This window comes from Morus notabilis, unplaced genomic scaffold (genome assembly GCF_000414095.1).
Source record: "Morus notabilis unplaced genomic scaffold, ASM41409v2 Scaffold2182, whole genome shotgun sequence".
NCBI classification, from domain to species: domain Eukaryota; kingdom Viridiplantae; phylum Streptophyta; class Magnoliopsida; order Rosales; family Moraceae; genus Morus; species Morus notabilis.
In genome coordinates this window covers 46,791-116,390 of record NW_010364651.1, presented here as the reverse complement: position 1 = coordinate 116,390, position 69,600 = coordinate 46,791, and the positions used below count along the sequence as shown (strand labels likewise).

The window sequence follows — 69,600 nt, the reverse complement described above, 5'->3', positions numbered from 1 at the left end:
TCTTCTTCCTTTCTTTTCTCTTTTTAATTATTTCTATAGATACCAAAATCCAAGCAATAGTTTGGCATTACAGACTGGATCTTTGTCTTCCTATGTACCTAGGACAAATCCAATCCGAGTGTTAAACCCAATTTTTAGTTTCCCCAACTGACTCTATGATTGACCATAATGAGTTTGGTATAGTTTGGTTTCAATTAAATTAGTAAGAGCAAGAGCAACAAAATCTATTGCAAGTGAAATGATATCTCTTTTTTTTATTTTGTTTATATATAAACAATGCAAACTTATTTTCTACTATTAATAAAATGAAGAGAGGATAAATCATAAAACCCTAATACACTCAATAAAAACAGCTTGCCAATGTCTCTAAGTTACCCAAATAACCCCAAGCTTATTTTATTTAATGAGGAATTATTCATTATTGCACATATGTTGCTTTTGACATCTCTTATTGAAATACTAGTTAGTAGAACAAACCTCCAACTTTAATGGATTAAACAGTCCAGTAGAATATGGATAAGATCAGAAATTGTTTATATGCTTGAATGAAATTGATATTGCAGTCACGGGGGGAGCTGGGAGAGATGTTTAAAGCCGGGGTTTAGTGGCCGATACAGGCGCACAATACATCCATTACGATTATTAAATGGGCCGAGCTCAACATGTTTATTAAGTAAGTCGAGCTTCACAATTTTTTAAAGGGAGAAAGAGGAAAATAGGCCAAGATTTGAGATGAATTAAAATTAATAGGTCAATAGTTTACATAAGTTAATAAATAGGTCAAATTATTATTTTCGTCCATAACTTGTCTGGTTATGAACCATAACTTGACAAATTATTCACGGTTTTTGTCCATACCTTATCTGGCTATGAACCATAACTTGCCAAGTTTGTCTATAACTTATCTGGTTATGAACCATAACTTGACAAGTTATGGCCTATTAATTTCTATAACTAAAAATTGACCTATATACTTTTTTAAGTTTTTCATATTTGCCTATTTTATACTATTTCTCTTTTTTAAAGACGCCCGACACATTATACGTTAAAGCACGATAAGCTACCAAATAAGTTAATTTACTTCGCGAGACCGAGATAAAGATAGGTTCACTATCTTATTACCGATTTCTCACGGATTGCACACCATCGACCTCCAATTGTATCCTTGCATCTTCAAAGAATAGATTAGATGTGTGTTGTTCTCCAGACACATTATCCATTGTCGTCAGTGGTTTTAGTGATGATCAAATAGAGGTGGTCCGCTATATGGGGCTCGGAAGCTTGCTCAACTTGAGGAAAATTCTCATCTACTACAATTTGGTGCTATGGCTTGTTCAAAATTGTGATTCAGTCAACGGAACACTTACGTGTTACTGAATTCGCAGTTTTGGTTACAATTCAAACTTTTTTACTACAGTACTGAATTCATAGTTTTAGTTATAATTCAAACTTTTTTACTATATGAATGGGAGGATAGTTTGTTTAGATAATGACTTGTTCGAGCTCTAAATTGGTTGTGTTCTATATGCATATACTTCACAGGTTGGGAAAGCTGGCTGTGAAATATAATAATCGATGTCTGTAAGATTGTAATTGTTTGGTCCAATTGTCTGAGTGGAAGTTTGTTGACTTGATTTTAGGCTTTCATTGGAAGTTTGTCTAATAGATCTCTCAACAATTTATGAAAGAAACCAGACAAAGAATTCCAAAAGAGAGAGAGAAAGAAAGCATCCAATTCCACCTTGCTTGGAAGAATATGTAATCATGTGACAATGATTAGCCTCTGCTTAGAGGCATTCTAGATATTAATATAAACTCAAAAGATACTTTTCAAGGTTATAAGCTCCTCCTTTAAAATGACTTTAATAGAAAGTTTTATTTGTATAAAACTCTTATTATAAAATGATTTCGGGGAAAAGAAATTGTGAATCTAACAAATTAGACCTTATCAATTGTTAATTTCTGACATGTTGCAGATGTACAACTCACAAATATCGACTTCTGCCCTGTTCATTTATGTTAAAAATCCAAAACTTTAGTGTCTGGTGGATAAATACAAAGATCAGCCTTTTTAGGGTATTTCTCAAAATACCTTATAAAAACTGGTCTCGGTATATAATAAGATAATCTTGACAAATACCTTTTAAAAATCTATTTTTACCCTTTCTCTTAATTCATAACTTTTTTAGTCAAATAAATACACTAATAAAATAGTATTTATCCAGAATAAGAAATAAAAGTCTAGACTCATACCCTCTCTTGAAGATAAATTCTGCAATTTTCTCTATATTATAATATATATATATATATATATATATCAGAACACAATAGGCCAGAGGCGTCTGCTAAATCCAATACACAGAATTTTGAACTGAAAGAACTTAAACATAGAGGACCATAACTAGTATTGCATTTGTAAAGAATAAAAAGTAACATCAACATCCACTTTTATGTATTGGTCTTATGCACCAAGCATATAAGACTCCAAAATTAAACACAATCGTCTGAAACTGTAGTACTCTTGGTCAAAACTCATTTTAGGCTCTAGTATTGGCCGTTAATATCGGTGACAAACATATTATTCTCTATTAAAAAAAAATTAATGAATTGTTCTTTTGAAAGGTCCCTTTTCCACGACAAATGGCCAAAAGGTCGTCACATTACATATGTTAGTAAAGGTAGTAAAGGGAAAAAGGTAAAGACAAGACTCGGTCCAAAGAAGCAACTTTTTCCACTTGGAGCCAAATCTTCTCTGGAAAAACAAGCTTAGCCCTTCAAAGCAAAATCCAGCTTCATCATGAAGACAAGTCCTTGAGAGCTAACACCATCCTACCCATACTCCATACGCTGTACAGACAAAACCGAATGCGACCAGCCCACCACAAGCTATTCCAAGAAAAATAAAGAACGCCGGGCATCAACTCTCACCAGTGCACACCATTGCCATTGCCATTGCCATTGCTATACACACCATCTACCAACCCATTGGAAGACTTAAAAATGTTTCCGTTTTGGTAGGTTTTTGTCGTCAAGTGTCCATTGCTAAGTGGCTTGCCGACATGGCCATTGTTCTGAAGAACCGTTTCCAAGTTCCCGCATGCCGCTGCAATAAGTCCTGTAACACAAGAATGGAATAAATCGGCTTTATTGGCTGGACAATCTTAGATGAAAAATCTAATATCCAAGGATGTCACAACTTCTCAACACCCATACCAAAAATATTAACATAATTGAACGAGTCCCCAGTTGGGAGACGTAAAGATGTTTTATTTCAACAAGATAAGAACTATAAAAACCAATGCAAGGTGAATGCCACAGAAACTGTTATCAGTCCCTGAATACACAAGACCTTGCAATGAGAATCACGGCAAACTTTTTTAGTGCTTCAAACTAGTCGATTGAAGAGCAAAAAGATATCAAAGAACTCAGAGAAGAAGGAAAAAAATAAATAATAAATAAATAAATAAAACATACCTAAGAACAGTGCAGAAGGTTTTCCTGGTCTTGATTTGAACTCAGGATGGAATTGAGCACCAACAAAGTATGGATGCGTAGGCAGCTCAATAATCTGTGGTCATAACAAAATTAAAATACTCATAATGCGTAATACCAATTAATTTATAAAGCCACATAAACAAAGTACCCTTTGTTCACTCCAATCATGGGGTTTTCATACAGAACAAAATGTAGGCTTTAAAGCAAATAGTTACCTCCATTCTTTGGCCAGTTTCATCTTTGCCAACAAACGACAAACCAGCCTTTTCAAGTTGTGAAACCATATCAGGATTGACCTGCACAAGAAAATTTTCATTCGAGGAATGATCAACTACCAAGACCAAAATAACACATCATCTCATATATCATGTAGCATACATGCAGACAATGGACACACTTTACCTCGTATCTGTGTCGATGTCGTTCATCAACAAAACTTACATTACCGTACCTGAAAACACAATCCCAAACCACATTTCATAAATTAACTTGAAATGCTCGTGATGGTTTTAACAAAACATAATACAATCCCGTCTTTATCAACTCGTAAGATTTATGTTGTCTTTTGTGCATGCGATTTCAAATAAAATCAAGTTATGAAGCACATGAAAAATAAAGTAGTATCCCAACAAGGGAGACTAGTGTTTTTTTTTTTAATTATTTTTTTAGGAACCAAGTCTTCTACTGTTAAAATATAACTGAAAATATTAACTTGAAATAAGTTCTATGTCCTTACAACTTTGCAGATTTGCAGTCTACAACCTTGAAATAAGTCCTCCTTGATCCTAAACGCATGGTTCCTCCCATATGAGTTTTTGAACCCTTCTCAGTAAACAAGAGTTCTCTTAATATGATAAGAATGAAATGAATATTAAGAATTAAAATTGACTAGGTAAAATAAATTCGTTATAGTATTGCACACCTCTGGCATAAATATAACACAGGGAGTTTTGGTGTCGGGATCAAACTCAGTGCTGTTCGCATCATGTAAATTAAGAACAGACCGTGCAAATTCAATCACAGCAATTTGCATGCCCAGGCATATTCCTAGGTATGGAACTTTGTTTTCTCGAGCATATTTTGCCGCAAGAATTTTGCCTTGCACTCCTCTATCACCAAAACCTCCCGGGACTAGAACACCATCAGCACCCTGAAATAAAAGACCTTCCTTAAGATTGATTGAAGACAAAAACAAATTGAAAAACAAATATTAACCTTAACACAGATCTAATCCATAGTACTTAAAAATGTCACCTTCAAAAGATCCCACGCAGCTTTATGGGCATCAGGGGCCTGTAGATAGCGAAACAGTTAAAGGTAAATTCAATGTATGTAAACCGAATAATATGCTCTAGAGTTAAAATCAGCTTTGACCTCTTTAGCTGTTGCATCTTCAAGGTCACCTGCTGCTACCCAGTCCACGATAAGCTTCCGGCGGCAAGCAACAGAAGCATGCAAAAGAGCCTGGAACAATAAGCTAGACGTTAGAATTGTATCTCAATAGTTCTTCCTCACAGCTATGAATTACAAAGCTGAATGATACATCAGTGCAGTATCTAGAGCCCGTTTGGTTGGAGGATTCATTCTCTGATTCAAATCATGGTTCATGATTCGCTACAGTATTTTCTCTCACAAAAAACACACATAAATCGAAAATGGTTCTAATCTCATGGTTCTAATCCATGAACCAAACGGGCTCCTAGATTCCCAAACAAATAGGCATTGTTATGTGTAGAAATTCACCTTCAAAACAGAGAGGTAAGCATCTGAAAGTCCGGTGTATTTTCCAACCATAGCAATTCTAACCTGTAATTACACGACACTCAAGAGCATGATTTCTGTGACACAGATAAGATAATGTCAAATATTTCAATTCTAATAAGTCTTGAAATGTACAGGGGCCTGCAGCACGTCAAAAATTTTTGTTCTAGCAGTCCACTCCTCCAAATCAGGTTCTCTAGCAACCCTGCATTATATGAAATGTTAAAATTCTACCCCAAAAAAAAAAAGAAAAAAACAAGAAAGAAACATTTGCAGCAAGCATCATCAAAAATGTTAATGTTAATGGCACATTAAAAAAAAATGCTCAGCAAGAAAGAGCGAAACACTTCACAAAATAAAGAGTTGGTTTATAAAACGTACCCTAGAAGATCCAATCCCTTCAAGATTGCTTCATGTGCCATCTGATCCTAATTTAAGAGGAGAGAGACGTGGGCAAAAATGAAAAACAAAAATCAGTTTCTTGTTTGGAACATCATACAGGAAAGAAAGAACATCAAAGCAGCAGGGGAAAAAAGGTACTTACTTTTAATAGCAAGGGAATGTGCCAAATGTTTGGAACATCATACAGAGTGACAATGTTTTCGGCCTGTAAAAAAGTTTATTTTCTATTATAAAAGCTCTGGTTAAAAGGAATGATAAGAAAGAACATCACACGTTGTCTAATGATGCTATCCATACCGGCACATGACAAAACTGAGCAAGCTTTCCCTTAACATTCTCATCAAGTGCCTGTTAATAACATACAAGGTTAAAGTTTAAAATTAGTAAAATAATAATAATAATAATGAAAATGAAAATAAGAATCTTAGACTGCCACGTGAAATTGTAACCAGTGAACCAAATTTGGGACAATGTTTGAAGGGTGGACCTTTGTACTGCGGCAAGCAAGAATATTAGGTGTCAACCCCAATCCTCTTAGTCCCCGAACACTATGCTGGGTAGGCTTTGTTTTCTATAAATTAAGAATATGACACAAAAAAAAAAAAAAAACTACACCAAATGATTGATCGAGCTCATGAACAAAAAAAATATGCAAAAGATTGGAGAAAGGCTCCATATTAAGAAAAACCAGATCCAATATAAGTACACATAGTTATAGTAATCTGTACTGTTGATGGTACCTGCTCACCAACAACGTTAAGAACAGGGACGAGGCTGACATGAATCAAAAGGAAATTGCCAGGACCTAATGCCAAAAAGAGAGAGAGAGAGAGAGAAAGATTGAGAAAAAGTTTGCTGAAACTGAAACACATATTAAAAACAACTTAAATTTACGTGAATTTATGAGAAAGGAACCTTGTGATTGATCCTACCTACACGATATGAGAATTGACCAAGTGCTTCAACAAATGGCATAGATTCAATATCTCCTGCATCGAGAATTCAGATTCAAGCTTTTGAGAAACAAAGAAGTGGCTAACTAGGAGCAGAGCGCATATATGATGCTACTTTACCTATAGTTCCACCCAACTCGATGACACAAACATCAGCTGGGCCTTCTTTCCCATCCACTGGTACCATTGCCACCCGTTCAATCCACTCTTGTATGGCATCGGTAATGTGTGGAACGACCTGTTGCAAAGAGAAAAGAATAAGTTAGTTGTACATACCATTGCCCATAAATCACCAAATGAAACAACCAACTTATAACATACCTGGACAGTTTTTCCAAGATAATCTCCTTTTCTCTCTTTGTTAATAACAGACTGTAAAAAGAACGAAATGAAGTTTAGAATGGAGAAAATCAATAATAAACAAAATCCTTGATTTTATAACCATTTTTTAAAAACACATCTCTCAAATACAGAAAGGATTAGAAAAAATAACCTGATATATTTTTCCAGTGGTGATATTGTTGTCACGGGTTAGTGTGGTGTCTAGAAACCGCTCATAGTTTCCCAGGTCAAGGTCCACCTTCATAAACACAAAGATAATCAAAAAGTAAGTCCCCATTTTTCATTTTTATAGCATGAACTCAAGACAATCCTATATCTAATCGTATGCAAGATTCTACTTCTTTGGCATTGACAATTTACCTCACCACCATCATCCAGGACAAACACCTCCCCATGCTCAAAAGGAGACATTGTCCCTGCGTCTGTGTTCAGGTAAGGATCTGCATGTAATGGAGGAATTATAAACATTAGTAAGGACAATCTCAAACATTGGCACGTGGAAATACAAAACCATTCCCTTTCTCTTTCTTTTCCTAAATATACAAACATTTGGAATGAAACTAAAGCTGCTGATAAGAGGAAAAATACTAGATTCAGTAATGAATTTCTACTATGAGATGGCCCTTTCAAGCCCAAAAAAAAACAAAAAGTATCATTTTGTAAACAAAGGAGGAAACAAAAGGAGAGCAATCCCAGATGGGAAAAATAGTGTATTTGGTTGGTAAATTCATATCATGATTTGAATTATGATTCGTAATTCGTTACAGTATTTTCTCTCACAAAAAACACACGTAAACCGAGAATGATTTTGAATCATGGTTCTGAATCCATGAACCAAACGTTAGTAAGAGAAATATACCAATCTTGATGGAAGTAACACGAAGACCACAAGCCTTGAGGAGAACACCAATACTACTAGCGGTGACTCCTTTGCCGAGCCCGCTAACAACGCCACCAGTCACCAGTACATACTTCATCTTCGAGATATGTATATCTTCTGACTTCTGTTGAGATATTCAACGTTACTAGGATTATTTCGAGAAAGAAAAGGAGCAAGCAATACTAGTTAACAGTCACACAAACCCAGTTAGCTTCTTATTCTAATAACACCAGAGTGATAAATTCACAATTTTTTGGATCTAAAAGATTGTTGCATTGTCATTTTAATTCAAAATTTTTGTTCAATTTAGCCCCAAAAAAAATTTTCTGGCTCCACGACTGTTCACAATGGCAGTTTTTACGAAGCCTTCTGCTTTGTGATGTCCCATTCCTCTACTTTTCTGCTCTGCATTGCGTTATCTTTTTATTTTTTTTTGTTTTCTGTGCTTCACACAATCAACAGTTCAGGGTCTTGTTCCAAAGTTTGTTCACGAACAAGAGAGGCAGAGCATACCAAAAGAAAAGGGTGGCTTTCGACTTTAAAATGTCCTTAGAAAGAATAAAAGAAATGCAAATATGAGGTTTCAGTCTGAATGGAGAAAAATAAAAACTACTTTGGAAAACAAGGATCAGATAGAGGGAATATGATCAATCATTCCCATTTCAAAATATATATATATATATATATATTAGAGATTGAACTGTGAACAATGGATTGAACATCATGCATCAGTATTAACATCCGGATTTCGGATTTAGAGGAACAAAAACAACAAAACAAATGCGAGCATTACAACAGTAAAAAAAAATAAAAAATAAAAAACAGAAACAAAAATCCGCACAGAAGGTTGAAGTTTGAAACTCAAATGAGCAGTGAGCAGCGTTTCCAATTATCCAAGCTTCAAGAACAGAAATGGCGAGCAATCAAGTAAAAAACTCATCAGTCATCACGGAAATTTTAAAAAACAAAAAATCAATGAGAGAACAGAGAATAACTGAATATGATTGAACGCCGGCGAACCACCTGAGATGAACGGCGGCGGAGAAGAGGTTGTCGGAATCTGAGTAGGAACGGCAATGGGGGAAGGGCGGCAGATTGGGGTGGCTGCTAGGGTTTTAGAAAATCAATCTTATTCTTCAGCGAGGCCTTCATTTTATGTAGAGCTGACGATAAGGATTACAACACGATTTAAAAATAATATAAAATTTATGGGTTATGGTTGAGAAAAAAAATTTTAAATTAGAATTATATCGATTTAAAATTGATATGAAAAATATGAATTAATTTTGGATTAGACCCACTTAATTTAAATACGATGTAAAACTCGTAAAAAATTAAAAAATACATATATTTTTATTATATATTTTTTATTTTATTATGAATTTGTGATATAATGATAGTTATATTCAAAATTTTATATTATTATTTACTTAATTTTAATAGATGTTATTATATTTTAATGTATTATGAATTTTAAGTTATTTATAATATGTAAAAAATTAAATAAAAATATATAATTTTCGTGTTAATTTTAGGTTCACGGGTCATTTTTGTGTTGTGTCGTGTCGTATTCGTATTGTAGTTTTTATAAAATTTTGTATCACAGATCATATTCAAATTAACTATAAATTTAAAAAAATAACTAAAATATGACAAAAATATAATATGTGACACGAATTAACACCCATAATTTTACGCGTGCGTAGTTGTACATTTTAAGTAATAAAAAGTTGATGCTGTACCGGGCCGCCATGGCTTATCCTTGCTTTTTGTGTAGCTTTTGACGTGTCATTTAACATATAGTCAACTTATATTTTCATAAAAACAATAATAATTAATAAAGAAATAATGTGTCGCCAACTTCTATAAGTCCTGTTTGCGTCACTAGTCAACTAGACAAATAAATGCATCCTAAAAATAAAATAAAATAAAAGACCAACCATTTCCCGTTATATTGAGCATTTGTAGCAAAAGTGAGACGAGATGTTCAACGGAGATGGGCGCGGCCGGTGAGGGAGTTGCTGCGACGACCGCCACACAGCCACAATTGCAATCTGTATGGGGGAGATCTCTTATTAGTGGCGGCCGCACACCAGTCATCGGCAGAGATTACAATAGATGATAAATTTTATTAAAATGCGAAGTGAAGTATGTAGGCCCTGTTCATTTCGCTGATTCGAATTTAGAATTCGAGTTTTGTTACAGTAAAAAGTTCTTACAAACAATCACATCTAACTTTTTTGCTACAGTAAAAAGCTCTCACATAAAATCACATCTCAACTCGAATTAAAAACTCGAATCAGCGAACTAAACGGGCCCGTAATCTTTTTAAGTTATAACCAAGTGTACTAAGATGTACGCAAGCTTAAGAACACTTTTTTTTGTTTGGTTCTGCTAAAATTTTGTTGAACCTTGATCTTAGATTTGCATGGAATTGTTAGGATCAAAATGAGTTTTTTGAGTTTTTTGTTTTTTAATGTTTGCATAATATTTACCAACTCTATAAGATGTTCAAGAGCCTCTACCCATTCATATGTTGTTATTTTGGGACTCACTTTTTTAATTTTATTAGTTAAAATGGTGTTAATTAATCAAATCATGACATATGAGTTCAAAAAATTAAAAAATAATTTTTAATTGTCTTTTTTATGTTTTAATGTTGGAGTTCATTAAATAGCATGGTAAAAGGTTATTAGTTAGGAAAAGGTTAGGTGCATGCGTCTCAGATTTTTATTTTTTATGAATAATATTAAAGACACAAATTTTAATTTTAATTTTTATATATCAACTGATATAGTATGTGAATTGATATTTTTTTATTAGTGGGTATTTAAAATATCGTCACGTCAATTAATAATAAAAAATTACATCTATCAATAAAAAATAACAATCTATATGTGACATCAATTAAATAAAAATTAAAATTTGAATTAATATCCCTAACACTACTCATTCAAATATAATATGATAAAAAGTGGTGCTCCCAATGAAACTGGTGGCTTATGCTAAAATCCTAGTTCAATTAGCATGAATTTACAAATCTCAATTTGTCATTCACTTTAAGCCACGTGGGGGCAAATTAGCAGGGAATCTTTTATTTAATTACATGACAAGTACTGCAACTGCTATAAGAGCGAAATAAAGCCATTTTGGATTAAACAAGTGTTTTTGGAAAAAAAAAAAAAAAAAATCCTCTTTTGGATTACCTTAAATTATGGGCTATCATTTTCAGACGTGTAAACACGTGGAGTGGTATCTTAAACTAAAATGAAATTGCAACCACTTAAGAAAATGAAATTACAACCAATGAGCTTTTTTTTAACTAACTGATCAGTGTATATATAACTGAGAGGTGTATATATATATATATATATATATATATATATATATATTATATGTTGTTGAAAGCCTAATGATTGTCTGATACAACTAATGAGTTGTTACCTTTATCCAAATAGCAAAAGCGAAACCAAATATGTCTATCAATTTCCAAGTAGTTGATTAAAAACCCAATAGTGATGATATCACATGAGATGAACATTTATATTTCCTATTAGAAAATTAAGGGCATGCCCCAAATTTCAAATTTCTTTCATATTCATACAATAACTTTTTTATTATTTAAATTTATGTCACGTTTTGTTGATGTTTTAACTAATTTATTTGGATAATACAGATCCAAAGCTTAATAGAAGGGACTAGAAATGTCACCAGTGCCTATTGCGCTATTTAGAGGTCCAAACCATTCTCTGCATAATCATAAACTGGTACTAGCTCACTACTCACAATTAGTAGTGGATTTAAGTACAACTCAGTGGGAGATATTCCCCACTCAAATTTTTTTGAAAAAAATATTACCTTTAAAAATTTTAAAATTTTACACTTAAGTCACCACTAAAATAAATATATTTTATTATATGTCCCCACTAAAATAATTTGTTAAAAAAAATTTAATGTACGCCCTCATTAAAGTGAAATGATGGCTACGCCACTGCTCACAATATACCTCCGAGACAACATCCTACTAGCTTTAAGAACATTTTTGTGACGGCTCATTTTGGAACTTATATATTGCATGCTTAAAAGAACAAGCTTCATTTATCTGCCGCTAATACTCCAAAATTTTTTAAATTAATAGTAATTAGGAAACCCGAGAATCATAATTTTGAAGAAATTAAGCTCTATTCTATTCAAAATGAGAACTTCAAATCCATTACTAGAATAAAGAAATTCTCCATTTTTCGCAATTGGATCATAGTCCTATCATTAATTGAAATGAGAGAACTACCTCAGGGAAGAATGTTGCTTCAGAGATTCGAGGTCATTCATTATCTCTTTTGGCCTATGTTTGGTAGAGTGGTAAAGAGAGAGAAAAGAAATTAACGGAATGATTTTAGAGAGAAAAATAAAATTTTGAGTTGTTTAGCGTAAGAAAATGAAGAAAGAATGATGTTGTAAATCTATGGAGCCCGTCATTTTTCAATCATTGCAATTTTGGAAGAACAAAGGAACGAAAAAATAGGTTGGATATAAAAGTGTTAGAAATATTTTCTAACAATACAAATTTATTTATGAATTTTTTGAGTTTTCCGTTGGAAAAGTTTTGACATAATATATACATTATTTTGGAAAGTGCTTTAAGTTTCAACGTTTATCTTCTTAATTGGTAAATCTTTTTATGTTCTTTTGTCCATTACAGTTGGCATATGAAAGTCTCCTACATATTTGCATCAAGTTATCTTCGAATTGATATCTGTGTATAACGTAAACATTTTGTTGAATGTATATATACCGTATATAAGCTGTGTACATTTTTTTTTTAAGGAAAAGTGGAATTTATTAATTAATTGGAAGAAGCCATCTTGGCACTTACAATAGAAGTAATACAACTAGGAAAATCTTGAACTGATCTTCACTTATGGATAAAGCAAATTTTGCTAATATATGCTGTGTACATTATTTTTTACACTTTATTACAATATTGATTTTGAGTAATTACCAAAGTTAATTTGATTCTTCACGAGTAGTATAAATAGACCAGCCTACTCTTGTGTATATACATAACTTTTATCTCTTGTTCAGAAGCCTTCTTTTTCACTTGTTTGCTTCTTTATTAAACACTCAAGTGGGGCCGTTCATTTCACCGATTCGAGTTTTGCTACAGTAAAAAACTCTTAGAAACAGTCATATTTAACTTTTTTACTACAGTAAAATATTCTCATATAAAATCACATCTTAACTCAAATTAAAAACTCGAATCAGCAAATTAAACGGACCCCTAATTAATTACTTAAGAGAGTTTGCATCGACCTGCTAGTTGGGAGTGCACCCTCAGCAGTGATTTTGGTTGTAGAATCTTGGAGGCCGGCCACCACCACCACCCTATTGCACCGGATTTATCATCTCGGGGAGGCAAAATTGGTTTTAAGGACAGCGATCTTTGCGCTTCTATCATCTTTCAATTATCTAAAGTCTTTTCATTTTTATTATTAAGTTCCGTATTATTTTTCCAATTCAGTGTTTGTAATATTTGGCACGTCTATTAGAAATATTTATTTTAATTTCATTCATTAGTGTAATATTTTATTTATTAATTTATTTTTCAACAAAATAACTATTTTAACCTAATTTGCTCATCATCTTTTTTATTTATATAAGGGAATAATGGTAAAATAAACAAAAATTTGACACCGGGGAATTATATTCATACCCCTAGTTTTGATGAAGACTTCCCCATTAGGTCTCGTTCATTTCACCGATTTGATTTTTCAGTTCTAGGTTTCTACAGTAAAAAGCTCTCAGAAAATGTCACATATAACTTTTTTTGCTACAATGAAAAGTTCTCACAAAATGTCACATCTCAGCTCGAATTAAAAATTTGAATCTGCGAAGTGAACGAGATAAATAAGACACGTACGAAAAAGTAATAAAAGGAAAATATGGAAACTAAGGGTACGTTTTGAATTGGTTCCAAAATGATTTTGTTTTCTATATGAAAATGGAAATGAAAACGTTTTCATTTTCATTTTGAAATTATTTCTAAAAATGCATTTGGTCATTTTATTCAGAGATTGATTTCAATTTTAAAAAAAACTGAAACTGCGTTTGGTGACGTTTTCAAGATAGCATGTCGTTTGATCACTCCACATAAAATGACATGTCGTTTTATATAATCACCATTGTCGTTTCTCAACCGCCAGATTTTCCAAGGCAAAAAAAAAAAAAAAAAAAACACTTTGACTATCAGAGACTCGATCCATGGAAAGAAAATCCATGGCATTTCTCAATTTGATCAAGAAAAGAAAATCCATGGCGTCCTCCTCCTCCGCTATCCTACCACCAACCCCATCTTCTCCGTCCTCCCTTTTTGCCGCAATCGACATGGGCACTAACTCCTTCAAGCTCCTTATCGTCCGGGCCCACCCCACCGGCTATTTCCTCCCCCTCCTCTGCCGCAAAGACTTCGTCCTTGGCCGCCGCCACTACCACCAAACTCCCACTTCTCCTTTTGCCATTTCCGCCTTCTCCGAGCTTCGCGCCCTCAAAGCCCTCAATACCTTCCAAACCCTCTCCCGGGCCCACAACATCCCCACCACCCACACCCGCTGCGTCGCCACGTCAGCTGTCCGTGAAACTGCCAACAAGTCTGAGTTCTTAGAAAACGTGAGGGAGAAGACTGGATTGGAAGTCGAAGTCTTGAGCGGAGAAGAAAAGGCCAGACTTGTTTATCTGGGTACGCTTCAGTTCTTTCCCGTGTTTGTAAAATTGGTTCTTTGTGTTGATATCGGAGGTGGGGGTGCCAGTCAAGAGAGGGGGGCTAGTCAGAGAAGACGGTGGCGGGCAGTCGGAGAAGATGGTGGCGGGCCGGCGTCGTCTCCTTCGTAGAAAAGCTTGTTCCAGTCAAGCTCTAATGGCTGAAAACGGAGGAAATGAGAAAATGAAAAACGGTGTATTATACCGCAGAAAACGAATCCGGCGAGAAGAACGAAGGAGCTCGGCCGGCAAGAAGGCTGAAGAATCTGGGCTGAAGAAGGGCAGAAAAAAAACTGAGACGGGGGAGGCTGAAGAGAAAACGGGAGAGAAAAGAAAAATGAAAACGAAAATGGAGAAAATGAAAACAGTTTTTTTTCGTTTTCTGATTTCCACAAAACAACAAAAATGATTTTGTTTTTGTTTTTTAAAAAAACTTGCACCAAACGCGTTTTTAAAACCCGTTTTCAATTTTTTACTTCGAAAAACGTGAAAAATGAAAATGGAAACAGAAACAAACAAGCCCTAAAAAACTACTTATTCCTTTGCATCTCCATTTTTCTTCTCTTTTCTAGAATTAACCTTTTTTTACCGGTCTATTTATTTATGCTATTCTTTCTATTTCATATAAATTTTTACATAATTTCGTCCAAAAATGAATTTGCAGAAGAATTTATAATAATAAGGTAATAAAACTTAACTAACAATACAAAACAAAATCTAAAACCATTGACGGGAGTAAGTTTTACACTCAATTTTTCTGTATTTCAATTTATTTCTAAACGAACTTTTACCGTGGATACGTAGAATTTTGTGTACGGTTTTGTATAGTCACTTTTGTGTTCTTTTGCCTTTTTCTTCACACTTTGGGTGCCTTAATACATTCAGGGGTGTAAATAAAAATTTTTCTTTGACATTTTCTTTTTCTGCCAAACAATATGAAAGAAAATTTTCTTTCTACTCTTTTATTTTTTTCACCTAAGTATTTTACTTATTCTTTCTTTCTATTTTATATCTCTCCTTTCAAACATAACATTAATTCGATCTTGGTTTCCTCTATCTTGACAATTTTCTCTTCAGTCTCACTCTTATCACCCGTTAGTTCTACTTCTTTTAGGTTTTATTTAATTTTACATGTTGACCTAAATTACAGGTCGCCCGTGCATGAATTCCCAAATAAAAACCAATTCATTGATGCTTGATGATGCTTCTATTGATGCTTGTGTTTTCCTTGGGTGTCAATTAAAAATATGAGTGATCTCATCAATTGATTCGATAGCTACTTAGTTTTTGTTTTGTCACAATTGAAATCAAGAGCCTTGGTCTCATTATATAGGCTTTTAGTCTATCCCCGCTTTACTGCCAAAGTGATGCGGGACTTTTATCCTTTTTTATTTTGCCTAAGCCAAATGCTAGTATAATATTTATAATTTAGGTATTTGCATGTGAAGTGGCATTCTACATGTCAACTACATTTGGGATAAATTAATAAGTTTGCTCCTGAACTATAGGCCACGTCACAAAATTTTAGAACTCTTGCAAAGTTTATAATATCCTCTAAACTTTAATTTGTAACATCCCTTGAACTTTAGAACTATTGCAAAATTTTCTCTTTTGTTAAATAACTGACGGAAAATGACACTTGCAGTGCACGTGATGATAATTTTAAGGACATTTTAGTTTAAAAAAAAAATTTAAAGGCACATTAAATCCTTATTGAATTTATAAAGAAAAGAATTAAAAATTAAAAAAATCTAAAAAATCCCTGAGCAAATGCGCCTATTTTGAACAAACAAAAATGGGACATACAATAAATTGTTCTTCCAATAATTCCTTAAAAAAAAATGTTCTTCCAATAATTCTCATAAAACATTTTTGAAAAAGTATAAACCTTCAGGAAAATGAGCTCAAAGAACGATAGCGGGTTTGTCGGCCATGTTCGAGCTTTGGAGACGAGGCCGGCTCACTCCACTCCAAGTTTTGAGCCAGCGACAAAAATGGCACGCGCCGCACGACGAGGAAGAGGAATCTCTAGCCGCCCATCGGCGACCTAGGCCGGAAATTTTGGGGATCTCTGCGAGCTCGTTTTGGAGGCGATTCCAATCTAATCTCTCGAGTCACCTCTGATCTTGCACCCCTAGTACAGCCCCACATAGCCGTCTAGCCTCTTTGTCGCCTCCGATCCCGCCAATGCTCCCCAAACCTCCCTACTCCTTGCAAAAGTCCAAATCGCGTACTTGGCGATGAACTCTTGCTTGGACCATGAGAGGCCTCGGTGGGCTTTCTACCTCTGCTATCTTGTTGGCCTCCATTGACGGATGAACCACCAAACTTCAGACAAAGCGAAAGAAAAAATGAAAAGAAAAACGACAACTTCCCTTTCTGAAAAGAAAAGGGAAGAAAAGGACAACTTATTAATTGCATAGATGGTCTAATTTAGGGAAAGCTGGGTAGAAGGATGGATCGGTGGAAGAATAGATAGAATATGAGAGGAGGGAAAGTGGGAAGGGAGGGAAAGATTGAGAGTTTTTTTAAATTATTTGGTATGATAAGAAAGAAAGATAATTATTTTTTTTTCTATTATTTGGTATTAGAAGAAAACAAGAAGAAAAAGATTTGATTTTATTGATAAAGTTACGTATTTACCTTTATATTAAAAGTAATTATATCTACTTGAAATCTTTTATTTTTATTGTATTTAAAATTGATTTGCTTTATAATACAAATGTACACACATATTTTATTTGTGTCAATATAGTGTAAATATATAAAAGTGTATCAACATTATATTAAAAAGGGAAAAAAAAGCATGTGAATAATTTTCAATATATATTCATAATGTAATCCCACATAATATTAATGTCTAAGACCTCACAACCATAGATGATAAAGTATATATCTTTAACAATTGCAAAAATACTTACATCTAGTAGAAGGTAAAAGCCTTCTCAAAAATAATAACCCTAAAAAATAGGCACTATAGTGAAGTGGTCATTACTATCCTTCAGTGATCATTACTATCCTTCAATGATCATTCTAAGGACCTCAAATTTTTTTTCTCAATGTCATCTCATCAAAGTCCAAGCCCATAAAAGGTTAATTCTTCTATAATATGTATATCAAAATGCTAGTATCTAATGACTCTATTACTTAGCTACAAACCATCAAATTTTAAAGCTCGTTGCTTGGGTACATCATCTTCAACAATAGCTCGTAGCGGCTTTCACTTGGGACAGCAAAGAAGGCTCAAACTTTTGATGCATCTTTAATTAGGAATAAAAAGACGTCAAGTTGGAGATTTTCAAGAACTCCAATATTCATCAACTCTGCATAAATTTTAGGCTCTGAATAAACACGTGACCTTCCTTTTTCAAGAATATCAATGCTTTTTTCAGTAATGGCATTGCTTTCCCTAATTGCCTGATTGCCTTTCTTAATTGCATCAGTCACACCACCTATGCTAGATTGCATAGTCTCAAGATGCTTATCAAGAGAGTCCATCATAGAGAATTTCCTTTTCATACCCTTCGATGAGGTTCCAACTTAAGAGTTATATTTTGGAGATATTTGTTCAAAACCATTCAATGCTACCTCACCATTAGAGTCAAGATCCACAAACCGATTGCCTTCCTTTTCCCATTGTTTGACCTTATCCTTTGCACTTGCTGCACCATCACCAGTTACTCTATCCTTTGCATATAACTCATAGCATAAGTACACAAAATTATTCTCTTGATGCAATATAGTATTGCCACATGATTTTTGCTATATCATTTCTTAAAGCTGCTCCTTTTCTAGCATCTTCTCCATCATTTTCTTTTGTATAAATCTCCTTTATTTGTGGTTCTTGTTCTAAGAGCTCCTGATCTACTAGATTAATTAAATGCTAATCTGGATCTACACCCATTAGATAGTTGTGCAATATAAAGTAAGATAGCACAATTTCTGTGAGCATTCCTACAAAAAAGTGTGATACTGTTCCTCCATATATGATAGGAAATCTTTTTTTTCAGCACACCAAATGATCTCTCTATGACATTCGGTAATGACGCATGTCGAAGGTTAATTAATTCTTCAAGATTCTCTGGACCACGTCTAGAGTATTCTTTAAAATGATACTGAACTCCTCTATACGGTGTTATAAGTCCACTCCGTAACATGTAACCAGCATCAACTAAATAATATTTCCCTACCAAAAGAAAAATAACAATTTAGTTTCAATTAAAATTGATTATATTACAAGCATCAATTTCGCAACAGCTTTACCTTTAGGAATAATAAGCTTGTCTTCCCTCTTTAAAGCATTTTTTATAACTCTTGAATCTGATGTTATTCCTTCCCATCCAGGTAAGACGTAAGTGAATTTCATGTCAAAGTTACATGCTGCCATGACATTTTGTGTGGGATAATCTTTCCTTCCATGATATCGTGGTGCGTCCTCTTCATACACTTTCACACGAATATGTGTTCTATCAATTGCTCCTACACAATCCTAAAATAAGAATAACCTTAATTTCATATAAAGAAGCATGCATATAGACTACATATAATGTATAGTTAAAATGGTTACCTTACCTTAAAGTATGGGTAGAATCTGTTACTATTTAATATTTGTTGTGGCACCTCAACTCCATTACGTTGTCGTAGAAATTGATCTTCTAAGGAAATAATCGCTCGTAACACCTCATGAAAATGTCTGCTTATTGACTTTCCAGAACGACGAAAGAAGAAAGACATAGTGCGATTTTTCACATTATGTGCTAATAGATATAGAAACTTAGCCACTTGCTCCTCTATTATGGAATTTTTATTATCCTTGAGGTGACCGGATTCCCGAAGTATATCACACAATGAAGCAAATGCAAATGGACGCATTCGTATTACACCTCGACATTTCTCATTGGTACTAAGTTGTTCCATGAGTTCGTTCCTTACATTTGCATTATGACTACTAATGTTTCTTAGGCTTTTATCAACATAATTGGAAGCATCATATAATTCCATTATATATATAGCTTCTACCACATAACAAACAAGTTGGACAGCAACCATACGTCTTTGTCTTTCCCAACTACTCATAAACCTTGTAATATTTTGTTGATATGTTTGTATAAAATTCTCTTCCAAACTTTCCTCTTCAGCCATCTATTTAGCATAATTTACTTTCAATAAAAAAAAGTGACTGATAATAATGCAAATTACATAATACATGAGCAGGATAAGTAGCACAACACAATGTTCAAACACTTGTTGTAGCATACCTAAGATAAATAATTGCACATAGACGGAATAAAAATAACACACACAAATAACGAAAATTAGTAAGTAAAATGAAACTAATTAATCAACTTCATCATTTTTTTTTCATCTTTCTTTAAGTTACAAAATTATCAGATCTTGGATAAATAAATGTTTTAGAAGTATCTTACCGTTGCAATAAGAAATTTCCTTCAAGACTTCAGCAAGCTTCAGAGCAAACTCTAATGAACACAAAAATAAACCCACAATATAAAAAATTAATGGTAACTTTAGTCTAGAAATCAAGCTAAAAAGGAAATTTTTAATTTACTTTTTTCAAATATTATTGTCGTTCTTTTTTATTATTTTAAGTAACATTGTTGTTGTATAGTTAAGAAAAAAGCTCCATAAGGAAATATTAACACCATTATATATGTCATTAGCAAATATTACTACAATAATAGAAAAAGAAGACAAAAAAGTCAAGCTACAAAAAGATACCTTTAGATTTATCTTGGCCATTGATGGAGCTCTGGATATTAGAGTTTTCTGGAAGGCAGACTTCATACGGAAGAAAGAGAAGATCTGATATAGAAGAGGGTTCTCAAAATATCTAGGAGTGTTTAGGAAATTCTTAAATTGACACATGTCAATTTGGGAATAATGGTCTTTTTTTCTTCCGTCCTTTCCAATCCGCCCATTTTTGGAAGGATAAGAATTTGTGGGTCCCAAAGGATTTACAACCCCTCTCCTCTTTCCATCCTACCAAACAAGGTTGAATTTCACTTCCAGCTCTTAATCCATCCCTCTACCATTCCTTCCCTCATACCAAACACATCCTTAGGGAAAGCTTGGTTTCCGAATCGAATTTAAGTGTAGAAGTGTAGAAATACAGATCGGGGACTGAACAAAAATTTTCATAAAATTTTTTAGAATTATAATATATTAATTTATTTAAAAATATAATTATATTAATTTATAAAGATAAATACTTAATGAACGATTAGATATATAATTCGTGTTTGATTATGAACAGTTTAAGCTCTAAGCTCTAAGTTTTCTCATAAAATTCAAATTTTTCTCGTCTAATCCTTATAATTTGCAAAACGTAGAGTGTGCGCTCTAATATAGTTCTATTGGATTATGATCACTCGCTATTTTTTTATCTCACCACTATCAACGCATGTATGTGATGAAACTGAGAATTGAAATAACTTTTCTTCTTTTTTTCTCTAGTTACAAGCTGTTAAACAGAATGTTACACTCTCATAAGAGCTATGTTACACTCCCTAAGAAAAAATTGTGTTCTCTAATTTTCTACTGTCTCATATTTATAAAACACTAGAAGGTCCCATTTGCTTTAACTTAAAGACAAAATAATAGAAAATTTGTTATTTTAAATCTCATTTAAAATACAGTTTCCTATTTAATTTTGGAAACAAAATTCTCCATTCCCTTTATTACACGTCCAGCCACACCACAAGGCGATCTCCTAGTGGTTGGCGCAAATAGCAGGCAAGAGAGATAAAAAAATTTCTCCTTAATTTAGTTTTTAATTTTAGCTTAAATTTAAATTTAAATAAAGTCAAACTTTACTTTCATTTTGAATTTGATTGTAAAACTTGTCAAACAAATAAACTGGATATCTTGAAGAACAAGCAACTGAATCTCAGTGGGATTCACCATGTGTCACGTGCCCCCTGCAGCTCCATGTGCCTAGACCGGGCGTGTGGCCTTTGTGGTCCTACCACAATGTGTTCTAAAATTAATTTAATAAAATAATTACATTATTTATTTCAAGTGATATTAAATCTCAATAATTCATCTTGTCTTGCAAATATTACAAGGATGACGCGGGGACTCATGAACCTATAATTCTGAGCTCAAATAAAATTAATAATTAATTAAACTCTTTAATTAATTAATTAATTCTATTAAACTCAAAAGCTACTCTACTAAAAACTTGGAATTACACTCTCAAAATTGTCACTACATATATATCAATCATTCATAAATAATTCATAATTAGAGCTAGGTAATCTGTTATCCTCTCTAATTACATATTTATCCTTGAGTATTATTGATTCTCTAATGGATAGTGATTCATGAATCAGAGCTCCTACTAATCCAAATACCAAATCAATCCTTAAGGGAATTACTTATCTCATTCTTTCTCAATAATGAATAGATTCCCTATCGTAATATTAACATTTCCGGCAACTTATTTCTTTATATATCCAAGATACAAGGAATAAGATTTAGAATCTCAAAATCCGTACCGAGTAAGTCAAAAGACACAAATCTATAAATATGAGTTTGGTAATAACTCATGATTAAGATCATTCTATATATGACCATTGGTATACTCAATTAGAATTTCTATACTTAACGGAATTATTAAAAATTCTTATTGTGTATGTGTCATAGTCCTACATAATCTCATTATGTCAAATACATTCACTCGACATCTCTCTATATGAACGATGTGGATAAACTCGTTTTATTTTTAATGAGAATGACGTGTATTAATAATGTTTTAATTAAATATTATGAACTTTAATTAAATTCATCACTGGCTAATTTTGATTATTATCTTTAAATATTATCCTTAATTTTTATTTTATTAATTAAATAATAAAATCTAAAATCACATCTCATACTTTTGGACACCATTCTCAACACACGTAAATTTCATATTTAATACTCCATTTTGTACTGTGAATGCTATCATTTTCTGTTAGCAATGTAACAAAATGGGCAATTTTGTAAGAGTTTTACAATTTAAGGAGAACCGATGTAACAAATCAAAATTTATTGGATATTTTATAACAGGTTTATAGTTTAGAAATAAACGTGTAATTTGTCTTTACATTTGTCACGAGATGGTCACGATGACTTCATGACCCTCTAATGGGCGTACTATCATCGATATCGTGTTCTTGTCATTTTTCAAGTACAACATTTGGGTTTTATTGCCCAAAAGCAAGAGAACGATAATAGGCCATCGATCCAATCCAATCAAGGAACTTGGGCTTCACCGGTCAGCCCAACTCTTTGGGGAACAACATGTACTAAAGAGTTTCATTGGAAGTGAGAGAAACAAAAATGAAAGAGAGAGGGCTCGGGCGCGTCGCCGGACTTCCGGCCTTAAAACTTCATCTCACGACTCCTTTTTTCATGGGCTTTGTAGTAGTAGGGGCGGTGTTGGCTGCGAAAGCATCGTTTAGACGGATCTATTTCAAGTTGGTGATTGGGCACTCAACTTCAGATAATAGTAATTAGTTTACTTCTTGATTGGGAAAGGGCGTTTTATTATTATTATTATTATTATTTTTCATTTTCCCTCATCACCTGCCTTGTTTTCTATCACTTTAAAATCACAAGGTCTATCATAAAATAAAAAATGACTTTAATCTAATTCTTCTCAAAGGATGTGATTTTCACTTAATTTCCACGTAATTAATATTGTACAAGCCATTAGGGCTACAAAGTATTAAATCCTTAACGGATCCTTGATAGATAAAAGGGAAGTACATTTGGTTGGCATGTTTGCTTATCTTTTACGAGTCTCTTTAGTGTAGGTTCATACCATTTTTATGAAAAAATCACTCTATCAAAACCAGTTGAATTGGGATTTGAACCTCTTACGTTTAGTTGGTCGATTCGTATCATAATTCGTGACTCATTATAGTATTTTTTCTCATAAAAAATACACGTAAATTAATAATAATTCTAAATTATAATTTTAAATCCATATTCTAACTCCTCAATTTCCCAAAGAGAAACTCAAACGTGAGATAGAAAGATAGAGAGCACTTTTTAAGATCGTAGTCGATGTTCACGTGTGTTGCCCAAAAAGCAATAGAAGGCTATGATATGATGGGCCATCCGGCCCAATCCTAGTAAACTACTTGGCTCGTCGGTTAGCCTAATTCTTGGCCCAAACAACATGTACCTTTCTGATAGAGACGAGGAAGCGTAGAATCTTAAGATAGATCAAAGAAAACACACACAAAATTTCCTAAAAATCCAGAAAGTTTGATGTGCAACTGTTTTAGTGTCCTTTGCACAATGTGAAAGGCAAAATCCACCAGCACCCAATAGGGAAATTAGGAAATCTGCCATCTTTTTTTTAAAAAAAAAAAATTTTGTTTGTTCTAAGCACTTCTCTACATTTCTCCGCTATAAATTAGATTTAATGTCCCTTTTAATTATATAAAATGTAAATCAAGCTTGAAATTTTCACAAAAAATATATATCCAAAACCAAACACCATTTGTGTACTTAAAAATGATAAAATTTCAAGTTTAATCATTATTTTTTTCAATTCTATTATTTATATTATTACATAAAATTTTAATGCATTTAAAAAATAATTTTTAGATTATTTTTTTGAACCTGTTTATAAAAAAATAATTTATAAATTACGATAGATAATTTACAGATTAAAAAATAATTTATAAATTATGAGTGGTATAAGATAAATTTACAATAATAACATAAAGAAATAAAATAATGACACTTTTGGTTTTTTCTTTTTAAAATAATATTGCCGGGCCGGGGTGGACTTCAAACATGTGGTCCAAAGAAAACTGGGCCTTCAACACGCTGCGGGCCAGTGATGCCAGATATCGCCCATGTCGGGCCTCAAATTCGATCAACCGTGACGTGGCAACCCAACGGCCTCTTACACTTTCTTCCGTAAAAAGAAGACAAAATGGAGAAGGAAAGAAAAAAATAAAAAATAAAAAAGGAGCACATTTCTCTAGGCTTCAGATATTCGACAGCTGTCACGAAGCGACGCCTCATGATGAAAACGTTGACGCTTGCGTCTGGCGTGAATTCAACGATTACATTTTATCATCATCTCCGTCGCGCCTAATTACATGATCCTCAATCTGTCGGTCGAGATTTAATCTTGCATTTGATTCTTTTGTCCGCGTCGTAGCCGATCTCCAAATGACCCCTTTTATATTCTGATTTATGGAATCCCTAACATTGGCATTTCCTCGTTAGCTCTCACTATCTCACTCTCACTCTCTTTCTCTCTCTACTCTTTCGCTCGAAACTTCTCGTCCTCTCTATTCTCTCTCTCTCTTCTTTGATCATGGGTAAGTAATCAATCGCTAATTAGTCTTGTATCATCAGATTTTAGTTTCTGTTTAATTTTGCTCGCTTTAATTTCGCTCTGATTGAGTTTTCTTTCACTGAATTTCTGTTTCGTTTGTGTTTTGGGATTTGTCCTTTTTTTCCAGGGAAAATCAAGATCGGAATCAACGGTGAGTTGTTTTTCTTCTTCAAAATTTGCTTCTGGCGTGTTTTTAATTATTTATTGGCTTTTTTGGAGTAATTTTGGACATAGATCTGATTTTTATGTGAATATTTTGGGAAAAAAATAGGTTTTGGAAGAATCGGTAGGTTGGTGGCTAGAGTTGCTTTGCAGAGAGACGATGTTGAACTCGTTGCTGTTAACGATCCCTTCATCACCACCGATTACATGGTATTTTTATTTTAATTTCATTTTTTTCCCTAAATTTTTCAACCATGTCTGATAAAGATTTGTTTTTTTATAATTTAATTTGGTGAGGAAGAAAAATTTTCTGGATTTATTTATTTATTTATTCTTGTGATGTTGTGAGCACAGACCTACATGTTCAAGTATGACAGTGTTCACGGTCAGTGGAAGCATTTTGACCTCAAGGTCAAGGACGAAAAGACCCTTCTCTTTGGAGAGAAGACCGTCACTGTTCATGGCATCAGGTAATTTAGCAAGAGATTATTTTTTGTGTTTCGTACTATTGCATGGGAGATTAAGGTGGATTATAATTGAGAAAATGTGGTTTTATTGACTTGTAGGAACCCAGAAGAGATCCCTTGGGGTGAGAGTGGAGCGGATTTCGTTGTGGAGTCCACCGGAGTTTTCACTGACAAGGACAAGGCTGCTGCCCATTTGAAGGTCCCCCATTTTTGTTTTATATAATTTACAATCTTCAAGACCCGCTTTCTTTAGTTCATTGTTACACGGTTTTCGTATTTTTCCCATAGAATTACACTGGTTATGTTATCGCTTGTGAAATTTATAATATTTTATTCCCCTCCTAGTGGTTTTTTCCCCCGTTCTTTAGTGCAATGGTGTACCAAACGTAGAGATAAATGTGTTTTCATATCCTAGTTTGAGCTTTGATACAACGTTGTTTTAGTTCCTTAATTTGCCGTATCTTCCTCTAACTAATACCCCCCCCGGCTCTCAGCCGAGTGAGCCTACTTAATTAGCGATGTAAGAGGGAAAGTTATGTGCCCTATAATGCCCATTAGGTGGTTGATATTCTTTCAGCCGCCCCCCAGATTGTGCGCTAGTTCAAGAACAGCATATAGAGCTTGATTGTTTTGTTTTTTCTTTCTTAAATAGTGTTGCCTCATTTTAAGTCTCATCATCTTGAAGTCACAAGTTTTTATGCCATTAATTATTGGATTTGTAAGGGCGGTGACTGCTTTTACGAAAGTATCTTTTGCCTTCAGTTGATGTCTCCTTCGGCATTTATCATCATGACACAAGTTTAGTTGAGTTTTGTTTACGGATGACTTTCAGGGAGGTGCAAAGAAGGTCATCATCTCAGCTCCTAGCAAGGATGCTCCCATGTTTGTTGTGGGTGTCAACGAACATGAGTACAAGCCAGAGCTCAATGTTGTTTCCAATGCTAGTTGCACTACCAACTGTCTTGCTCCCCTGGCCAAGGTTTAATTTTTTGCTTTAGTTTGTTTTGTTTTGCAAGTTGCTAAGGAAAAAGGTTGGCAAAAGAAGTTATCTGGTATTAACTTATTTTTCTTCTTGTATCATTTTTCAGGTCATTAATGATAAATTTGGAATTGTCGAGGGTCTGATGACCACTGTGCACTCGATCACTGGTTGGTTTCCCGAAGTTTATTTATTTTTCTGTGTTGCAATTTTTATTATTATTATTATTTTTTTTTTTTTGTGTGCGCTCGTGTGGAAAGGGTTTTTCTTATTATTTTTCCCCCCACAAAGCCAATCTTTATTTAATCCTTTTGTTAAATCTTCTATTTTTCAGCCACACAAAAAACTGTTGATGGACCCTCAGCGAAGGACTGGAGAGGTGGAAGAGCTGCTTCATTCAACATCATTCCTAGCAGTACCGGTGCTGCCAAGGTACAGCTTTTAAACATGTTCTGATGACGTAATTTGACCCTCATCTTAGCCAGTTTTTTGGATGTCTTGTTCTGTTTAGTAATCTGGATAATTCGTTATTTTGAAGTAATCGTCTTAACAGCAATTTGAAGTCTTAATATTCTATTTTGTTTTGTGAAGGCTGTTGGGAAAGTCCTGCCTTCTTTGAACGGAAAGTTGACCGGAATGGCTTTCCGTGTACCCACCGTTGATGTTTCGGTGGTCGACCTCACAGTAAGGCTGGAGAAGGCGGCTACCTATGAGCAGATAAAGGCTGCAATCAAGTAAGGAACAATGAGAGAATAGTCGTGAAATGCATCTTCCTTATATTTTCCCCTTTCATAGGCCTTTTCTTTGGTGCAACTTTATGTGGCAGCTATTAGATATTAACTTTCCATGATTTAGCTGGTGGTTTATTTGACACCATTTGTCTTGGTGGTTCTCAGGGGGGAGTCCGAGGGAAAACTGAAAGGCATCTTGGGTTACACTGAGGAGGACGTGGTTTCCACTGATTTTGTTGGTGACAGCAGGTATATAGATGTACCTTCATTCTTGCATGTCATGAATTTTCTTAGCCATACGTTTGGAAGGCCGACTTTTTCTTCTAGATGCCCGTGATAAAGTTGGTTTTTGATGTTGATTGATCAACACTTGCTAGAAAATCTTATCTTTCCAACTTTCTTCTCTTATTTCCAAAATAAATTCCAGTTCTTTTTTCTTTTAAAAGTTAAAAAGTCGTTGTAAGGGGTTGATGTACTCAATTTTGTTAAACTGTGTACAGGTCAAGTATCTTCGACGCAAAGGCCGGAATTGCTTTGAATGAGAAGTTTGTTAAGCTCGTTTCCTGGTACGACAACGAGTGGGGTTACAGGTAATTAACACTAATCTTCTTCTCTTTCTTAAATCCGTCCTTTTGATTTTAATATAATGCCCTCTTAAGGACAATAATCCAACTGTTGTTTCCATTAGTAACGACTTACTCTCTGTATTTTTGCAGCTCCCGTGTGGTTGACTTGATTGTCCACATCGCTAAAACCCAGTGAAATGGGTAAGACTGGCTTCTTCGGTATGCTATAATGCTAATAGCGTCCATCGTATTGGCTGATTTTATTCAGCCTTCTGCTTCATATCGACAATAAGAGATGTGCCACAAACGACTTTGGTATTTGTGCCTAGTCTTTTGTACTTTAGATCTTTGAGGTTTCATTGTAATGGGGGAATACCCTATGTTTTTGTTTTCAAGAGTATTGAACCTGTTTGACGGTATATGTGTTTTGCTTAAATTTTCTGGAGTTTGACTCTCTCTCTCTCTTCTCGAGTTTGATTCTCTCTCTCTCTCTCTCTCTCTCTCTCTCTCTCTCTCTCTCGGGTAGTGATTGCAGTTCAGCCAGCTATTCTCAGTCATCATGCCTTTGAAGTAAGAATTTGAATCATATTCTCAGTCATCATGCCTTTGAAGTAAGAATTTGAATCATGGTTTATGATTTGTTATAGTATTTTTTTTAAAAAAAAATATATATAAATCGAGAATCATTATAAATTATGGTTATGAAATCAGGAACCAAATGTCTCATGAGATCATGATTCACCCAAGGGTTTGCTTTTTTTACAAGTCATGCCATTTAATGATGGGAAAAAGACGATAAGTCGGTACAAGATGAGCTATTTCTCTCTTAAGTGGAGTAAAGTTAAGGTTTGGGATAGTTTGTGCTTGTCTTCTTAAAAGAAGATAAGCATAAGTTAGTTGGGTTTTTTCATTAGTGTTTAGAGAGTGTAATTTTTTATATTTAAAAAGAATTTTTAAATTTTAGTAAAAAAATATATATTTATAAACTGTAATGTAATAAAAAAAATATATGAGATATTTAATTTATTATTTATAAATAAAAAGTTAAAAATGTAAATAAAAAAAAATTTTGATAAATTTTTTTTTTTCGACCATCAAGTTGACCATCTAAGATTCAAAAGTGTTAAAAACAGTTTTGAACTAAATAATTTATTTGAACTAAACAAGTTAAAAACAGTTTTTTTTTTTTTTTTTTTTTAAGTCAATTTAAACGGGCTTTTAGATTTGATGGGGGAATAGGTACAAATTAGACGTCTTTTACCTGCAATTAGCCCCTGTGTTAACTTATATTATTCTTATTTTAAGCATTTTATGAATTATAAATACTTCTATGTTACTATATTATTCTTATTTTAAGCATTATAAATTATAAACTATAGATAGAGAGTACGTAGTAAGGGTGTTTAAAAAATTTGTCAAACAAATTAAATTAAATCGTTAATTATTTTTAGATTATTGAGAAGTTTGGTTAGGTTTTTAATCTAATATTTTTGGGCGGTTTGATTTATGGTTTAAACTCCTTAAACTGTTCAATAATCGGCCTATAAATATACATATATATTTTTTAATTTTTAAAATATTTTTTACATTTATTTTAATTTTTATTAGTAATAATAAAGGTTCTACACTTATAATTATACCTTATTATATTTATGTTGGTTTGTATTAAAACTTTTAAATGGTGAATTTTTATACATTTGCTATTTTTGAGTTATATTTTTTAACTTCGAATCTTATTTTTATTTTTATGGTTTAACGATTTTATAATTTTTATGAATTATTAAAACATTTTTTAGTCTTATGCTCAAACCTCCTAAACCACTTAAGAGTAATTTAGTTCAATTTGGTTTTTGTCAAAAAAAAAAAAAATCAAAACGCCTAAAAGAAAAAATTATTTTTGGTCTGTTGGTGGTTTTCTAAATCGACTGCGAACACCGCTAGCACGTAGTTTGCAGTTAACATAAATTCCTATTTACTCTAAATCTTATCTTATTTTATTTTATATATGTAAATAGGTAAATATAGGTAAAAAAATTTTGCTATGAGTCTCTGTAATAAGATCCATTTTTTAATAATTAATTACAAAAAGTCTCTCTGAACAATAATCAATGTAACACTTTACCCCTTGAGTTTAAAAAATAACATTCGTTCATTTAAAAAAAAAAACATAAAATCTATGTTCTTCTAAAAAAAGAAATTTAACAAAAATAGTCATTCCATTAGAATTTTAACAAAAAATTGGTACCTAATACATATAATGCGAAGGTATTTTATATAGTCACCCCTTTTTAAAATGTAATATGAGTTTAAAACTTAATTTTATTATAACGTATTTAATATTTTGAGTGATTAAAAATACGAAAGTTATGAGATAAAAATGGAGATAGTGTAAATGTTATAGGCACAAAACAAGCAAACACACCTTAAAAAATCTTAGAAGGGTAAGAGTGTTGGTATTGCATCAACCCCGATAATCCAAATTCTCAAACCACTCCTCGACAAGCCAAAAAGAAATAACACCGAGAAGTCAACACAAATACAAGCAATATGATGATGAAAAAGTTAATTGCCATGTTATTAACTCGATAGAAAGCACTTGTTGTGAAGCATTCTACTATTATGGATGTGAATCTTGTCCAAATATATCATATTAATTTTGGGATTAGAGATGTTACTCTATAAAAAATTATAAGAATCCCATTGCATTATTTTAAAAAAAAAAAATACAAAAAAGAATCCCTTCTCTTGTGCTATTTTTTTGGAAAAAAAGAATCTCAAAACGCTTAATTCTATTTTAAACAGTATGCGTTTAATTTGAATTAATTTCTTCATATATCATACGCAATTGAGATGCATATGGTGCAATTTATTTAATCTGTAAGTTTTAAAAATGTTCTTCATGAATATTTAAAGTTGAGAAAGATATGTTGTAATTGAACAATTGCAGTGCAAAAAGTTACGTTGAAATTAAACCATTGTTACGTTCTTTATATTAGAAGTTGCATCGTTGTTTGATTAAATCCATCCATACTTACTTCGTTCACTTCGCGGATTCGAGTTTTCAATTCGAGCTGATATGTGACATTTTCAGAGAGCTTTTCACTGTAGCAGAAAAAGTTAGATATGACATTTTCTGAGAGCTTTTTACTGTAGAAACCTAAAACTGAAAACTCGAATCGGTGAAATGAACGAAGCCAGGATCAAACATATGGAACATTACCTACTTGCCCCTAAAAACAAGACAATTTTACAACACTACCAAGTCAAATAATGCCCACTTGCTGCAACTGGTTGCAAACTTTAAAAAATAATTAAAAATTTATTAACATTCAATTACAACAATCAGTTAAATTTTTAATCATTTGCCACGTAAGGCTGAAATATCCACCCGCGAATCAAATTTTTATGGTCTCGTTCATTTCATCAATTTGAATTTTCAATTTTAGATTTTACAGCTAAAAACTCTTAAAAAATGTCACATCTAATTTTTTATACTACAGTTAAAATTTTTTAAAAAATGTCACATCTCAACTCGAATTCGTGAAGTGAACTATGCCTATATATGTGTGTGTGTGTGAGTGTGTTGGGTGGGTGGGTTGGGGTTAAGAAAAATAGGGGAATCCAATTTTTGGCCTAAGAATATTTTTAAGTCTTTCAAATGTCATTCGTTGAAGGATCTTTACTACCTGTCGAATGTAATGGGCGGTAGGAGTGAATCTTCGTTTTAATTGCTATAGAATAACACCTTTTAAATCTTGCTAATATTCTTTTCTATAAGATATTGGATAATATTATCTTGAATAAAAATGAGGCTTTTATGTTTTAGGTAGCAAATCATTCGCAAAGTTATTTTGTAATGCATAAGGCATTCATTAGGTCTGGTGTTGTTCAGTTGCGTCTCTCGAACATTATGAGGGCTCATTTAGTTTACTGATTTAAATTTTTAATTCGAATTTAGATGTGATTTTATGTAAGAATTTTTTACTATAGTAAAAAAATAAAATGTGACTGTTTCTGATAGTTTTCTACTATAGCAAAACTTAAATTTTAAACTCGAATCCCGTTCATTTCGCCGATTCGAGTTTAGAATTCGAGTTTTGCTATAGTAAAAAGCTCTCAGAAACAATCACATCTAACTTTTTTGCTACAGTAAAAAGCTCTCATACAAAATCACATCTCAACTTGAATTACAAACTCGAATCAGCGAAGTGAACGGGGATAAACGGACCTCAGTTTGTTTTCACCTCTCTCCGTCTCTTTAGCATTCCACTATCAAATGCCAAATGGACTCAGTTTGTGTGTTTTTCTATGTCTAAAACGCATAACTTATATGCCACGCAATATGTGCGACACTATTTTCTTTTTTTTTGGGTGAACGTCCTACTATTGTGATGGGGTAAAATAGATTGAAATCTCACCTACTTTTGACTATTGTTTTCCTTCTTTGACCTTGGTGAATTATAACAAATTAGATCATAAGCAATTTAGTGTTATTTATTTATTTATTATTATTGTAAGTTCGGTTATTGAGCTATGCATTCGACCTAGTTTATGTCAGATCCTGGGCCACAAATTAAAAATGCAAATATGATTATCAAAATTGAAAAACAGGACAAAGAACTTTAAATATATATATATATAATAGCAATTGGCAAGGAACATGTGATGCAACCGTTAACTACCTCCTAATTCAAGTTCAGCTTTTAAGCTACTCTTCAAAATCTCAACGCTATGGTGGTTGCCCGTTCTAAAGGGGTGAGGTAGGTCAAGAACAACTAAGCATATGCATTTTAATTTGTATGGGATTTCAGTCATTGCTCTTGCTCGTATTGCAATATTTTTTTTTTGTTTTAATCAAAAAACGATTACTTTTTTTTTGTTAGGAAAAAAAATTATTTTTTTTTTGTTTTAATAAAAAAACGATTCATCGTATATCATCTCAAGTTTGATGTCGTTTACATCAACAAGCGACACTATAACCCGTCTTTTTTGTGATGTAGTTATGGCCTGCCATATGACCTTTAGTAAGTTGTGTTAGAAAAAAACGATGAGATATCAAAAACGACAAGTCTTAGAATACTGCAATTAAAAGTTTACTATCGTTCAAAGTTAAACAAAAACGACATCTGAAGTATGACTAGGAAGTAGGAACAGCCTCATAAGTCGGAACCCAGAAAACAACTTGTCATCTCAATTTAAAGTTTGCTATTGCTATCGTCCAGTCAGATAAACGAACCGTCGTTATTTTTTCAAAATTTGTTGTCGTTTTTTGTCAAAAACGCATCGCGATTCAAACTGAAGAAGTAAAAATAAACTTCCAAAAAAAAAAAAAAAGAGAGAAACAAGGGGGGGAAATAAAACAAGTTTATAATCCAAATCCAAATTAAACCAAAAAGGCGAAAAATCCACGCGCGTCGTCGACAGTCTCCCTAGTCGTACCTTAAACATCTTCCTCATTCAAATTTTGTCTTAATATTCGATCTCTCCGCCAATCTTCTTCTTCTTCTTCTTCTCAATCCCATCAATCTCTCTCTCCTCTCTTTCTCTCTCTAAACTTAAATCCTTCAGACAGTAATGTCTCCGATCCCCGATTAACTGCTCCGATTGCTAACCCTAAAGATTCGTACAGGCTTAAATACGGCATTATTTTCTTGATTTCTATGCAGAAATGGCGACCTCGGCGTTCAAATCGACCACGAAGCGAACGTCGATCGGGGCGTCGGCGGACGACTCGGCTTCCTCGAACCGGAGCTCGGCTCACCGCCGCTCCCGGAGTCTGAGCCGGTTCTCGCACCGGATTCTTGCTTCGGCGGCAGATGACTTCGACGAGGTTCCGGCTCCGAAGGGGAGGTTTGTCAACACGGTCAGGGGCTCCGGTTTCCCGGAGATCAGCCTCGACGACCTCGCCGTCGAGTTCTTCGGGTCCGGCGACAGAGGCCGTTCGGCTTCGTGCAACTCCGAGGCGAGTCCGGCGAGCGGCGGCTCCAGTGCTGCGCAGAGACGGGGGAGGTCTGTGTCGAGGCAGGGCTCGAAATTGAATGGCGGCGGTGATGCGAAGGGCAGTGTTAGTAGTAATTCTGGTGGTGGAGGAAGGTTTACTTCCGATAATGGTGCTAATTCGAGAAGAAGACGATCGGTTTCGGTGGTCCGGTGTCAGATTAGCGACTCTGAGGTAACCATTGGTCTCTTGCTATTCTTCTTGTGCTGTTTCTTCACATATTTCTTTATGTAAGAGCCTTTGGAATAAAATTTACTTTGGAATGAGAATTGCATAATCGAAGTCATACGATGAATAGTCTTGTAAAAATCATTGCTTTATCCACATATTTAAGGGAGGATTCTCCCATTAAATTGGAAATGCTGAGAGTGTAATGTATTGCTCCAAGCTTGAAGCTTTGGCTGTTAGATGAATTATACATTGGATATTGAATAATATGTGATCGCTTAAGTCCTTGCGCCTGAATTATGTCTATTTAAATGACAGAGTGATCTAGATCATTCGCAGAAACGTAACAGTGCTAATCCAAAGAGTATCAGTAGTGGAAACAGTGAGATACGTTCGTCTCGCTCTCATATGCCGAAAGCTTCAAATCATAGACAGGGACTGAGAGGGTCGTTTAGCCAGAAAGATTTGAGAGCCTTTGATGATTATTCGGTAAGTTCCATTTCTTGTTACTAATTTACGTCTGGTCCATCATTTTTTGATATGGGAAAATTTTGAGGTGAAACTTTGTAAGATATGGGGTGACTTTAACATTTTGATCTTGTTGCTGATGTTGTTTATTCGTTCATATACAATCTCATGAGAATTAATGTCGGGGATTCATAAAAATGGTGTGTTTGATCCTTTCAGAGCCAGTCCTCGGTTCTAACTGATGACGAAGGGAGGGATACTCCTCACTCCTCTAAAAATGGAATTGAGAGGACCATACGAGCAGTTTATTCACAAAAGAAGGTTTGTTACATGTGTATAAATTGTTATTCTTGAGCATTGTTTCAGCTTTATGCTTCTTCATCAATATGTTTTGTTTTGTTCTCTCTCTCTCTCTTTAATACCCTTTAGGCACAACATCCAACCGGGGGGGATTATGTGAACAGTAGCTTGTATGATGCAATGAGGGCTGAACTTAGACATGCCGTGGAAGAGATTAGAACAGAGTTTGAACAAGTTTGTACTCTAGTTTTTGTAGTTTCGTTTCCCAATGTTTAGTTTTTCTGTTTTATGCGTCAAGTCTAGTGTGCTTCTCTGTTTTTCTGAGGTTCCATCCTCTCAATTCGTACAGGCATTAGGGAACACAAAACCCACAGTTCTGGCAACGGATAATGGCTTGTTGTCAAACAGTTCCGACGTACTGCACACTGTCTCTTCAATCAGGAGGAACTACTCAACAAAATTGGAAGAGGTGTTAATATTTAAATTATTGAACTGCCTCTAGTACTAATATCTTAATGTGAAAGTGATAAATAATAGTACTTGTAGTTGTCCACAAGAAAATTCATCATATATAAATACCTTTTAGTTTGGAAAATGATAGAGGCATTCGATGCATTAAAGCTAACTTTAGAGCATTAGAATGTTTTGGAATAATGTTATGTATTTTCATTGGTTGTAATCGACTATATATACAAAGTGTATATACACCCATGAGCTGGTACAGTAAATGGGGATATCAATCAAATCCTTAAGAATGAGAGTACTACCTAAAAGTAGTTAATTACATTTGATACAAAATTGATACATAATAATTACAATCGATTAATACTAACATTTTACTTGGCAAGGGTTAAAAACTGGGACAAAACAGTACTTTAGGGAATGGAATGCACAGAATTTTACACGTCTGCCTTGATGATAAAACTTATTCATGATATGTAGCATTGCCTTTTCATTTTTGCATAATTATTCTTTAATTCTTTTATTCCTTTATTAACCGCAGTTGAGCAACTGCTTGATTAAACGTATTGTAGTTATTACTAGTAGCATTTACTACGAGAAAATTCTATTTGCATTGCAAATGAAGTACTGAGTCATGGTTAAATGCAATCTCCTAGCTCGGAGTGTTGCATGTTAAAAATGTCACGTTTGAAGAGTTTTACGTACGAGGAACATGATTTTTATTTGCAGTCTGGGAAGCGTAAACAAGATTTGTTATCTGAAATCGTGTTGGAGGAACAACGCAGCAGGGAACTTTGTAAGATTGCGAAGGAATTGCTTCCCGACTCCAAGAACAGTGTTATTGTTGATAAACCATCACAAGTTGGAGCCAGAAGGGTATGATTTTCACTTTCACTTTTCAAGATGCAGGAAAGCTGGTTTGGGTACCCCATATTTTCATGATCTTGCCAAATTGACTATTGTGTATATTCACCAGAGGAGTACGGACAGAAATAGGATGTCAAAGAGATTGTCTGAGGAAGCAGAGAGATACATTGAGGACTTCATCTCAAATGTTGAAGACACAGATATATCATCACTGGATGGAGAAAGAAGTGATACGAGTTCGAGTTTAGGCGGGATGACGAAGGCACCAACTACTCAGAGTCCAACGATGTCTGTACCTCTTCCTGTTGACACGGATGGGGTTCTATTGCCTTGGTTGCAGTGGGAGACTGGTAACGATGCTTCACCTGCACCGTGCATGAATAAGACAGAGCCACCGACGACTCCAAAAACCATGTTATTTGATGCTGCTCAGGTAGACTAGAACTATTGCTTTGTCAATGAATTATAGAAACATTACTGAAGTTATGGTAAATTGCACGCTATTAGATCCTATGTTTCTAAGATATGTAATTTGGTTTTCAGGAAGCGACTAATACAAGTGATCGGATTAATCTCTCCGGCAGCAGCCGCGGCAGCTGTAGTCCTGGGATTATGGATTCGCTTCCGAGGAAAATTGTTCGTGATACTGGAAGTAATGACGGGTCAAAACCGCATAGGTTTGACATGGAGGAGTATCTCAAGCTTCAAAGCGAGGAAGATTTTCTCTTTGAAAGATTTAGACAGCAACAGAGAATTGCTTCCGGAAGCCTGCTTCTCTGTAATCAAATGTATTTTTAGCAATACGCGTCTTTGAAGATTTACTTTTTTTAATTGCGAACTACAGTGATCATTTGTATAGTCTCCACGTCACACTTTTTTTTTTTTTTTTTCACCAAGGGATAAGTTTCTCGTACCAAGTATATGGTTAGTGAAAACGAAATTTAAAAGTAAATGGCCAAATTCGTCAAATCACTCTAAAATACAACAAACATAAGGAAGTCATAGTTCGATTTTCAGTCAAAATGCCTCTGAGTTCTAGTCGTATAAGGATTAATTTGTCATTCATGTGCTCTATAAAATAAGTGTCTTTTTAGCACGTAAACCCACATTATTCATTCAATAAGCTCATTAATTTGAACGTGTTGTTATTCACTAATCACAAAATATGGAGTTAGAGAAGCCTCCTAATAAGGATATTAAAGCAGTAGTCTTAAGCAAGGAAGAAGAGGACCTGAATAAATGGCTTCCGATCACTAGTAATCGGAATGCGAAGTGGTGGTACTCGGCTTTCCACAATGTTACTGCCATGGTTGGTGCCGGGGTTTTGGGTCTCCCTTTTGCCATGTCTGAGCTTGGATGGTACAAGATTTTTTCATGCGCTTAAAACTCTTCTTCTTCTTCTTTTTTTTTTGGTTTTTTTGGATTAAATATATACAATGGTTTGAGAACTTTGAATATGTTTACACTTGGTAGATTGTATAGTATGTTTTACTATAAGGTAATTATTCCATATAATTTGTTGCGATGTAATAAACGAATTTAATGGGTTTTAAGGGGGAAAAAGTTGGAATATATTGTGTGTGTTTTCTTTCGGTTCTTTAGGTGTTGCTTCATCGTTGTATATTTATATTTCATGGAATGAAAAACCTTTGTGTTATGTCTTAATTACTATACTGTAATTACACTATAGCGACTAAATGAAACTTAATGATTAGGGTTTTAGGTGTATTGAGCAGGTTTATAAGCAAAGATGTATATGAACAATTTTATATCTTGGTGATAGATTTACTTTATGGTTTGAATTTTTTTAGTAAGTCAAATTGTAACGACTAGTCACTAAACTGAACCGTGATCTTGATGATATTTTTCGTACATTTATTAGGGTTTAAGAAAGATTTAATGAAGTTATTCTAAAAACAAAAAAAAACAAAAGAAAGAAAGCAAAGATTTCAGTTTATCTTTCTAGCTTGTTTTACTTCTTTGTTCTGGAAGTTCAACAAGATACTTGTTTCATAATTTGTGTTAAATGACTAATAAATCCAAAACCTCCTTAATTGAACCCTAAACTTGTTTTTTTTTTTTTTTTTTTTTTCCCTCTTTCTTGTGTATTAATTAGGGGTCCCGGTGTCACTATGCTGATTCTTTCATGGCTGATCACTCTCTACACCTTATGGCAAATGGTGGAGATGCATGAGATGGTGCCGGGGAAGAGGTTCGACCGGTACCATGAGCTAGGGCAACACGCTTTCGGCGAAAAGCTCGGGCTTTGGGTTGTGGTGCCACAGCAATTGGTGGTGGAAGTTGGAGTGAACGTTGTGTACATGATCACAGGAGGAAACTCCATTAAGAAGCTCCATGACATCCTTTGCAACCGCTTCACAAATCTCCATTGCAAGCCCATGAGGGGCACCTACTTCACCATGATTTTCGCCGGCGTTCACTTTCTCTTATCTCACTTTCCCAACTTCAATGCCATTGCTTCAATCTCAGTTCTAGCAGCCGTCATGTCACTGAGGTTAGTTTTTCCACTTCTTTATTATTTTATCATTATGATTAATTTTTGCTCCCCTTTTTAATTTCACGAAAGAATATCGTCGCGCCATTAAGACAAATTTAGAATTTTTAGCCCTTTCATGACTTGGTGTTGGCACTTATTCTTGTGTTGGTTTTTCTGGTTCTTTATTCTTCCATATGGATTTTGGAAGGATTCAATTCTTTCGAATTGTGTTTTCACAAATATTGGTTTTTCTTTGCCATAATATTGATGAAGACAAGATTCGAATTTTGGATTATAACAAATTTTTATCTATCTTTTAGATTTATCGTGCAACTTAATGTCAGCCGTCAAATGACCAAAAAAACAACTTGATTGTTTTTTTTTTTTTTTTTTAGTTTGAAAACATATATATTTTTTCAAATGATTGAGATAATTTATTTTCATCATCTAGTAGATTTGGGCTGCAATATTGTAGTTACAATTCCACCATTGTGCCCTCTAATCCCAAGAAGACAAAATTTGATCTTTTTTTTTGTCTTGCTTTGCAGCTATTCCACTATTGGTTGGGCTGCTTCCCTCCACAAAGGAATAGCCCCAGATGTGCAGTACGGCCACAGGGCATCCACAACAACAGGAAACGTTTTCAACTTCTTGAGTGCCTTGGGAGATGTGGCCTTTGCCTTTGCAGGCCACAATGTGGTTTTGGAGATCCAAGCAACAATCCCTTCCACACCCGAGAAGCCCTCCAAGAAGCCCATGTGGAAAGGTGTCTTGGTTGCCTATGCTGTTGTGGCCTTGTGCTACTTCCCCGTTGCCCTCATTGGTTACTTGGTTTTTGGAGACAAAGTTGAGGACAATATCCTCATATCCTTGGAGAAGCCCTGGTGGCTCATTGCCATTGCTAACCTCTTTGTCGTTATCCACGTCATCGGTAGCTATCAGGTAATGTAGTATTAACTGACGTGATAATTTTTTAAACACGAACTGATAAAAGAATTACATATATTAAAAGTTGAGACCCTTGACATTGCTTTCGTGTGAATATAGGTCTATGCTATGCCCGTGTTCGACATGATGGAATCGTTCTTGGTTCTAAGGATGAAGTTCAAGCCAAGTTTCATGCTTCGATTTGTGACTCGGACTGGATATGTTGGTAAGCATCTAATCTCTTTAAGACTTGTCATAAATGGTTAATTTGAAGACTTGGGAAATTCTTTTTTGTTTTTACACTGATGAGCACAACCCTTTTGGTATTATTTTGGATGCAGCATTTACCATGTTTATTGCAATCACGTTTCCTTTCTTTGGTGGCCTTCTCGGTTTCTTTGGAGGCCTTGCCTTTGCTCCCACAACATACTTTGTAAGCATTCATGAAAAAAAAAAAAAAAATCCAATTCTATTAATTATTACTACAAATAAGCTCTTGTTAATTCTTTGATATAATTAAATATCTTTTTTTAAAAAATAATAATAATATTGCAGCTCCCTTGCATTATGTGGCTTGCCATTTACAAACCAAAGAAGTATGGCTTGTCTTGGATCACCAACTGGGTAAGATGACTTTAATTTTTAATTAAAGTACATTTTGCATGTTCTTTATATTTAAATTATTAAGTTATTTGATCTTGTTTTTTGACCCTTTTTTTTTTTTTTTTTTTTGGGGGGTTGCAATACTCTCAGTTTTGCATTATCTTTGGAGTGCTATTGATGGTTTTGGCCCCCATTGGTGCGTTGAGGCAGATCATACTACAAGCCAAGAGTTTCAAGTTCTACGCTTGAAGACTATTTATTTTTTAATCCTTTAGTTAATAGACATTTTTTTTTATTTTAGCATTTTTTATAGTTGTTTAGTATTGGAACAATAATTTATATATATATATATTGATATTTTCCTTTTAATATTACTTATTTAAAAGCTTAAGTACCTAAATCCTACATTCTTAAACTCCACCGAAATAAAATAGATTGCTCGAAAAATGCCACATCAATTACTATCTATATTCTACTATACGATAAAATTAAGTTTTGTTTCAAAAAAAAAAATGAATGAAAAAAAAAGAGTTGGTAACATTAGTCGATGAACAAAACAACCTTTAACTTGATCTTTCCAAGACTTTGTGCATGGTAATGTATAAATAAACAACTATAAAAAGAAAAATTACTAAAACGAAGATTTAAAGACCGAACTACATGTCGTTTTTCACATTGCAAAGTTAAAGATTAAAAACGACATACCGTAAATTGAAACAAGAAACGACAACAAAAAAGACTTGAAAAATAAAATAAAATAAAATAAAAACTTTATCCAGTCTTTGAAAATGAAAAGCAAAACAGAAGTAAAAATACACTGGCACTTGAGTTTACTCCCTCTGTTCCCACTTCCCTCCACTTTCTTTCTCTGCATTCACAAATCACAGCAATGCAAATCCTCCATACTTCTCTCCATCCCCATTTCTTCTTCACCTTCCCCAAACCTCCCCCAAACCCTAACCCTAATCCCAAACCCAGCTACCACCATCTCCACCTCCCATGGCGTCCTCTCCTCCCTCGCCCTCCGTCGCTCCGCGGCAAGTCTCCGGCCAACTGCTTCGCCTCCGACGAGTTCCCCGTCGACGAGACCTTCCTCGAGAGCTTCGGCCCCAAGGACAAGGAAACCGAGGACGAAGCTCGGATTCGCAACTGGACCGAGCGCGGCTGGGCTCCTTGGGAGGAGGTCTTCACTCCCGAGGGCGACTTCGCTCGCAAGAGCTTGAACGAGGGCGAGGAAGTCCCTCTCCAATCTCCCGAAGCGATTGAAGCCTTCAAGATGCTCAAGCCGAGCTACCGGAAGAAGAAGATGGAGGAGATGGGACTCACCGAGGACGATTACTACAGGCAAGAACAAAGTTTCTAATTTGTTCTGAATTTATCGTTAATTTTCGATTCATTCGCCTATACTGCTCTCAATTTGCTTTAATGGCGATAATGTTTTTGTCACTGATTAATAATTGCACTATAACAGGAAGCAGTTTGAGATAAAAGGAGAGATTCCGCAGCCACTAGAGACGGTGTGGACGGGGCCGCTAGTGGTGAGGCATTTGCCGCCGAGAGACTGGCCGCCGAGGGGGTGGGAGGTGGACAGGGAGGAGCTGGAGTTCATGAGGGAGGCGCATAAGTTGCAGGCGGAGAGAGTGGACATTGAGGAGTTGGATAAAAAGGTGAAGACGGTGACGGGGTCGGAGGAAATCTGTTTGGATCGGTATAAGGTGTTCTTGAAGCAGTACAATGAGTGGGTCGCCGCAAATGAGGATGGATTGGAAGAGGAATCTTATAAGGTTTTGTGTGAATCATAAGAGTTCTCCCTTTCTTTCTCATTGTGATTGGTTTTATATGTTTGTTTGGCATTTTGGAATTTATTATGTTTTTCCGAGGTATTGATATGAAAGCTAGAGCTGGTTTGCTATTATGAAGTTTATTTTACTCCTACTTGGTAGAGTTGGAATTGTGACTAAAAAAGCTAATGGATTTGGTAATCGGTTTCGAAATTTATGGATTGTAAAGTTGGAAATGTGGCTCAGAAATGTATACATTCGTTGGTTTAGTACCAATAAGGGCCGTAGAATTTGACGATAATATGTTTGAACATGCTGAGTTTGTTAATGAACTTTAGAGTTTTCTGATGTGTGTTTTCTGTTGGCCGTACAGTATGATCAAGATTACTATCCCGGTAGGAGGAAGAGGGGGAAGGATTACGAAGAGGGCATGGTAGAATGTTTGTTTTTTCTTTCTTTTTTCTTTTTAATTAAATGTGAATTTATTTATGCAAGGGTGATAACATTGGTTTTCTTTTCTTTCTTTTTTTAATGCAGTACGAGCTTCCATTTTATTATCCAGGACAAGTAAGTTCTTTAGCTTTTTGGTTTGTCTAAAACTTATCCGAGCTATGCTAATGGCTGAACTCATATTAAGATTTTGCTATAATTTATTTATGCATATGTATTTCTCCCTCTTTCGCTCATAGTAGGATGTTCATGTACATATTATGCTATATTGCCATTTATGTAAATTACTTTCCGGTCAGCTATCCACTCGAGTTAATACTCAAGAATAAGCCTCTTTTGCCTTTACTACATAGGCTCTCAAAACATACTTTTCTAGGTTGAGAATTCTGCCTTCAAGTCTCATCAAAGAAGCCCCCCATTCATCTATAAATATAAAATTGCTCGTCTTATTTTCATTCTATCTCTATGGGAAATTAACCTTAACACGCCTGAATTATTTCCCTTCCACTCCATTCATAAATGCAGGCTGGGAAAAGTTTTTTTTCCCAACCAATATTATAACAGGCTGATAAGACACATTCCTGACTCCTTAAGAAGTCATGCTGTGCCTATGAAAACCGGTGATTTGAAGAGCAACACATTTTATTTATTTGCAGATTTGTGCAGGAAAAGTGACTACTTTGCACCTTTATCAAGGAGCGTTTGTTGACATTGGTGGAGTACACGAGGGGTAATTACTATTTCTATGTTGATACTCCGTTCTGTTTCAAATTTTTATGATACGAATTATGAAACTGCTTTATTTAATTCGTGAAGAGTTATGTTGCTTATAACTTTAGGAGTGCCACACAAATCTTAATGTGTTCCCTTCACTTCTGTAATTAACTAAACCTATGGTGATAGGGAAGTAAAATCAACAGGGTTTTAGGACAAGTATGACTTTGGAAAGTGGGAAAAGAAAGTTTGCAACGCAGATCGCCCCGTCTAAACTCCAAATATGAATCTGTCATCTAGGAAATGCCTTCAAGTTCAATATGAACTTTAACCACCCGCTTGAACTTGTTGTGTTTAAGCTTTTGGTCATTAAGAAATACGTGAACTCTCTTTTTATTTTTTTTTAAAAAGAAATAACTTCCTTTCATTGGTGGAAACATCAATTACAGAGGAAAGAGGATGAGGAACCCCCAAAAGCAATAAAGTAAAAAGAACAGGAAAGGAAAGAACTAGTAAAGGACAGAAAGAAAAAGAAATAACATCAACTCTTAGTAAGATAATAAAAGCCGTTTGTCAGCTTGAAAACGGGAAGGGTCTTCAATATTTCTTATAATACCATTATATTGTTGTCTCACTTTATTTTAGTGCATAATTTGTTTTAGGTGGGTCCCTATAAAAGGTAATGATTGGTTCTGGATCCGTCATCATATCAAAGTTGGAATGCATGTTATTGTTGAAATTCTGGTGAGCACTTACTTTAAGTGATATGTTATTGGCGTTAAACATTTTTCTTGCATGACTGTCACCAAGTAATGATTGGTGATCTTGGAAAATCCGTGCATAGCATGGGTATTTGATTCACAATGCTCAGTCCATTCTTGTTTATGTTTTTTCAGGCAAAGAGAGATCCTTACCGCTTTCGGTTTCCTATTGAAATGCGATTTGTCGATCCTAACATAGACCACCTAATGTATGTTGTTCTACACTCTACCCTTTAACTATTGTCCACCTCAGTATATATTGGTATAATTTTGAGGTCAAAGTTTGTGCAATCTCGTGTTTAGTTAGGTGATGTTTGGTATATGGATTCTACTATAGTGCAAACTCATGGTTTTGGTTCTGCTACAGTTCACAAAAAATTTGAATTTCAAAAGTCATAATCAAGAACCTTGGTTTGAACCCATATACCAAACGGACCCTTAATGATCCTTTTAAAGTTGTAGCTCCTTATTTGCTTCTTGATTTTTGATTAGTTAATGGTTCCATTCAAAGTTGTAACTCCTTAACTTTTTTTTTTTTTTTTTTTTTTTTTTTTATATTAAATCAACGTTTGCAGCTTTAATAGATTTGAATTTTCACCAATCTTCCATCGTGAGGACGATACAAATCCAGATGAACCCCAGTTAGTTATCATGCCCAATGCAAAATTTTCATATCTTAACAGAGTCAATTCATCTCCATAAGTGGCTTTATTATAGATAGTATGTTACCAACCATGAATTAGTTGTGCTTCATTCATTGAAAAGGAGGCATCATTCGATTGTATAATGTTGGTTTTCTCAATAAGTGGTAGTCTTGGATTCATGTGACATTCTAATTGGCCTTGGCACCCTCTTATGTGGCATTCTAATGGGCCATGGCCGGTCTTTCCCCCTGGCTAAGCGCAGACGAAGATTTTAGAGTCTGTACATTTGAGCGAAGCTTGTTCTTAAGACTGATAAAGATCTGAAGCATTTTAAATTTGTTTATCATTGGTCAGCATGTTATGCTTTTGATTTGCCACTTAATTTTTGCAGCGTGATTCTGGAAGACCTCCTGTTCCCCGAAAAATTCCTGGAGACAATCCAGTTGAGGAACCTTTATTGTCGAATCACCCTTACGTTGATACGGTAACTTTTTGCTTCTTTCTTCTTCCTTCCCTCGACTATCTACTTGTTTTATCTCTTTATGATGGTAAATTTTTAGATCATTTTAAAATTTTACCTTCATGCACCGTATGACAGAATATATACTGGTATTTTTGTTTTTTTGGATAGAATGTATACTATAACTATCGACAGTAATTTGTTTGTTATGCAGTTATGGCAGATACATAATGCTGAGCAGATGATATTGGATGATTTGGAGGCCAATCCTGACAAATACAAAGGCAAAAAGTTATCAGAGTTGAGTGATGATGAAGACTATGACGAAGAAAACAGTGTCATATATACTAAAGCTTCCTATAAGAAAACAGTAATTCCAAAAGTGATTCTGGTAAGCACATCTTCAGTTGTTGTGCCTGAAATTGTATGACCTATATTATGTGGATTTACCTGCTGTCTTTGAAATTTAACGGCAGAAAACAAGCCTTAAGGAACTTGACCTGGAGGCTGCCTTTGCTGAGCGTGAGGTCAGCTTCTGTCTTGATACTTGATAACGTGTGCTTTGTACGCTTGTGTATCTATACATAGGGGTTTTCTAACTTTACAAATGTTTCTTTATTTCTATTAAGTTACCACGTGCATGAAATTCTGGTGAAATGCTTACCATGACTGTTTTTTTACAAATATAAATCTTTTAAGGGGTGTATCTATATTGCTACAGCTTCGCAACAAACAAAGGAAAGAAGCAGAAGAAAGGGGAGAGGAATATAAAGTTACTAAGATGAGACGAAATAATGAAATGGATGAATATGACTTACTGCATTGGCGTCGATCTTATGAGGAACGAGAAGCTTTGATCAGAGAGATAAGCTGGTAGTCCTTTTCGGTGTTTTCTTCTCACTTTATACTTTGAATTTGGCAGTATGCATTTTCCTGCTGTTGTCCTTCTACAATTATGCCCCTTCAGTTTTAGTTTGGGTCATCATTTCTTGCAGTTTGTCGGCATTTTAATCCCTTATTTCTTTTAATACTCTCTTGATTTCATAATCATGAACGGTGTAGTTAGCTTAGTTTCTAATGCTCTTGCTAGTAAGTAGTAACACTGTTTCTTGCATGCCCCACCTTTTTTTTTTTGCATCGCCCCCATTTTTTTTAAAAAACCGATTACTTGTTCACAAAGGACTAGACTTCCCATGTTACTGCTTACAGAAAGCTCCCATGATTTTTTTACAGCCGTCAAGCTCTTGGCTTACCACTAGAAGAACCAGGAAGGTTTGTAGAAGCTAGCTACTTTGGGAAGGATCAATATGACCCGGACAGCCCTCTGTATCGGTATGACTACTGGGGAGAACCAAAGAACTCGGAGAAGAGCAAGCAGGAGCGGATGACAGATGCCCACAACAAATCTATTGTGGGCAAGGGCACTGTGTGGTACGAAATGTCATATGAAGACTGCATCAAACAACGTATGGAAAGAGAAGCCAAGGGGATTAAGCCTAGAATAGTCGACGAAGAAGATTTAGATGGAACTCTAGATGATGATGATGACGACGACGACGATTTTGACTTCAGTATTTTGAGGGATTCGAGTCTTGATTCATTAAACCAGCCTCATGTTAATGGGACAGAATCTTCTAGGATTTCGGACGAGGGTATGTTCGAGGATTGAGTCCATTGGTGTGTAGTAGTGTTGTAGCCCTAGAAGAGTTGTTATTTTGTAAAGTAGACAACTAGTTTATATAAGAGGCTTACATGGGGTGAAACCCATTTTTTGTTGATGAGAAAGTAAGCACTAAGCATAATCTCTTCCGAGAATGCAGATGAAGGATACTTTGGATGTGTATTTTAGATATTTATTCATTTTTCCATATCTAGTAAGAATAATAATAAAAAAAAGAACAGGGAAATTTATGTCTTGTTCATTTCACCGATTCGAGTTTTCAATTTTAAATTTCTACAATAAAAAGCTCTCATAAAATGTAACATTTAACTTTTTCTGTTACAGTGAAAAATTCTCAGAAAATATCACATTTCAACTCGAATTGAAAATTTGAATCTGTGAAGTGAACGAGGCTTAAGATTCGTGTATGCTTTCGTTATTTTCCTCTTTTTTTTTCTTTTTTTTTTTTGTTTAATCACTTCTGCAACAGTTGGATGACATCAAAAGAATGGCGTGTGAATTTATCAGAGAGCATCAAATCGAAAAATCCTCTATGCATTATCAAGGGAAAAAAACGCAGGAACTAGATCGCATGATCAAAATTTTCGAAGTAGATAAGATACACATCCTCCAAAGGAAAAAAAGAAAAGAGTGGGGAGCCTAGAATCAGCTATGTTAGAACTGCAAACAAAAAAGAAAAATATTAAAAAAGAAAAAGAAAAGAAAGGATAGGAGAGAGGAGAGAGGAAAATACAACTTCGTACTTTTCTTTTTCAGTTACTGCCGAAAACAAGTAGAAGAGAGAAAAACGAAACTGGGCAACAGTTCTGCCGATCCTTCCTCCTAAGATAAAGATGGCAAAGGTTTGTCACTTGGCCTTTACATCACCATTCCTCCATCAATTGTGAAGACCTAAAATGAAAAAGCACAGATACATATTGCCTCTATAATGACATGTTATATTATAATATGGCTAATATTCTTACATTACATGTTGAAATTAGAAGAGTCATATCTTTCAGAAAGCAAGAATAAAAGTACCTGTCCAGTTATATAACTAGCAGCGGGATTAAGTGCTAAGAATTCCACCAGTCCGGCTACTTCCTCTGGTTGACCGTATCGCCCTGTAAGCATAGTCAAAAGATTTAACGGTTTTATATTTATTTTATTTCGCATGTTGGATCAGACAAATTCAATAGTCCTGAAGAGCTTGCTGTTATAACTGCTCATTAAATCAATCAAACATCTTATGCATACCCCCATAAAACAGCTCAAATTAAGTTCAGAAACAATCTAAATCTACAAAAGCTAAGTGTATATTTTCGTCGGGAAAAAAATTTCACAGTTTCATCCACCATAACATTCACGTAAAACTACAAACAAACTGCTCTCATTAATAATACTATATGTAAAAGATATGCAGTAAGTTGACATATACTTCAAATGATACCATAATGACATTATTCACTTGAATTTGAAAAAGAAAAATAAAAGTGTAGATCTTCAGTCTCACCTAGGGGGATTGTCTCCAGGATCTTCTTCTCTATGTCTTCTCCAAGCTTCGCAGTCATGTCAGAAGCAATAAAGCCAGGAGCTACAGCATTGACCTGTGGAAATTAAGGGTTCATGTAGTTGCTCCAGAAATCCAAGAGAAAATATAGAACTATATGACAAATGGAACCTGCTCTGAGCACATATATAACTTAAATCCTAGATACTCACGTTAATGTTCCTGCTTGCATACTCTTTTGCAACAGACTTTGTGAAGCCAATTACACCAGCTTTTGCAGCACTGTAGTTTGCTTGGCCAGCATTTCCAACGAGACCAACAACAGATGCTATATTGATTATTCTCCCCTGCAAAAAAGTGAATAACCTGAGAGCATGTCTGGTAACGAGTAAAAGATAAAATAAAATAAAATAAAATTGTATGTTTTACTTAATTAAGGACAATACTACGTAGCTCCAAGTTAAAATCAATAAGGAAAAGTTGAGCTTTTGTAGGCAAAATTGCTGAAGGCATTCATAAATTTCAGTTGCCTCAAGTATTATTTGTGCTAGCCAGAAGCCTATTATCTTTAACTATTTGGTCTGACTTGGTGGCAATATAACTAAAGATAAAATACAACCCAGAAGATGATTGATTACCTTTCTCTTTTTCATCATAAGTTTGGCAGCAGCCTGGAAAGGGGAAAACAATGGAGATATAAACAGCATTAGAAACAAATTAGAGCAACTTGCTTAAAAAACAAGGGAACAAATTTTCCCAAAAAAAAAAAAAAAAACTAAATTATAAAACTAGAGCATACACACCTGTGTGCAGAGAAACACGCCAGTAAGATTCAAATCGATGACTTCCTGCCATTGTGACTTCTTCATTCTCATCAACAATCCATCCCGGGTAATTCCTAGAGAAAATTGTACAGCAACTCAGCTGAAATTCAGATAATGAAAAACAACCAAAAAGTTAAAAAGACAATTAAAGTGTTTGTTACCTGCATTGTTTATCAAAACATCAACTGTTCCCCATGCATCAACCGCCTGCAAGCATTAAAATTCAAAATTGATATCACATTGTACGCACAGTTCCAAGAAGTGGAAATTTGCAAACTAATACAAGAGCAGGTATGCTCACAGTTTTGATCATCAACTCTACATCCTCTTCTTTTGAGACGTCGCCTCCAAAAGTAAGAGCTTGACCACCATGTGCCTCAATCTAGACAAGCAAATATCCAAGTCATATTTACAACATTATGCAACATGATGAAGCAAAAAATTTAAAATTTTTCGGCAAAGTCTCATATCGAATATGTGAATACTTCTATCATTAAAAGAATAATATACAAAAGGGTCCCATCATACCAACACTAATGCACTAGATTCAAAATATTAGGAACAAAATGAAAAGAAACAAATGAACAATAGCAAAGCAGTAAAATCATTAAATATTAATGCCAAAACCCAGACAACAAAAAATAATTATAAGTTTCAGAAACAGAATCAAATAAAAGTCCAGAGTTGCTAATACGCACCTCCTTGGAAACTTCTTCAGCTTCCTTCGATGACCTTGCATAGTTTACAAGTACCTGTAACAACAAGTGAAGTCTATGATATAATAATCAAGAACTTTAGTTAAAGATGATTATAAAATGTTCCATCACAACATAGATTAGCGAAATGGAGCAACCATTGTCTGAGGAAAGCGTCAAATTTCCTTTTAGGCAATTCAAAAGAGGAAGTGAGTCCTCAGAATTCCTTGAGAAACAATTGAGGGTTCAGAATTTTACAATTAATGAAAAAGAAAGTCGAAGTTTAAAATGAAAATTGAGAAACAATTCCGAGAGAGAGAAGGAGCAGAGACCTTACAACCAGATTTGCCAAGAGTGAGCGCAATAGCCTTGCCGATCCCTCTAGAAGCTCCGGTGACGACAACCACCGGTGCATCCACGTTCTTAGCGGCAGCGACGCTCGATTGCTCAACCGCTGCAACCTGAGCCCTAATTCCTACGACGAAAAAGAAGGAAAGAAAAGGATTTTTAGCTCAAGCAAGCCAATCTATGGGTGGAATTAAAGAATTCAGAACTCGGAGAACAAAGAATGTAGCTTTACCAGAGGAGGAAAAGGAGGCTGATTTTGTGCGTTGGCGAGAAAGACCGGGAAGGAGCGGAGGCGATCGGAGGCCGGAGAGGAGAGGAGACGGGCGGCGGAGGTGAGAAAACCGGGCCGAAAGCTTGGCCGGAGCTCCGACGGCGTTGAAGGCGATGGTGGCGGCCATTGAGAATCGGAGAATGGTTTGGGGCAGCGACGACGAGGAAGAAGGAGAGAGAGAGCGAAACAAGATCGCCAGAAGAGAGAGAGAGAGAGGAAGGGAAGATCTAGAGAGAGAGAGAGAGAGAGAGAGAGAGAGAGAGAGAGAGAGAGAGTGACAAGTGTGGTGGCGGGCGGAGTTCTCTACTAATGCCACTTTGCCGGTTATCTTTCCGTGCCTGGCCTCGCGCTTGTGTTGAGTTTTCCTTTCTCTTTGCAAAATGACCAGATGGGTTTTTTCTTTATTTTTATTTTTTTTAATGGACCTTTTGATTTTTATTTTGAACCTAAAAACAAATAGTTTTACAAATTTCCCCAAACTATACCTGTCAACGCGTTTTCCCAACTTTAAAATATACCTATTATGGTCCGTGATTTATACGACGTTTTTAAGTTTTACCCACTAAATTTTGAAACGTGCTATAATTTTTAAAGACAGATTTGGGAGTTGATAAATGCCGTTCACTCCAAATAAAGTAGTTGGGCAATAAACTTCAAATATATTCTCTCTTAGAATTTAGTTATAACTTATAACTCTTCGGTAAAACTCATCCTCAAAAGTTAGCTCATGAAAAGAGAGTGTCCAAGTGATTATAAACTCACATACCAAATTCATACTTTAGTAATGTGAGACTCAACCATGATCTTAACATACCACCATGTTTTTGATACTGACGTCCACGGCGGCCCATGACCCACTCTGGCCTTTCTAGGTCGCCCCTTCCGCAATGTAGGCCTGAGGTGGGACATACTCTGATACTAATTGTTATAACCCTTGGGAAGAACTTATTTTCAAAAACTAATTTGTAAAGAGAGGATGCCCAAGTGATTATAAACCTACATACTAATCTAATACTTTAGCGATGTGTGACTTAATTAGGATCCTAACAAAATTAGTTTGTAAGGAGATGGTATCTAAATAATTATAAACTTACATGCTAAGTTCATACTTTAACAATGAATAACAAAGTAGTGGAGAACAAAGTGGAAAATGTATACTAAAGGGTTAATTAAGAGAAAAGAAAAAATATTGTCCTTTCATTTGCCTGGCGCATGATAATTTGACCAAAAAGTAACACGTTTTAAAATTCTGAGCGTGAATATATATATATATATCAGTTGCCACAATAAGTAGATTTCAAATTTTGAAGTGCATGCTTACACAATTAACAAGACTCGGAGAGAATTCATAAAATGCAGTTAGAATGCTAAGGTAGGCTATGAAAAAAATACACTATCAATAAATTATGTTTCAAGCAATGTTGTTGTATTTCACTAATATTAACATATTATCATTACATTTTCGAACCCACTCATTTACATATAACATCACACATTCACACGGTATTATATGTCAATTTGCCACCTGTTAAAAACATTGGTTAACAACTAATAGTTCTTTTATTTAGGGACCGTTTGATATATAAGTTTAAATTAGAATTTTTTATTATGACTTCTGAAATTTAAGGTTCGTTTGATTAAAGGATTCAAACCATGTGATTCGAACCATTTTCAATTTACGCGTATTTTTTGTGAAAGAAAATACTGTAGCGAACCACGAATCATGATTCGAATCAGGGAACGAATCCCTCTACCAAACGCCCCCTTAAATTTTTTATAAGAAAAAAATAAAGAGAACCAAAACCATGAGTTCACACTGTAACATAACTCATATACAAAACATTACCTTAGTTGTTTATGTAGATGTTTCCATGAAAAGAAAGAGAGAACCCATGATCTCACAAGGGATTATGCAGCTAAAAGTGGACCTCAACAGTAAACAAGAACAAAAACTGATAATTCACTAATTAAAAGAAGAGTATTAGTAGAACAAGCTATTTGCTCTATCGGCAAAAATTATATTTTACCGTTAAATTAATTTTTCAACAATCGATTAGACATACAACAAAAACAATTCTATTTGACGTGCTTTCAATTTTTAAAATTAATACGACTCTCTACAAACCTAACCATTAAAAGATTAATTCAACAATTATAAACAACTCCCCACCAGTGGAGCAAAATAACTTGTTCTACTATAAAGATTCCCTAAAGAGAAATATTAAATTAGTTTCACTTCTAAGATGTCAACTGCTAAGGAGTTGCTCAGAATTTACACTCATTTGGGAATAGAGAGTGACCATCGGCAAACAACAAACGAAACTATCTGTCATTATCTTCACTTTTCTAATCATTCCTCAAGTGTTTGAAAGTGACACACTTTTGTTAAGGAAGAAAAATTGAACAGAAATGCCTCTGGTCATAACCTTGAACATGCAATAGTTGTAAATATAGGTCCTTCCCTAAAGCAAACACAAATTCTCATGTAAACTCTTTTCTTTTCTTTTCTTTTTTTTTTTTTTTTTTTTTTTTTTTTTTTTTTTTCTTTTTTTCTTTACATGCAAAATTTTGAGTATTATCCTGCTCCATCACATATTTTTCCCCTTTTTTCCACCAAAACACCGACATCAGATTCTTCTCAAAGTCAATGATTGAAATGCGTTACATCTCATACTCTCCCAACTCCTCATCCCCAAATCCAAAACAAACAATAATCCCAAGTTTCAAACCCAAACCCAGTTCAAATCCAGTGGCTGCTGATGTGCTTTTTCTTTTTGCCAAATTCCATCTTTCATTCTTTGTAAAGGCTGGAGACAAGAAAATATATTATATATGTTGGCCCAAAATTAAAACAGGATGCTTTTAGGAGATTTAGGTAAATGGCAGTGTTCCGCAGGAGACCATTTTCCATTCCCGATCCTCAGCCACACCGACTAGTCGATCTCACCTTCCTCAACGTCATTCGATTGTTCTGGAATGCTCTGGGGTGGTTCAACTTCTTCTTCCTCATACTCATCATCCACCTTCATGTATAATCCAAGTTTTTCTAAGGGGTTACCCTCTAATTTGAAACTACCCAACCCGTTCTGAGAAAGCTCAGGGCTGGCCTCCTCTTCGAAGTTTGGAACCTCTTCATCATGAGCAGCAGTCCTAAGCATTTCTAGGTCTTCCATAAACCGACTGTTTTCGTTAATGTCAACTGTCTTTTCCATCTGTAATATGCACAAAGCTTGTTAGCAGAAGTAATGAGAAAGCTTAGGTTTTTTATGTTTTATTTTATTTTTTGCTCTCATGCTTATAGACTGCAAGTTTTTCACGGCACATGGTGGAAAACTAACTAGACTGTCCTACCATCTGCAACGCTTGACGTGCTGCTTCTCTCTCTAGCTCTCTCTTCCTTTTTGCTTCAGCTGCAGCTTCTTGTTCGGCCTTCCTTCGTGCTTCTTCTGCAGCTGTCGCTTCTGCCTGTAATCGGGCTTTTTCTGTTGACAAAGATAGGCAAATCAATACTCTGAAATTATTCGAGGGGCAGCAGCAAGCAGAGACGCACATCTAATCTAAACACAACGATCTCAAAGTTACTAGTAAAATTCCAAACCTTCTTTCTGCCGCCTTTCAAGTTCTTCTTTCTCCAATCGCAGTTTTTCAGGATCCCGCTTCTCACCCTGAACAAGATACCACAACGTGTATTACAACAACTCAGGTGCAATATGCTACAGGCAAAAAATAAACAGATGAATACACCAATGCAAACGCTTAATATGCAGCTGAATGTTGGAAACAAACCTTTTCAAGAGCCTTTTCTCGAGCTTTAAGTATAGTGTCCGCAAAACGACTTCTCAATAAAGCTGCACGGTACCGTTTTTCGGGAGAGACTTGCCTCTCAGATGGAGCACTCTCCCCTATAATGTTATAAGCATGAGAGATGAGATGATGCGCCAAAACTAACAGCACACAGTTTTCCTCGTGATATTTTCAAGCTTACCATCTTGACGATCATCCACCCCAACAGATACTGGCTTGGACTGGGAGTCTTGCTCAGCTTGTGCTGCCTCCGTCTGTGATGCTGTAAGGGGTTGGGACAAAATTTCTAAGTAATGTTCTAGTTTTCCATGAGCAAGGAAAACAGGACTAAAAAATTCACTCACAATTTCCCACTTGTGAATCCCCTAGCGGCTCACTCATTTTCTGATCCAAACTTCCACCAGAATTTGAATTTTCCTGCCATAGAAAGACGATATAAGAACAGCTTGTCAACTTAGCCTGTGTGCATGTGAGAAGAGAGAGAGAGAGAGGGAGAAACTTCCAACCACACTAAATGCAAGATCAAATGGATAACCAGGCATTCAAGATACCACACCTTTGGAGCACTAGGAGGAACAGGGGGTTTGGCAGAGTCGGCTTCACTATTAGATGAATTACCTGGTTCAGAATCTGTACCCAAGAATAAAAGTGACAGTCAAAACAGCCCTTTTTTAACCATGTTTTTAAAATTACTTATGTTGACACAGTGACACAATGAAAGTGCGACGCTTGCATAAATGTTTTTCAGGCATAAACGAAAAAAATGTCACAAGCACATTTTCATACTTCCAAAGGTTTTCATTATTTTCTTTCTTACAGAATATCTCTAAACAACAATCCAAATTAAGTAGGATAAACATCAACAGTGAAGTCCAAAGATTACACGCTTGAAAACCAAGAAAACTAATAAATAAACATCTAAGTTACTGCATTTCCTAAACAAACATCCGAAAAGAAGAACACAAATGAATGAATTGCTAATGGAGCTACTTAAGTTACTGCATTTCCTAAACAAACATCCGAAAAGAAGAACACAAATGAAACATATACAGTAAAACGAACCACTAGATGAAGACCCTGAATCACTACTGGAGCTACTTGAGTTACTGCATTTACTATTTCTATGAGCTGCATCCTTCTCTATCTCCACAGGTGGAAAGCTTGAAACAGGCTGATCATTTCCACCAACAATATCCACGTCCTCATCAGCCGGTTCATTACCTAATATTGTAGGCAAAATTACAATTAAAACGTCAAAATGGTTCTTGTGCGATAAGTTGAATATGTTAAAAATAAGGGGATTAAATATAAGTGGTGTTGTGGTGAGAAAAACACACCTTTACATGGTTGCATAGAACAATTGCTAAATCCGGACTCATTAGGAAGCTGCAGCAGGAAAAAATAAAATTAAAAAATTAAAAAAAAAGAGAAGAATCAGGTATAACAATGAGATCGGGATCATTCTATTAGAGACATACTTGTACAAGCGTGAGAGAAAGGTAACGTACCTCCATTTCGCAAGGCTCAGCTTTTTCCTGGTTCTTCTGCTTCTCTAGCAAATAGTCGTCTAAAAGCTTCCTCAAAGTAACCAGGGTATCATCACTAAGAGCATCTATATCTATCTCAATCTCATCTTCCCCTGTTTGCTCGTGACTATGCTCTTTTAGGAAATCAACAATGATTTCAGGCAATTCCAGGAGCAGGGCCTCCAATTCGTTACTCAGCTTACGTTTCTCTTCCACAGTAATAACCCGCTTAACGGCCTCTGGCTTCAGACTAGAATCAGTTGGCGCAGTTTTCTTCTTCTTGGCCGGTTGCACAGGAGTTGTGATAATTTCAGTCTCCAATTTAGGACCACTAGGCTTCAATTGAACTTCAGTTGCAAGTTGATGCTTCTTCTCTAAAGGTTTCCATCTCACTTCAAAATACTTGCTCAGTGTCTCAGCCATGACATGGACATCATTTCCTGGTGGGTTGTAAGTCATTGCATTTGAAAACGTAAGCCGCACATCTGCCGCAAAATCCAAAGGACTCGAGTATTTGCCTGAAGCTATCCTGCTCTTCACCGTTCCCAAATCCATTGGATGCTTAATAACAGTAAAATAATCCGGAATATTCAACTTCACCACATCAACTGGAGTGTTGAACACCCAACCAAACTGATGCGACATCACACGGTTAAGCAAATTCTCACAGTGTTTCATCGACATGGAATTCGAAGTATTCACTGGAGCTGCAGGTTTCGCAGCTGATTGAAAACGTCCAGAAGCGTTTCTTTTGTTGTGAGGAACACTACGTCCAGGAGCAGCTCGTTTCTTGCCCTGCTGAGCTGATACTTCGGATAACCTATTGAAACTCTCTATTGGGGGTTTTTTCTGCCCGTCGCTGCAACTCCGTATTTCGCTAGACGGCGACAACACAACAGCGGCGTTTGAACCCAGAGAATCAATTTTCTTCTGAAGGATACGCACTTGTTCAAGTTCCATTTTCAACTTCAACTCCAAATCCTTCTTCTCAGACCGCGACATCCGCGACACTGACAAAACTTGCATAGGAACGCTAAACCCATCATAGCCATCGACGTTCAAACTAATGCATTTTCTCCTAGGTGCATAGGAATCTTCTGAAGCTGTCACCTCTACGTCAATCCGCACAGAGCTTCCAAACCCCTCCGATTCGCCCATGGTCTCAACAGCATGCCTAAAATCTGGAACAAAACCAGTGGAATGCCCTTTCGTGTACTTCTGCGACTTCCCCATCATTTGTGAAAGAGAGCACTTCCTTGATTCCTTCTGTCCGGCAAACTCTATGGGAACAGTTGGTGCCATAAGATAAACCTCAAATTACTGCACATATCAACTGGGGCAACTAAATATCCTCACCAAACTAACTTCGATCTCAATGATACAAAAATTCTCGAAACTGCAAGTTCATGCCAATACTTTCCAGGTTCAGAGTCTATTTTAATTCCAATAGTTCAAAGATATCAGTTTTAACAATTCATCTCATATGTTCCAGATTATCTCAAAAAGATAATTCCTCCCTAGGAGAGTACCAAAAGACCCATTATTTCTTTCCCGCCAACAACGTTCAGGTCCAGAAAAAGTGGGCTAACTTCAAAATTTTCAGAAATCACACAATCTTCTTTAACCTTCATTGATGCCCAATTTCAATTTTTTTCGCAATTTCAACATCACCCAAAATGTACACTTTCATGAATAAAATAAAATTAGGAACCAAAATTGACAGCCCAAACCTCTATAAACTCACTGATTCTCTCCAACCAATGCAAACACCCAAACCCTTGATTCTTATAACCACAAATACCAAAAGAATTTTACTTTTTCATTTCTCAATCACTGAAGAACCCATTTTTCAGATCATCAAAGCTCCTTCAAAGATGAACGAACAGAGCCAGATTAAAAAGAAAAAGAAAAAGAAACAAACGGAAAGGGAATTCAAGAACTTACGATTGGAAAAACCTAAACTTTTTTGTCTCCGAATAAACCCCCAAGAACCAAAACCGAAGATCGCGAAGGAGCTTGGAAACCAGTGCGCGAGACGAGCAATACAACGCGTTTAGGTCAAAAAACAAAACCCTAGAAATCCTCGCAACAATCCAATTCAAAATCTGGATCTCATGCCAAGCCGTTGCAATGCGCTATCAAACCCTAGAAAACCCTTTCGTCGCCCGCCGAGAGAGAAACTAGAGAGAGAAAGAGAAAACAAGTTTTTAGAGAGAGAAAGAGAAAAATAAAAATAAACAAAATTGAAGCCTGAGAGATGTGAGAGAACTGAGATCTCTCTGGGCTAATTCTCTCCTCTACTTAAAGGCCCGTTGGGCTTCGATGCTACCTCCACTAAAACGATCGTAGCCGTATGTCACTAAATCGGTAATATCCAACGGTCCAATTTAAAACCTTTATTACACGTCGGATTAAGATCCGACGGTTGGATCTAAATGTGAAGATTCACATGATTGACTCGGAAAATAATATGAAATTTCCAAATTACTAAGAACCGAGACGAGGAAACTCACGCGCCTGAGTGCGGAGAAAAAAGAAAACGCGCGCTTTCGGAAGGTCTTGTGGAGAAGTTGAAGACGTGGCTTTCCGCGGAAGCGAGTGGATATGCGTGGAATATTTGAGAAAGAAGTTTTTGGTTTTGAAATTAAAGAAAGTTTTAACTTTTTTTTAATGCGAATTAAAGAAAGTTACTTGCTATTGCCGACCGACCATGTTCCGATCTTTGACTTTTTACCAACTCATGACGTCGACGAGAAACACTGCCCACACACGTGCTGATTTGGATCTGCCAGCTCAGAAACAACTTTCCATATTGACTACGGCGGTGAATGAATAAATGAACAGTGATTTGGATTGTTTGTGGATTTATTTGACGAGCTCCCTAAATTTTAGATAAATTTTAATTAAAATAGTTTAAAAAATTATTTTAATTAATAATTTTTATGTAATACATTTTAATTATATTTTTTATTTTAATTAAGTATAGGTTATTTTAATATTTATTGAGTTTAAAAATATAAATTACTTTATTAAATTTTAAAAAAATCTTTGCATTTATTATATTTTAAAATAATAAAAAATATAAATAATTAAATAATTAATCACTTCTTGCTAACTATATTTAGTTAATATGAAATAGATTTTCTAAAATAACTAATCATTTAGTTAATGGTTGGAGAGGAAAAAAGTTAAATTCTATCTAAATCATTAACTATTTTAACTAAAAACATGAAATAGCTAACATGGTTGGAGTTGCTCTTAAAAAGTAAGATTTAAGAAATAAAATTTTTTAAAATATAAGAATTAATTATAAATATTTCCTTAAATTATGACATGTGTAATACTTTATTCAATGCATTTTAAAATGTAACATATGTTCCCATTGAAAATGAAATATTAACAAACAAACAAAAAAACTATGTCCGTGAAGTTTTTTAACTTAAATTGACATATCATCACACCATAATTCATGATTTAGGAATATTTCGATATATCTTACAATATCTAATATAATTTGAATTTAAAATTTTCTTAAAAAAAGGAAAAACAATTCTTTTGTTTTTTTGAATGGACAATTCTCTTGTTTTGGGGAAAAAATATTTTACAAAAATTTTAAATAATTGTGTAGAGTTGAACAACAAACTATAGGGATCCAAAAGGAATACCAGAAGATTAACGAACAAGAGCAAAAATCCCATACCAAACTCCTAAGCTCATTCTCAAAAAACTCACATCTGAGAGAGTGGGTGACCTTGTTAAAATGGCGGTACGGTGGTGATGCGAGTAAATAATATCGGAGATAATTGTACAGTTGGAGTTTTATAAGTGAAGAAGATAATATTTGGGGTTTTTTTTTCTTTTTATTCTTTTTATTTCATCTTTTCATACTAAATGAAATTTAAAGCTATTAACAAAAGAAAATAATATAAATATATATTAAGAAGTACGGGTAAAAGAGTAATTATGTATAAACTTGTTTAGCTATCATTAAGCACGACACCAATCACTTCTGTTAAAAACTTAACAGAAAGAATATTTTTATTAATGTTTCATTTTTAGGAGGAACGTGCATTACGTTTTAAAATTCAGGGAACACAATGTTGCACGGGCTAAATTCAGAATGAATTTTTGTAATTAATCTAATAAAAATTATTATTTTAGGTTAAAGTAATAGGGAAATTTTATAATAGTGAGGTGTACATTTCTTCTACTAGTAGCGATAAATTGTGATTGTTAGATGAAAATTAAATGATAAAAAGTGATGAAAATAAAACCTCACCATGATAGCAAGGTGATAGCAAGGCCCCTACCATAAACATTCCCTTATAAATTTTATATCATATATAGCAAAAAAAAAAAACTAATTCTTCATAAAAAAAAATATAATTATTTATCAACTAAACTTAATTGGTAAATCCTAAAAAATCATTTTTAAATCAAATTACAAGAAAAATCTGACCATTTTTATTATCAGTAAATACTGTTATTTATCAAAATAAAAAGGGAAAATGAATTTCGGGCCATTTTTATTATTAGTAAATTCTGTTATTTGTCAAAATAAAAAGGGGAAATGAATTGTTCAGCACAATTTCTCATAAAATAACGCGATTGGCCTTCAGTTGGGCCTAGCTCCCTCGAACTTTTGGCCCACTAAACATTGGGATACGGTTCTCTTGTGATCATTGTTAGGCCTTTGCCGAACAGATCCAAAGATTGGTCTTTAATTTTGAGGAGAAAATTGACGAAGAGTATAGTATTTACACGAAATGGCTATTTTTACCCACCATATTTAGGATATAAATTTAATTGAATAATATTATCTATTTGTTCATTTTATGGTTACTAATATAATATAATTTTAAATTTATTTTTTTATTTGAGCGGTTATGAATTTATACAACTGAATTTAAAAGGTATCTTATTAGTGATATAAATGTCATTACGGGTTATTTTACAAACTTATATGTCAATATAACAACCCGTGGACATTCCTTTTTTCATCCATTATAAATTAGACATAGATGTAATTAACTCTAAAGTATTTTGGTCTGAGACATTGTTTATTTTATGACCCAAATCATATTACTACAGTGTTTTTTCTCACAAAAATTTAAATTTAATTTTTTTACTATAGTGTTTTTCTCTCATATACGTAACTCAAGTCATAACTTGAGTCTTGATTAATACTCTTTCGATTAATATAGTTATTATTAAAATGATACTAATTAAGAGTAAGAGATAAAAAAAAAAAGACTCGCGCACTTTAAAAGATACAATTAGGAGTACGTTTAGATAAATATTGTTTGGTATTTGAATATTTCAAGTTTCAGCTTTAAAAAAAGGTATTTGAATACTCACTCTAGGAGGATTAGAAAGATGCCAACTTTAAAATTAAGAAACGGCAAAAAAAAAAAAACTCACTTTTTAATTATGAAAAAAGGAAAGATTAATAAAAGAGAGAAAATCCCATCAAAAAATAAAAGAGGAAAAGGGTAAATGAGAGTTTACAAAACAGTAAGTTTGCCTTGAAAAATCGTGAAGAGTTTGAACCATCTCTTCCTTCAAAATTCAAATTATATAATGTCTAAACATGTCCGTTTCGTGAGCAGATTTGAAAAAAATAAATAAATAAATTTTGTGAAAGAAAACACTATAATAAAAAAAATTTAAACAATAGTATAAATTTATTTAACAAAGACACAGTATATTATTCACATTAGAAAAATGGCATGTTTCAAAAGAAATAATAGAAGGTGGCCCCGTTGCATATCTATGACATAAAAATGACAAGATGCCTAATTATCTTTAGAGATAATGTAATAAATAACATATTTACACACTTGAAGTATATAACATAATTAACTAATATGTTTAGTAAATAGCTTCATGATAAATGTGTATTATATGATTTACCAATTTTTGTCTCTGTTTTTATTTTACAGTTTCTTTCTCAATTTCTTTCGCTCTGTTTTTTCTCTTCTCTCTCTCACACGTACAAACATTCATTCTCGTATCTCTCTTCTCTTTAACCGTTAGTAGTCTCATTAAAAATTACATCTTTAAACGTGGGTATGGGTACCCGCCCATAATAAGATGAGTATGAGAGATACTATACGAAGACGGAGTCGTTGTGGGGATTAAGATTAACTCTCGAATCGAGGACGGGTTGGGATGAGAGAAGCTTCCCTACCCATATCCTGACCCGATCACAGGTAATTTTATTTTAAAAGTGTTTAGATGTTTTAATGTTTTCGTTTTATATACAACTTTAGTTTTCGGATGGTTGGAGTTTGCAGAAGTAATTGTTTCATTTTTTTATTTTAAAAATATTTTTTTTTTTCAAAAAAAAAATCACAAATAGTAGATAAAAAAGTAATCTACTGGCTTACGATTGAAAAAAAAAAAAAAAAAAAAACAAAGAAAGAAGTAACTAGTCATCTAGTTACAAATCACAAGGGCAAATGTTGACTTTACAGGATAATGTTATTTGTAGGTCCAAAATTTACGTGGAACAACAAACACACAAGGAAATGGCGAGAATGTTCTTGAACGTCTTGATTGTCGTGATTGTGATAGAGCTGTAATTTTAGACCGGACTAAATGGACAAGTCTGAGACCCGTCATTGTTAGCTTGAGCGCAGTCCGACCCAACCCTAAATTTCTTAGGCTTAGGACCGGCATAGGTCGGACCGACCCTCTCTCATTTAGGGCCGGGGCGACCGGGCCCAACAATAATATTTTTAAAGATTTGTTTGAAAATACCTTATTAAATTTTAGGTTGGGCCCACCATCTCTCTCTTTTAAGATCGGGCTAGGCCGGTCTGAAATTTCTTTTTAATCTGAGCCGTACGGTCTAAATTTACACCTCTATATTAGGGTAGTGAAGAGCGCTAATCGCTCACATTGACTTTTCTCTTATATATACACACACATTGTGGGGCCTATAGCTCTCACTTTATTAAAAGAATAAAGTCGTTAAAGTATGAATCTTAGTGCCTACACGCACACACTCGCGCGCTCAACTACTCGTATTAGTCGCAAGTTGCTTTTTTAATATGCGGTATTGAGATATTATGCGTTTATTTTATAAATTTGAACTATTGTTTAAATTTTTTTAATAGTGTGTTTGAACTTATAATCCAAACGGACCCATAATAACTCGTGACTTTGTGGTTGAGGAATGGGCTAGCGTGAAAGGAGGTGGCACTAATTGTATGGCAGTTGAGAATCTTAAGGTTTGTGTCGTAGCTCTTTTCCATTTGAATTTCATAGAAGTTTGGGATGCACAACGAGTCAAAAAGTTCAGGAGAGATGTCGATTGCTTAAGAAAGAACTGGACTGGTGGTTGGCGAAAGAGGAACTTTTTTGGCGCTAAAGTATTGGAGATATAAATACATTGAAAATTCATTGAGAATTAGAACACTTATTTATCACGTGATAATTTCACATTTTACCTAATTAGTTATATTATGTGCAAAATGTTATCTTCATTGTTATTAAAATATCGTAACTAGATTATTTTTTTACTTACTAAAACTATTTGTGTAAAAAAAAAAAAAAAATTATATTAATACGTTATATAAATGTGATTATTTTTATTAAATTTCAAAAGTTCTTTATTAATTTTAGCGTCATGGATCAAAATTGACACAAAAGTAAAAGTTCATGAATTAATTTGTCAAACTAAAAATGCAAGGACCAAAATATTACAATGCTTATAATTCAAGGAAAATTTCATATCGGCACCTTGTGAGATTTAGTATGCTGATTGATTTTTAATTATTGTATGATTTATACATTAGTTGTTAGTTGTTATGAGGTGTCATTTATTTGATTGAAGGAAATTTAGAAAACTTTCGTAATTAGGAAAAATTATCACTCATTGACATCTTCGGGGAATCTATCCTTATTTATGTCTATGTACAAACTCATTGTAAATCACACTGAATGAATGAAATCTTGATCCGTAAATATAGGTAAATTATCGAACCACGTAAAATCTGTTTTTTCTTTCTTTTTTTTTTTCTCTTTTGTTCTTTATTTTATAGATGGTATTAGAGATGATTTCAATCCTATCGACCTTTTGGAACCGAAAACAGAAATATTAATCTTCTCTTCGGAAGAAAACCCTCTGAAATGATTTGTATCGGCCAAACTCCAAAACAAATCTTTGAACATTGAAGTTCGTTTCTCCCTCAGTTGTTTTGCTCTTCGATTCCCCCTAGGGGTTGTTCAAAACTTTGTTTTTATTTGAAATGTTCATTAAAAAAAAAAGGGTAAAAAAGATTGAGACCTGAAGAAGGTGAAAGGAGGAGAGACATCAAAAGCAGAAAAAAAAAAGGAAGAGTGGGTAAGAACGTGTGGAAGAAAAAAAAGGGAAAAAGCACGATTGATTGATTGTTTTTTTTTTTTTTTTTTTTTAAAGAAAAAAATATTGAGAGATTGAAATAGAAAGAGAGAGAGAGAGGAGAAAAAATGAGTATAAAACAACAGAACATGCAGAATAGCATAACAACAAATAGTAAACAAAATGCAAACCGCAAATCGAACTACTGCTTCGTCAAAGAGCTACGTTGAAGATCACATATTGATAAATTGCAATAAAAAAAATGATCCGTGATCCCTTTGAAGAGCGCCATTGAAGAGCGCTATCGAAGATTCACACTTCACCACTTATATTTTCTAAGTTGGTATACACCAACTTAAGGAGAAATATGTTGAGATTTGGTAATTATTCTGATTGATTTTTAATTATTGTATGATTTGTACATTAGTTGTCATGAGATTTCACTCACTTCATTGATAGAAATTTATAAACGATCATTTTTCTCATTAGATCATTTTTAAACGATCTGGTCTGATCCAGTCCCATCGCCAAAAATAGTTCGAACTGGTTTGAAATCATTTTATACTGTTAATAAACAGTCCGGTTTGAAAAACTTATGTGATGTTTGTTTCAAGGGTTTTACTTGGTTTAGAATCATGGTTCTTGATTCTGGTACAGTATTTTTCTCTCACAAAAAATTTAAATTTTAAAAATTAAAATTATGAATCATAATTTTAAACTCATAAACCAAACGTCACCTTAACAGTTTAAGATTAGACAAGATCGCCCATGGCCTTAGCATAACCTACCAAGCTGTGCTGCAGCTAGGACCACTTTGAGCACTAGTCATCTGCAATAGAAAAACTAAGGTGATGTTTGGTAGATGGATTCGTTCCCTGATTCGAATCATGATTCGTGATTCGTTACAGTATTTTCTCTCATAAAAAATACACGTAAATCGAAAATGATTTGAATCCTCCAACCAAAACAAAACAACAAAAGTGAGTCCGTACAAAATCTTTTTTGATTTTAGGATAACCTTGGAAGACTAGGGGCTTTGGATTCTTAAAGAAGTTTGCACATGTAAATCTTTACTCCAAATGGTATGCAAAAAGAATATATTCTATATCTAAATTTTTTCTACCTATGGCAAATTGTTTCTAGCCCTTTCGTTGCCTCCAACCAAAACAAAACAACAAAAGTGAGTCCGTACAAAATCTTTTTTGATTTTAGGATAACCTTGGAAGACTAGGGGCTTTGGATTCTTAAAGAAGTTTGCACATGTAAATCTTTACTCCAAATGGTATGCAAAAAGAATATATTCTATATCTAAATTTTTTCTACCTATGGCAAATTGTTTCTAGCCCTTTCGTTGATATATATATATATATATATATATATTGAAAAAGAAAGCTGCAAAAGAATCTTTCTAATCTAGCAGCCCCAAGATCAGAAAAAAAAATAATAAATAAATTATAGCAGGCCCCAAAACAGGTTGGCATGTGGGGTTGGTATGTTACACCATAGTTATACGTGTCACAAACCCATCACTATTCACTACTTTCCAACCATAGCTAAAGACCAACTTAATTATATACACAAAGCATTGAAAGAAGGGCGTTGAATAATATATACATGTACTTTGGTTTAGCATAAAATATTGCATCCTTCAAATACAAAAACTATTAAAATATTGAAAAGAGTAAGGTCCTAGTTTTCTAATTGTTATGGTGTGTTCTTGTTTGATTGGATAGAGGTGTGCATAATTATGGATGACGCCGAAATAATGAACATGATCATGTCCTTATGCATATATGGGTTGTACTATTTTTTTTTACCCAATTGGCTTAAATATAATGTCATGATTGTATGTGGTTTGTAATTGTAGTAAAGCGGATGATATTAGGGTCTCGTTCATTTTACCGATTCGAGTTTTATTATAATAAAAATTTTCAAAAATAGTCACATCTAATTTTTTTATTACAGAAAAAAAACTCACATAAAATCATATCTCAACTCAAATTAAAAATTCGAATCAGTGACCTAAACAGACCATAATACTACTTAAAACAATAATATTTAATTTTCTCCATCCTTTAGATTTTCTTTATTTTTTTTTCTCCTTATAAGGGACGCCCATGATCAAGAACATCTCAACGATACTCAAGACTTGTAGAGAGGAGTTACTCCCATCCAAACCGGTAGAATTTACCCTAATTGGATGCTCATTCTTTTTTTTATTTTTTTTATTTTTAAGATTTAAAGCGGGGATCGACACTCAAAGTGCCTTAAAGTCTTATGTGAAATATTCGTTATGAAACATCTAATGATCTGGTCTGATCCGGTCCCATCGCCAAAAATAGTTCGAACTGGTTTGAAATCATTTTGGCCTCGTTCATTTCACCAATTCGAGTTTTCAGTTCAAGGTTTATACAGTAAAAAGCTCTCAGAAAATGTCATATCTAACTTTCTCTGCTACAATGAAAAGCTCTCGGAAAATGTCACATCTCAGCTCGAATTAAAAACTCGAATTCATGAAGTGAACGAGCCCGAAGTGTTGATAGCACTTCACCCATCCAGTGAAACAGTTATCTCGCTTCTGGTGGAGGTGCACCGTATACTAGGCTTAAAGGACTTTTTTATTTATTTATTATTATTTTTTTTTTTTACGTAATTAGCTTAAATATAATGTCATGATTGTGTGTGGTTTGTGACTGTAGTAAAGTAGATGATGTTAGTACTACCTATAACAATAATATTTAGTTAATTTTCCCCATCTTTTAGATTTCCTTGTTTTTTTTTTCTTTTTTCTCATTTTCTTCTCTTAATTAATTTTATCACGAGAGCCTAGCATTTACATTTTAATAAGTTTGACTCGTATTTTTTCTTGAAATGTTGTTACACGAAACCATTTTGCATGCGATGTAATTGAATTAATCCGACTTTGAGATCAGAATGAACTGACCAAAAACCACAAATTCAAAAATTGTAATCTAACCAACTAAATGAAAGGTTACCTATATCTAGTTAGGAAAAACCGCAGAGTTTTCTTGTACTTATGAGCTCGTTCCACTTGTTCTCTAGTGAATGACCTATGATTTGAATCACAATATAAACCCCCATCAACTTTTTCAACGCTAAGAAGAAAATAAGTGGATCAAGTAGTAGTTGAGGGAAAGAAATTGATTTAAAAAACTAGCCTCGCGATTAACAAAACAAAACATTTTTCAACTCATCTCTTGACCCCTATACATATAAATATATATATATATATATCGAATTTCTATCTGCTACATATGACGACAACACTCATAAAATTCTTAAACTTCACATGCAAACAGAAATATCTTTGTTAATATACTTTATTAAGCAAAAGGAAGACGTAACAGTCACAGGTGGAGTAAATGCATGGAATTCTAATGACATTGGTCGAGGGAAAACAAAGGAATTATATTAAGGAAACTTGTAACATGCATATTAGTTAAGTTATCACCAATCCGTTCACCAATATTCTTTCATAACTTTCCAAAGTCGTACGACATGGTAAAGATCATGATGATCACCAAGGCAATCTAGGAGCTGCCAACTCAAAAGTTGATATATGCCACGGTCCAATCTGAACCTTTTTTTTTTTTTTTTTTGGGTGCTATGAAACGATCCTATCTTAACTTGGCTTGGAAAGCGTCATTTGGGTGGTGCACAAACAATATGTAAGCAAAGGGATTCCTTGTGAATGATGGCTATTGATTAAATAATTATATTGTTGGCATCCAATTAGTCAGTCCTTATGTTAATATATGAGTGTGTATATATACATACACACACATATATATATATATATATACATATATATGTATGTATAAGAAGAGAATAAATGTACATGATTTATGCATGCATAAGTCATCCGCTACTACAATTTGCCCAATTTATGGTGAAATTATTCGTGACGACACACATTATCGCAAATAATTAATTATTTACGATGAAAAAACGTCGCAATTACTTATCGTTTAACAAGAGAATATTGTCATCGCTAATAATTCATTAGTTGTCATAATATGTAGTTGGCGGCAAATGTTGTCTGGTGTCAACGTTTGCCGTCAAAATAACATTATTTGCGACGACATAGTGTCATCGCAAATAAAGAATTATTTGTGACGACGCGTGTCGTTGCAAATAATAATTCGTTTATTTATTATTCTCCGAGTAAAAAGACGGACAATTTGGCGGTTCTTAAAAATTATTTGTGACGACATTAATATGTGTCGTCGCAAATGCTGATTTTGTATTCCCTCGAGAAAATAAACGGCAGAAAAATTGAGCGGTTCCCAAATACTAATCGCGACGACAGTGCACAATGTCGTCGCAAATAATAATTCCAGAACATTCGTTATAAATATTAAATAATTAAGTTATATTTGCGATGACCATGTCGTCGCAAATAGTTTTTGGATATCGTCACAAAAAACTCTGTCTATATACCTGCGACCAGAGCCTCCTTCTCCATTTTTTTTTATTACTCTCTCTCTCGGCCTCTTCCCAGTTTTTTGACCCCATTAAAAACCTCCCCTTATTCCCCTCTAAAACCTCACCAAATCAACATTTATCATAAGTTTTAATCATTTTCATTATTTTTTCATTAAAAAAAAGTATAAAAAATAAACTCCCTCCCTTCGCTGCCAAATTCCGCTGCTGTTGCCGTCGCCATTTGCTTGGTTCCTCCCACCTAATTCTGCCGTTTTCAGCCCCCATTTTAGCAGGTTTTGAACTTTGTAAGTTTTTTGCATATTTATCGTATTTTTTAGTTTAAAATGTTTGATTTTTTTGTTGTTTGAATTTTGGATTATAGATTTTAGATTTTGAATTTTGATTTATAGATTTTAGAATTAGTATATAATTTGAGTTTTGGATTATAGATATTGAAACTGGATTATGAATTTTGAGATTGTTGAAATTTAGTATAAGTGTGTGTGAATCTCTTAGAGTGTTATTTTATGAAATCTGCTTGTAATTTGATTTAGGTTAAGATTAAAAATTTTGATGATTGTTCTGGGTGGCACATCTTGCAGTTATGGTGTGCCAAAATCTTTTAAAAGATGTCTTTTTTCAGGTTTAAATTTTTGGATAATAAGAAAAATAAGTCATTACGTTGCTGAAATTTTATTAAAACCTATTAATTTTAAGAATTTCATTAATAAGATTTAATTATATTAATAGAAAGTAAATTAAAAATTAATTATAAACCTTACAACTTAAAAAATGATAAGAAATATTTATAATAATTTAGTCTAAAAAATAATAAATAAAGTGATATATTTAAATGGATAATAAAAATGATGAGTGCAATAATAATATGATAAATTACTCATAAAAATTGATAAAACTTGTGCCACAAGTGGCCCATTGAAGATGACTTTATTGACGACGATGATGATGAAAATGTATTTGATTATCAAAGATGAGCTCGTCGAGTCTGAAGATGATGACGATGTAGAAAGTGTCAATGATGTTGAAGACATTAGTAGTGACAACGAATAGAAATAAAGTAGTTAATTCATATTCATGAATTCTTTTATATATTGTTAAGAAATTGCGTAAGAAATAAAGTAGCTAATAAAGTTCTATTTTTTTATACGATACAGAGTCACGATGTCCGGCCCAATAGCTACATGCGTCGGCTTT

At 34.3% G+C, this 69,600-nt stretch overlaps 7 protein-coding genes across 13 annotated transcripts; 4 read left to right on the top strand and 3 right to left on the bottom strand.

Annotated features, from left to right (window-relative positions):
* Nucleotides 1-2,550: 2,550 nt before the first annotated feature.
* On the bottom strand, nt 2,551-8,984 carry LOC21390329 (CTP synthase). 4 transcript variants are annotated; one of them, XM_024171322.1, is made up of 23 exons: nt 8,857-8,984; nt 8,675-8,731; nt 7,813-7,957; nt 7,314-7,393; nt 7,105-7,191; nt 6,933-6,983; nt 6,732-6,849; nt 6,591-6,647; nt 6,399-6,463; nt 6,146-6,229; nt 5,956-6,006; nt 5,801-5,863; nt 5,638-5,684; nt 5,392-5,461; nt 5,239-5,301; nt 4,870-4,959; nt 4,750-4,788; nt 4,418-4,645; nt 4,232-4,317; nt 3,898-3,946; nt 3,711-3,791; nt 3,475-3,568; nt 2,551-3,115 (listed from the first exon to the last, which is right to left on the bottom strand). In XM_024171322.1, exons 3-23 carry the CDS (start codon nt 7,928-7,930, stop codon nt 2,925-2,927), a joined length of 1,812 nt encoding a protein of 603 aa, XP_024027090.1. In that variant the 5' UTR covers nt 7,931-7,957; nt 8,675-8,731; nt 8,857-8,984; the 3' UTR covers nt 2,551-2,924. The 4 variants fall into 4 exon arrangements, with proteins under 4 accessions (XP_024027090.1, XP_024027089.1, XP_024027091.1 ...); XM_024171321.1 differs by lacking the exon at nt 8,675-8,731 and having other exon boundaries at nt 8,829-8,984; XM_024171323.1 differs by lacking the exon at nt 8,675-8,731.
* A 15,874-nt stretch (nt 8,985-24,858) lies between these two features.
* On the top strand, nt 24,859-28,311 carry LOC21390327 (glyceraldehyde-3-phosphate dehydrogenase, cytosolic). Its single transcript, XM_024171319.1, has 12 exons — nt 24,859-24,932; nt 25,077-25,100; nt 25,221-25,321; nt 25,466-25,581; nt 25,678-25,777; nt 26,411-26,557; nt 26,667-26,727; nt 26,892-26,989; nt 27,149-27,291; nt 27,454-27,537; nt 27,789-27,878; nt 28,005-28,311. The coding sequence occupies exons 1-12, from the start codon at nt 24,929-24,931 to the stop codon at nt 28,048-28,050; spliced, it is 1,014 nt and encodes a 337-aa protein (XP_024027087.1). The 5' UTR covers nt 24,859-24,928; the 3' UTR covers nt 28,051-28,311.
* Nucleotides 28,312-33,255: 4,944 nt separating this feature from the next.
* Nucleotides 33,256-36,973, top strand: LOC21390326. Its single transcript, XM_010106871.2, has 8 exons — nt 33,256-34,026; nt 34,339-34,509; nt 34,708-34,809; nt 34,918-35,022; nt 35,138-35,257; nt 35,980-36,126; nt 36,227-36,550; nt 36,661-36,973. The coding sequence occupies exons 1-8, from the start codon at nt 33,523-33,525 to the stop codon at nt 36,913-36,915; spliced, it is 1,728 nt and encodes a 575-aa protein (XP_010105173.1). The 5' UTR covers nt 33,256-33,522; the 3' UTR covers nt 36,916-36,973.
* A 309-nt stretch (nt 36,974-37,282) lies between these two features.
* Nucleotides 37,283-40,393, top strand: LOC21390325 (lysine histidine transporter-like 2). Its single transcript, XM_010106870.1, has 7 exons — nt 37,283-37,476; nt 38,234-38,632; nt 39,163-39,556; nt 39,662-39,767; nt 39,883-39,974; nt 40,097-40,165; nt 40,295-40,393. The coding sequence occupies exons 1-7, from the start codon at nt 37,283-37,285 to the stop codon at nt 40,391-40,393; spliced, it is 1,353 nt and encodes a 450-aa protein (XP_010105172.1).
* A 553-nt stretch (nt 40,394-40,946) lies between these two features.
* LOC21390324 (protein PLASTID TRANSCRIPTIONALLY ACTIVE 10) lies at nt 40,947-46,843 on the top strand. Its single transcript, XM_024171317.1, has 13 exons — nt 40,947-41,488; nt 41,616-41,928; nt 42,299-42,358; nt 42,463-42,492; nt 43,032-43,105; nt 43,752-43,833; nt 43,986-44,059; nt 44,426-44,495; nt 44,886-44,978; nt 45,169-45,345; nt 45,431-45,481; nt 45,676-45,827; nt 46,188-46,843. The coding sequence occupies exons 1-13, from the start codon at nt 41,034-41,036 to the stop codon at nt 46,621-46,623; spliced, it is 2,067 nt and encodes a 688-aa protein (XP_024027085.1). The 5' UTR covers nt 40,947-41,033; the 3' UTR covers nt 46,624-46,843.
* Nucleotides 46,844-47,058: 215 nt separating this feature from the next.
* LOC21390323 (3-oxoacyl-[acyl-carrier-protein] reductase 4) lies at nt 47,059-50,682 on the bottom strand. Of its 2 annotated transcripts, XM_024171316.1 has the most exons (12): nt 50,224-50,682; nt 49,976-50,118; nt 49,647-49,700; nt 49,250-49,330; nt 49,110-49,155; nt 48,928-49,022; nt 48,763-48,795; nt 48,337-48,471; nt 48,128-48,221; nt 47,656-47,738; nt 47,379-47,457; nt 47,059-47,295 (listed from the first exon to the last, which is right to left on the bottom strand). In XM_024171316.1, exons 1-11 carry the CDS (start codon nt 50,387-50,389, stop codon nt 47,392-47,394), a joined length of 996 nt encoding a protein of 331 aa, XP_024027084.1. In that variant the 5' UTR covers nt 50,390-50,682; the 3' UTR covers nt 47,059-47,295; nt 47,379-47,391. The 2 variants fall into 2 exon arrangements, with proteins under 2 accessions (XP_024027084.1, XP_010105170.1); XM_010106868.2 differs by lacking the exon at nt 47,059-47,295 and having other exon boundaries at nt 47,383-47,526; nt 50,224-50,673.
* Nucleotides 50,683-52,352: 1,670 nt separating this feature from the next.
* Nucleotides 52,353-57,826, bottom strand: LOC21390322 (transcription factor GTE10). 3 transcript variants are annotated; one of them, XM_024171308.1, is made up of 11 exons: nt 57,537-57,826; nt 55,575-56,988; nt 55,404-55,452; nt 55,129-55,287; nt 54,623-54,696; nt 54,411-54,483; nt 54,248-54,328; nt 54,049-54,164; nt 53,861-53,927; nt 53,614-53,744; nt 52,353-53,474 (listed from the first exon to the last, which is right to left on the bottom strand). In XM_024171308.1, the coding sequence occupies exons 2-11, from the start codon at nt 56,892-56,894 to the stop codon at nt 53,196-53,198; spliced, it is 2,349 nt and encodes a 782-aa protein (XP_024027076.1). In that variant the 5' UTR covers nt 56,895-56,988; nt 57,537-57,826; the 3' UTR covers nt 52,353-53,195. The 3 variants fall into 3 exon arrangements, with proteins under 3 accessions (XP_024027076.1, XP_024027077.1, XP_010105169.1); XM_024171309.1 differs by having other exon boundaries at nt 55,575-56,912; XM_010106867.2 differs by lacking the exon at nt 57,537-57,826 and having other exon boundaries at nt 55,575-57,525.
* Nucleotides 57,827-69,600: the final 11,774 nt, after the last annotated feature.

Excerpts from the sequence above, each read along its gene's own strand:
- LOC21390326 (XM_010106871.2), top strand. The coding sequence starts at position 33,523 with ATGGCGACCTCGGCGTTCAAATCGACCACGAAGCGAACGTCGATCGGG. Across the intron at positions 34,027-34,338 it reads GTCAGATTAGCGACTCTGAG|AGTGATCTAGATCATTCGCA; the intron begins GTAACCATTGGT and ends TTTAAATGACAG. Across the intron at positions 36,551-36,660 it reads TGTTATTTGATGCTGCTCAG|GAAGCGACTAATACAAGTGA; the intron begins GTAGACTAGAAC and ends TTTGGTTTTCAG.
- LOC21390329 (XM_024171321.1), bottom strand. The coding sequence starts at position 7,930 with ATGAAGTATGTACTGGTGACTGGTGGCGTTGTTAGCGGGCTCGGCAAA. Across the intron at positions 4,789-4,869 it reads AAGATGCAACAGCTAAAGAG|GCCCCTGATGCCCATAAAGC; the intron begins GTCAAAGCTGAT and ends CGCTATCTACAG. Across the intron at positions 4,646-4,749 it reads CTGCGTGGGATCTTTTGAAG|GGTGCTGATGGTGTTCTAGT; the intron begins GTGACATTTTTA and ends CTTTTATTTCAG.
- LOC21390327 (XM_024171319.1), top strand. Across the intron at positions 27,292-27,453 it reads CAGATAAAGGCTGCAATCAA|GGGGGAGTCCGAGGGAAAAC; the intron begins GTAAGGAACAAT and ends GGTGGTTCTCAG. Across the intron at positions 27,538-27,788 it reads GATTTTGTTGGTGACAGCAG|GTCAAGTATCTTCGACGCAA; the intron begins GTATATAGATGT and ends AACTGTGTACAG.
- LOC21390324 (XM_024171317.1), top strand. The coding sequence starts at position 41,034 with ATGCAAATCCTCCATACTTCTCTCCATCCCCATTTCTTCTTCACCTTC. Across the intron at positions 41,929-42,298 it reads TGGAAGAGGAATCTTATAAG|TATGATCAAGATTACTATCC; the intron begins GTTTTGTGTGAA and ends TTGGCCGTACAG. Across the intron at positions 42,493-43,031 it reads CATTTTATTATCCAGGACAA|ATTTGTGCAGGAAAAGTGAC; the intron begins GTAAGTTCTTTA and ends ATTTATTTGCAG.
- LOC21390325 (XM_010106870.1), top strand. The coding sequence starts at position 37,283 with ATGGAGTTAGAGAAGCCTCCTAATAAGGATATTAAAGCAGTAGTCTTA. Across the intron at positions 38,633-39,162 it reads GCAGCCGTCATGTCACTGAG|CTATTCCACTATTGGTTGGG; the intron begins GTTAGTTTTTCC and ends CTTGCTTTGCAG. Across the intron at positions 39,557-39,661 it reads ACGTCATCGGTAGCTATCAG|GTCTATGCTATGCCCGTGTT; the intron begins GTAATGTAGTAT and ends GTGTGAATATAG.
- LOC21390322 (XM_024171308.1), bottom strand. The coding sequence starts at position 56,894 with ATGGCACCAACTGTTCCCATAGAGTTTGCCGGACAGAAGGAATCAAGG. Across the intron at positions 54,329-54,410 it reads GGATTCACAAGTGGGAAATT|CATCACAGACGGAGGCAGCA; the intron begins GTGAGTGAATTT and ends AACCCCTTACAG. Across the intron at positions 53,475-53,613 it reads CACGTCAAGCGTTGCAGATG|ATGGAAAAGACAGTTGACAT; the intron begins GTAGGACAGTCT and ends TGCATATTACAG.
- LOC21390323 (XM_024171316.1), bottom strand. The coding sequence starts at position 50,389 with ATGGCCGCCACCATCGCCTTCAACGCCGTCGGAGCTCCGGCCAAGCTT. Across the intron at positions 48,222-48,336 it reads ATGCAAGCAGGAACATTAAC|GTCAATGCTGTAGCTCCTGG; the intron begins GTGAGTATCTAG and ends TAATTTCCACAG. Across the intron at positions 47,739-48,127 it reads CCTGGAGACAATCCCCCTAG|GGCGATACGGTCAACCAGAG; the intron begins GTGAGACTGAAG and ends CTATGCTTACAG.